Genomic DNA, 72089 nt, shown 5'->3' with positions numbered 1-72089 from the left:
TTCAAGATCCACAAGTTCTGTGATGTTCCATGTAAAACCATGTTGGCTCCCGCTTTTCTCTGCTCCCTTCCCCCAGCCCAGCAGCCCCCTGAGTGCAGGCAGTCTTGCATTATCCATCAGGCTCTGGGGTGATAAACCAAGGAGACTCCCACGGGCCCTGGAAGTGGATGCTGAGCAGTTTGGACAGGAGCTTTCAAGTCTCAGGGATACAAACTGTGTTCTAGAAGAGGACAGAGGTGCAGACCCTAGCACTTTGGGCCTGTCTCTGGTGGCGAGGGGCACAGCTGGAGGAGAGCCAGAAGGAAACCCTCTTAAAAGCATGACCCAGGGCAGGTCCCCTCTTTACCAGTTCTCAGGGCAAAAACATCGCCCTTATCACACAGCTTACAATTTAAATCCTTTCACATACAACCTATCCCAATAGACTTAAACTACAAGAATGTTTTTTGTAAAGAAGAGAAATATAGACCTCAGGTGTTGGGGATGATCTGCCTACTGCAACTGAGGGCTTTGACAGCTAAAGCCAAAAGGAAAAGACCTCAGTTAGATGTTCGTAAATAATGTATGCAAGTTCATTTGTTTAAGTAGACAGTGTTTTTCAACGTGTCAAATTCTAGGAACATTTTATTGTGTCAGTATTGTATAAAATTCATCAGGTGATGTATGAATTCCAAAAGTGTAATACATTATACCAAGAGGAAAGATCATTTGTCTTCCTAAGGAGGTGATAAATACGACATTACACAGTAGACTGCCTTGCTGGTATTATTAGCCATGAATTCCATTTGGAATTTACTACTCATCTCAAAGGCTTAGCATTATTTAACTGTAATAACTCTCAATCGTAACCGGTCAGACGATCGATTCAGTTTAATCACTGATGTTCCTGTAATGGTGAAATGCTGGATTATTTTTGTTTGAAGCTAGCATACCAAGTCCCGTGGTATGGTATAATTAAGAACAACTGTTTACTTTTTCTTAAATTCAACACCCCTCACCCCCACCTCAAAAGCTAGACATTAAAGTACTAAATATAATGATCTTGGTAAACCAAATTGCTAGGTTCCTGGCAGCCCTTCCCTGCTGTTTCCCTTAAACATTTCTATCTGAAATGATGATGAATAAAAAAAGAAAAAAAAAGAAACCTGGAAAATATACAGCTATCCCTTCACTGTATCGTCCACCTAACCATCAGAGTTTCCGTTCCGGTGCTAAAAAACACTCCCTCCCTCCTTCCTCTGTCCCTTTCTGACCATTTTAGATTGTTACTTGCATTGTTTCAAATGTCCAAGGTACACTCGCAAGATCCAGAGACACCAGCCCATTATTTTATGTCTGTGAGTTAGTCTCCCCAAGCAGACTGGGAGACAGTTTTGAGGGTCTTCAATCACCTTGGTTTGCTCAGTACCCCACGAGGGCCTGATCCATGGAAGTACCCTAATGTTACTGAATAAACAAACGATCACCCTGTTGCCCTCCTGAACTACATGGTATTGAGAGTTATTCTGGCATAAAAAGTTTCAGAATCAGTTCCCCACAGAAGTGAGTTAACCCAGTGCATCACCACTATAAAGTTTAGAATTTGAACATTAGAAAGTCTCGCTATAAGATCCTGGATGAGTTCATTCAAATCCCACCAGGTAGGGAATGATATACAGATAACTCTCAGAACTTAGTGGCAAAGACAGAGACTGATGCAGCATGCCCTTGTGAAATCTTTTTCAAGTGTACTTTGTTTCAATTATATTTTATAATCATCAGGAGACTAGCTTTGGCTATGCTTTAAGAACACTGCACTTAATCCAAGCTTATTTTTCAGAGGCAAAATTGAAAATACATTAGATCCTGCAAATGCTTAGAAGGGAATCATTCTGAGTGGCATTGCAGTAACTGGTCAACGCAATCTGGCAGCTGATGCCTTTCATCTCCTCTACTTTCAGCTATCCTTTTTTTTTTTTTCTTTTGGTTTGTGAGATCTTAGTTCTCCAATCAGGGATGGAGCCTGTGGCCCCTGCAGTGGAAGTGCAGAGTTCTAAGCATTGGAGCACCAGGGAATTCCCGCAGCTATCCTCTTTTAAATGTGTTTTAAAACTATCAGCAGCCTCTGATCTCTTTTGGGAATGAACAGGTTATCAAGTATGAATAAAGGCCTTAACACATTTACTAGCATTTGAATTCTTCCCAAGATGCAGCTTTTTTTGGCTGGATTTCATTATTAAGTTTGTTCTCTCCACAAACTTAATCTCAGATATAACTATTACATTTGATAAAATACTTTATTCAGAGCAACTTTGGTAATTTGTTATAATCCAGTTATTTAGCTTATAACCGGCCCCACATAACTTACCTGTTCAATTAAATGTTTAACATTTAAAAATAAATTGCATAGTGGGCCATCATAAAAAAATTCATCTAGACTGTGCTCAACATATTTTTCCTTTTGGCAATATTCTAGAATGAAATACAACCCACTGGCATTCTGTGGCCATCTGTATATCTTTTTAAAGTACATTTCTGGCATAGCCCCACCAACTATCACTTTCTCAAAGTCCAAAAAAACTGTTGGACCAAGAGACAGGCTTATGAATAAATGAATAACTTAATGCATTTCAAATCATTGGGGAATGAATAGACAATTTAATCAAGGGTACTGGGACAAGTGGTGACCACAGTGGAAAAAAATAGCTTCACAATTCATAGCATACCAAAAACACAAAACAAAAACAAAAAGCCCTCCTCACATCCTATGAAAAAAAGGGGGTGGTGGGGAATGCCAGATGAATGAAAGACCTAATTATGAAAAGCAAAAGTTTAAAACACTGGAAAAAATATGTACATATATGAGAAAATCAAACTACGGAAAGGTTTCTTTTTAAAAATACAATAAACAGAAACCATAAAGGAAACAGACTAACAAATTTTACTGTACTCAAATAAAAAATGTGCATCAGAAAATACCATTAATAAACAAAAAGACCAAGCATAGCCAAAGCTAGTCTCCTGATGATTATAAAATGTAATTAAAATCAAAGGGCACTTTAAAAGATTTGACAAGGGCAGACTGAGAGTAGAAGCTTATAATAATATAAACAATACAGGATTATTATCTCAAAGATGTAAGCATAATACATCAATAAGAAAATAAAAACCCAATAGCCAATGGACAGAAGAGAGACATTTTTCTAAAGAGGGAACATTGGCTGGTCAATTAACTTATAAAAATGTGCCCAACCTCATTCCTAATCAGGTGAATGAAAATATAAATCACAGTAAATTACCAGTTCACACCTCCAGACTGGCAAAAACTTAAAAGTCTAATACAGCCAAGTCCTGGCAATGAAGCAACTTCAACTCCCATGCCCTGGTTGTGAGAGTGTAAACAGGGACCCCAGTTTGGAAAGCAATTTGGCAGCATATAATAAAGTTGAAGCCTGGAGAACCAAACATGGGAATGTTTTATCATCTGATTTTTTCAAAAGCAGCAGAAGCTTAATGTAGTGGGCAGTTTGGTTGTATTAGCATAAATTCTGATTTTGCAGAATTCATTTCTGAAACCTGATACTTGCTAGTAAATAATAAAAGCTAACATTTGAGCACTTAGTCTGTACCAGGCACCACTCTGAGCATGAATTCTTTCATTTGATCCTCCTAATGATCCAGAAAAAGGTTGCTGTAGACCGAAAGTTTACATGCCCCTGCCCCCCACCGAGTCCATGTTGAAATCCTAATCCCCAGTGAGATGGTATGAGGAGGTGAGGCCCTTGGGAGGTGACTAGGTTGCAAGGGTAAAGCCCCCATGAATAGGATTAGTGCCCTTATAAAACAGACTCTGGAGAGTTCCCTTAATGCATCTGCCACATGAAGGCACAGAATGAAGACAGTCAATAAAGAAGAGGGTCTTCACCAGATGCCAAACCTTCTGGCACAACATCTAGGCTTCCCAGATTCCAGCAGTGTGAAAAATACCAACAGGGCCTACGGTAGCACATGGAACTCTGCTCAATGTTATGTGGCAGCCTGAATGGGAGAGGGATTTCGGGGAGAATGGATACATATATCCATTCATCCATGTATATGTATGACAGTCCCTTTGCCGTCCACCTGAAACTATGACAACATTGTTAATCAGTTATACTCCAATACAAAATAAAAAGTTCTTTAAAAAAAAGGATTAAAGAATAAAAAATGAAAGGAAAAAAGAAGTGTGAGAAATAAATTTCTGTTGTTTATATGCCACCCAGTTTATGGTATTATCATACCAGCACAAATGGAAAAAGACAAAAGAGTCATTATTATCACTATTTTACAGATGCACAGAGGACCAAGGTCCCAGAGCCTGGACATGACAGAGCTAGGATATGAATCCAGTGGTCTGGGCCCACTTTTACATCCTGCATCCCATGACTAAATAGCATTTGCAGGAGTTGGCATGGCTTGTCCTGGATGTGATGAGTAAACTGTAACATCACTAAGCATGTGTGAAGCACTACCAACTTTATATCTGGAAAATTAGTATGGTTTCCCAAGTCAACCTTGATAATAAACTAAAATCAAGGAGAGAAGGAAGAATGCTTCTAACGTTTGACTTCCATGTTCAAGGAGCAAAGAGAGTTCAGTCTTGTGTTTTCTGGCTCCCTAATTACCAGGAGAGTATGTTCTCCAAATGGCACTTTGCCTAAGTTTCCAGAACAATGTTTGTTCCAGGAAGCCACAGACTCTGACATCTCATCCCAATGTAGGGTGTCTGGGAAATTCACAGCATTATTTTGCTTATGAGGTACCTGTTAGTGCCTTTGATTATTTGCCTCAAAGACTTTCATTATTAGACTTTGCTAATAGGACGTCATCTTTTGACTGAATAAGAAAAAAAATATGAAAACTGCCATTATTGAGACAGACCATTGACAGAATTTGAATAAATCCATACATTACATTAGATTGTAACAAGGTTAAGTTTCTTGGTTTTTATCATTGTATCCTGGTTATGAAAGTGAGTGCTCCTGAGGAAACCAGATCTGAAAGAGACACGTGCACCCCAATGTTCATCACAGCACTGTTTATAATAGCCAGGACATGGAAGCAACCTAGATGCCCATCAGCAGATGAATGGATAAGGAAGCTGTGGTACATATACACCATGGAATATTACTCAGCCGTTAAAAAGAATTCATTTGAATCAGTTCTAATGAGATGGATGAAACTGGAGCCCATTATACAGAGTGAAGTAAGCCAGAAAGATAAAGAACATTACAGCATACTAACACATATATATGGAATTTAGAAAGATGGTAACGATAACCCTATATGCAAAACAGAAAGAGAGACACAGAAATACAGAACAGACTTTTGAACTCTGTGGGAGAAGGTGAGGGTGGGATGTTTCGAAACAACACCATGTATATTATCTATGGTGAAACAGATCACCAGCCCAGGTGGGATGCATGAGACAAGTGCTCGGGGCCTGGTGCACTGGGAAGACCCAGAGGAATCGGGTGGAGAGGGAGGTGGGAGGGGGGATCGGGATGGGGAATACGTGTAACTCTATGGCTGATTCATATCAATGTATGACAAAACCCACTGAAATGTTGTGAAGTAATTAGCCTCCAACTAATAAAGAAAAGAAAAAAAAATTAAAAAATTTAAAAAAAGAAAGTGAGTGCTCTTGTTCTTAGACAATAGTTAGTGAAGTATTTAGGAGTTAAGGGACATCATGCATGCAATTTACTCTTAAATAGTTCAGAATAGAAGTTATAATAATAAAATCCTAAAAAAAGAGTTGCCACATGATCCAACAATCCCACTCAATATACTCAGACAAAACTATAATTCAAAAAGATACATGCACCCCTATTCTCATAGCAGCAGTATGTACAATAGCCAAGACATGGAAATAATCTAAATTTTCATTGACGGATAGAGAAGATATTATATATGTGTGTGTGTGTGTGTGTGTATACATATATATACATACATATATACATATATATATACACACACACACAATGGAATATTACTCAGCCACAAAGAATGAAATAATGCCATTTGCAGCAACATGGGTGGACCTAGAGATTATCACACTAAGTGAAACAAGTCAGAAAGAGAAAGACAAATACCATATGATATCATTTATATGTGGAATCTAAAACATGATACATGTCAGCAACTTATCTACTAAAGAAAGGCAACCACAGAATTGTGGTTGCAAAGTGGGATGGGTAGGGGAGGGAAGGAATGGGGATTTGGGATTAGCAGAGGCAAAATATTACATATAGGATGGATAAAAAACAAGGTCATACTGTATAACACAGGGAATTATACTCAATATTCTATGACAAACCCTAATGGAAAAGAATATGAAAAGAATATATATAATATGTATAAATGAGTCATTTTGCTGTACAGAATTAACACAACATTGTAAATCAACTATAGTTAAAATGTTTTTTAAAAAGCAAGATGTTGGAAATAACAAATGTTGGTGAGGATGTGGAGAAAAGGGAAATGTTTTATGCTGTTGGCAGGAATGTAAATTTGTGCAACCACTGTGGAAAACAGTATGGAGGTTCCTCAAAAAACTAAAAATAGAACTACCATACGACCCAGCAATTCCACTCCTGGGTATATAAAAAAAGAACAAAAAGAACAAAAACTCTGATTCCAAAAATACACACACTCCAGTGTTCATAGTGGTATTACTTATTATTGCCAAGATATGGAAGCAACCTAAGTGTGGTGTATATGTGGGTGTGTGTGTGTGTGTGTGTTGTACAACATGAGGAATAGAGCTACCATAATAACTATAAATGGAGTATAACCTTTAAAAGTTGTGAACCACTATATTGCTCACCTGTAACATATAGGATTGTAGAGTAACTATACTTCAATTCAAAATGAAAGAAACCAAGGTGTTGGCTTTGAGAGGGAATCAGGTAGGTACTTGCTTTTTTCCTTAGGCCCATAGAATGGTGTTCTCCCTGTGTCTTCACATCATATGTGTTTCTGGGTCCAAATTTCCCCTTTTTATAAGGATACTAGTCACAGGATAAGGGCCCACCCTAGTGATCTCATCTTAACTTGGTCCTCTGCAAAGACCCTATTTCCATATAAGGTCACATTCACAGGTACTAAAGGTTAGGACTTCCATGTCTTTTGGGGAGACATGACTCAAGCCATAACACCATTCCAGGTATCTTTCTTTGGGGGCGGGGGTGGAGAATTAAGACTGGAAGGAAGGGCCTAATGGCCCTAACATCTGCATTATTTAAGGGTCAACTGTATTGTTTCACTGTCTTTTTGTAAATGTTTGGTGCTTTATAAAGCCCGTGCAGTAAATCAACTCTATCCGTACTCATCCCTTACCTGGAACACATGTGCTTTCTTCACAGCCTTCGGTTTACACTCACTCCTTCATCCATCTACTTCCAGCAGCCCTCATAGTGCCCTGTAGCTTTGGGCTGGTGTTTTCTGCTTATTTTTCTCTGCTACCTAAGGGGCTGCCCCATGTTCTTTCCTCTATACACTGCTCTGAATATACATCCCAAACACTGCCTTCTAGGAGTCCCTCCACGGAAGGCTGTTCAAGTACAACGTCAAAACTGAATCGTGTAACCTTTCATCCTTCCCCATATTCTCCATTCTATTTTCAACAAACTTGCAAAAGACCCAAGTGCGAATTAAAATTTGTTCTGGTTTTACTCTCCACAGAAATAGTAAGCCCAAGAAATCAGAGCACAATCTAGGCTTCAGTAAGTAGCATGTTTAGTTGAATAGAAAGTATAATCCCTTATCTTTGTGTTTTGAACCTTCTAGCTGTCAGGACAATGTCTGCACGCTGAACAGGGTCTCCACATCTCTTCAAAACTGCGGGGAGCCCAGGTTGGCGGGGGGGGGGGGGGGGTGGAAACTGCAGGGAGAACTTGAAAATATCTGCACTGGTCATTGCTTCAAACTCCACTAATTGGCCTCCATCCACTGCCAGTTTTGTAACTTTTCAAATGCTGGGGGCATAAATGCCCTTTGCGGAATACTGGGAAGTTAAACTTGAGCCCTAGATTAATGCTTTATCCAACTGCCTTTTTAACACAGCCCATGAGAACATTCCTAACCCTTGGAAATCAAACAGGAATTCATCTTAGCAATTACCATGGCAACATCTATTGCTTTGGAGGCCACGTGTAACAATGTTGATACAAAATATTTCAATTCAGCAGTGGTTTATGCATTCTGTGAGTTTTTCTGCAAGGACACTCACCTTGCTGATTTACCACTTCCCAGCTCTCGACATCAGTATCACTCAGTGTGGTCCACAGATTGGCAGCATCAGCTGATTAGATTGTGAGAAATGCAGGCTCCCAGGCCCTGCCCCAGACTTCCAGAACTAAACTGTATTTTAAAGAGATCCCTGGGTACTTATCCACACTCAAGTTTGCTAAGCAGTGCCCTCGTTTTTCTATCCCTATTTCTAAATGGCAGGGTGGGCTTGCCCAGGGACTCAGAGGAAAAGAATCTGCCTGCAATGCAGGAGCCACAGGAGACACAGGTTTGATCCCTGGGTCAGGAAGATCCCCTGGAGGAAGGCATGGCAACCGACTCCCGTATTCTTGCCTGGAGAAGTCCATGGACAGAGGAACCTGGTGGGCTACAGTCCATAGGGTCACAAAGAGGGACACGACTGAAACGACTTAGGACGCACACATGCAAATAGCAGGCAGCTACAGTTCCAGCTGAACTTGTTAAAGTCCTCAACCAGTTTTCTCATGAAATGAACTAACTAGAGCCTGTTTTTTTTTTTTTTTGTCTGACCATGTGGCATGAGGGATCTAGATCCCTGATCAGTGACTGAACACGTGCGTGCCCCCTGCAGTGGCAGCAGAGAGTCCTAAGGGAAGTCCCTGAATAGCTTTTTCTGATGTGACCCTATTTCCAAATTTTTAAAAAATCAGACTTTTTGCCTTAAGTAAAAAGAAGGCTTCAGACCCACTCTCAATCTCTATTCCTGTTTCTGCCACATACATGGATAAAGAAAAAAAAAATACTTCACGCCCTCCAGACCCTTCGTGTCTTAGCAGAAGCTCAGGAACAAACATCTAACAACAAAGAAACAGTGGGTGGGGTCTTTGAAGCAAGATCTCTGCCAGGGACCTTTTGTCTGTAAGCCAGCGGGAGCCACAAGGACCCGAGCGCAGACAGGGAGCCCACCGCAGCAGACCTCCCAGCCAGAGTTCCACTCCCCCTCCAGCCTCCTGCAGGAGGGAGCCCTGGCAGGTACAGTTACATCTTTCTGTAGCCGTCAGACAGCCTGAAAGACCTAATATAGCCACTAGCACTTCTGCTGCCTCACGAACATCACATTTTACTGTCTTCTGTGCTAGATCTTAACAGCCTGCTTTACTTGGGTGCTATGCAGGGCCCTTGAGACTCAGTCCTCTTAGGTTTCTGGTACTGTGTCCAGAAATCTTGCTGTCATGTCCTTCAAGCAGACAGGAGACCAACTGTATCGAAATTTTCCTTTTTTTTTTTTTTTTAACATAGATTTAACATAATGTTTTACTTGGAAATCATTTCAAACCATAGAGGAAAGTTGCAAAAAAAAAAAACTTGTCAATTTAATACTGGCATAACAATACTTGATCAAAAGTACCATTCTTATACCAATTTGCCAATTGATGCAATAACATTCTCTACATGATTTTTCCTCCAATACAGGATCCATTGTCAGGTCAAATACTGCATTCAGTTGCCTTGTCTCTTTAGCCTCCTTTAATCTGGAAACCTTTTCACAGCCTTTTTGCTCTTTTGACATTGATACTTTTAAAGGATACAGACCTTCTGACAAGAGAACATTTCTCATTTGGGAGCTAATGTTTCATTATGATTAGATTCAGAAGCATTAGAAGCATTCTTACCTAATACTGCATAGGTATTAGCCTTCTCACCTGCCCCTTGTTAATTTTGATCACCTCGTCAGAGGGTCCAGTGTCTCTACTGAAAAGTTTCCTCTGGCCACGTGTAGTAAGCTGAGAAATGACTGCCTATGGACGTCAACATCCTAATCCAAGAAACTTAGATGTTACCTTATATCGCAAAAGGGACTTCACAGCTGTGGTTGAGCTTGAACTGGGGAAGAGAATCATAGATCATCCAATGGAATCCCAATAGGGCTTTATTATGGGGATGCAACCGGCCAGGAGTCAGAGAAGGTAACATGACGACGGAAGCAGAGAGATTTGAGGACACTATACCTCTGACTTTGACACCGAAGGGCGCAGAAGCCAAAGAGTGTAGGTGCCCTCTAGAAACTAGCAAAGACAGGAAACATTCTCCCCTGGAGCCTCCCAAGGAAACCAAGTCCTACCAGTGCCCAGATCTGAGCCCAGTAAGACTCCTTGCACACTTGTGATCTGATACATTTGTTAGTTTAAGGAACTAAATTCAGGGTAATTTGTTCAGGGGGTAACAGGACACTGATCCACAACTCATAAACAGTCTGGGGGAGACAGAGCCACATAAATCTGCTCCTTGTCAAAATCTGCCGCCAGACTTTACATCGGGGTATGGTTCTTGCCTAGCCTGGTCATCACTGTGATGATTACAAAACGCTCTTTTCAATTCCAGCATTCCCTCTCCCTTAACTAGCTGACTCCCAGCTTTCTATGCTAAGTGCCTCATCTGTTAGTATATTTGTGACCTCCACTTACTTGAATATTTATTTTCCATATACCCTTCATGACTTTCAGTTTTTTCTGATGGTTTATAATTTATCGTTCTGCTTAATTATTTTAGGGCACAAACCCTTCTGGATTTATCCAGTGGGAGCCAAAGTTCAGGTTCAAACTACGCATAAGCAGCCAGGATCAGAGTCTAGTGGTCTGGCTGACTGCGGCCCTGGAACCCAGGCCACAGCCCCCTATAAGCTGACCCGGACCAAAGTGGAAGGCTGGAGTAAGAATTCCACCTGCTGGGTAGGGAGTCACCAAGGGTAGAGATGTTCAAGAGGGACAGAGTTGACAGTGGAGGACAGACAGGAAATAAAGAGACTCACAGCAAAGCCTGACATCCAAACGGCCGCAGGTCCTATGCAGTGTTCTGGTTTTCGGGTCTGAGTGCTCTATGCCTTTCCAAGTCCTGTTTGTCTTCAGTCTGTGGGAGCGCCAAGAAGGAACCCCGAAGACACGAGCCCTGGTGAAAGGACCCTTCACCCACACAGCACCTGCACCCACGCTGAGACTACACCCTGCCGGAGCAGACTGGCCATGGCTCCTGCTACGCATGAAGGTGCCGAGCGTTCTCCCTCTATCATCACGGCTGCTCTTCCTGAACACGCCCACCTGTGTAACTTCTTCACACGGCTTCTTCTGTGCTCCCCTGGGAAAATGCACTTCCAAGAGCTCCCTTCACAGTGCACTGTAACCACATGCACGAAGCATTAGACAAGCTGAGCAAGAGGTACCGGGTGACGGCCTTGGGAGCTTATACTGTAGCCATCTGTCACCTGGACTTGGGCTGAAGGCCTCGCATCCCCTGTCCCCACTGCATTTCAGTTCCACGCCTCCAGCTCTCACCTCACGGAGTCAGAAACCACTGCTCAGCTGTGTTCTTTCCCAGCGGGACTCACTGACCCTTCAGAGGTTAAACATTTAAATATATGTGGACAATAGATAAGGGATGAAGACTTAAATAAGACTGAGCAGAAAAAGTAGAAATACCGAGTGTGAAGGGACCATGCAGGGGACGCAGGATATGTTGACAGAAGCTCCCCTTAACGCTGGGAGGAAGGACAAAGGGGTAATTTCCTGCATCAAATTGAACTCAGACATCTGAAAGCAGGCAAAGGCGGACTTGTCTAGAAAATAGAGCACATGGAATATCATCCCAGGAGCATTTCCATCCCTCTGCAGTGAACTCGGAGCTGTCAGAATCCCTTACTGAGAACCTGAGTTACCAGGTAATCATCAACCAGTATGTAAGACTATTTTAGCCCTAAAACAAGAAAAAAAAAGTCAGTCGTGTCTGACTCTTTGCGACCCCATGGACTATATAGTCCATGGAATTCTTCAGGCCAGAGTACTGAAGTGGGTAGCCTTTCCCTTCTCCAGGGGATCTTCCCAACCCAGGGACTGAACCCAGGTCTCCCACATTGTAGGCAGATTCTTTACCAGCTGAGCCACATGGGAAGCCCAAAACAAGAAAAGGATTTCCTCATAGGCAGAGCCAGGAATGATCTCTCACAAGTCCATTGTCAAAGCCCACATCTACAGACAACAGCCCCTTGCCCATCTTTACAATCTTGGGCCTCCATCTCTAGGCTGTGAGGTGGGGCAACCCCCCAGGCCTCCCTCTGGATATTGGAGGGCTCCTTTCCAAACAGGAGACCCCATTACTCATTTATTGTTATGTTCCCTGCTCCCCAATACATCATCTGAAAGGAATCACTTGTCGAAATGACCACCACGTGACTGGTGGTTCCCTAGGGATGTGCTCTACACTAACAAACTGGCCAGGGCATCGCAGGGACCCCCAGATCCAGGAGATAAGCTTCCCTGTCCAGTCACATTTATCATCTTATTTCCCAGGGAGACCCCATCAAGAGTACTCAAATAGCCTTCCAAGAGCACTGGGCTATTTCTTGCCCATGTTCTATTTCTCATATTTTAAATAACAAGTAAAGCAGAAATCAATGGAATGATTGCCCTGGGTAATTGAGATTGTAAATGGTTCTAGCTGAGGACAACTGATCTGCCACTGCTGATCTGAGGTTGGGACAGCAGGGTGAAGGGACCCAGCTACCTTTCCCCACCGCCTAAACACAGTCAAACAGTAGAAGCCAAAACTATGGGTCAGGGGTTCTTAACCTGGCATTTATGGATGGAATTCTTTGCGGCTCTAAACTTGGTGAGAAAACCTATCTCTATTTTCACTAACCTCCTACTGAATTTGAGCATTTCCTTTAAGCATGAGCACAGGTGACAATCCATGTTAGCACTGACAGTACCTATGACTTTGTCAACAAGTCAGATGCGTTCTTTGCACATTTCAGTTGCCACAGATCTTCTATTTATGCTCATTATGCTTCAAAATGACAATATGTGACCCACAACTAGATCCAGCTTTCTAACACGTCATTAAAGGAGAAATATGAAATCAGACGTCTTTGAAAAACATTGTAACCTATTTCCTTGTAATCATATCTCCTTGATGTATTAGAAAACTTGCTTCTGAGGAGGGGTTCACATGTTCACCATGCTGCCTGAGGAATCCACGGTACCGGGAAGGTTAAGGACCCCTAATATGAGCCTTGCAACAGCAAATTCAGAACACTGGAACCTAAATTCAGATTGTTACTGGACACGAGACCCCTAGGCATATTTCAAATTTTGACTGCTGGCCTACTCAGTGATATTCACAATTCACAAAGCTCACAAAGCTATTTTTAAGACTGAGCAAGAGAATGTAAAGGAAAGTTGTGTACTGACCCAAAGCACAGCACCGTAAAAGATGGTAATTCAGCAACGGGGTGATGTAGGAGGTGAAGTAAAAACAAAAAAAAAGGAGGTGGTGAAGTGTTATCTCAAAGCCATGTAGCAGCTTGACTCAAATAATGCTGCGCACCTGGCCTCAAGAACAGCACTACTCACAGTGCTAGTCCAAGACTGGGGAAGGACCGGGCCTGCCGTGGGGACCAACATGCTGCTTCGGTCACTGAGGTGGTCTTGCTGGGAATGAAAGAACTTCAGCTGAAGCAAACGAAACAATGTGCATAGAATATAATGGCCTGCTGAAGGACCACACCAATTAATACTGCTCTAGAGTCTTGGGCACAGAGCAATGATACATCACACACACACACACACACACCCCTTACCCTACACACACACACACACACCCTTACCCTACACACACACACACACACACCCCTCACCCTATCCCAGGAGTCATGAGAACAATGAAATTGATCAATTTATGGAGACAAATGCAAACTCTTATGGCAGCAATAGTTAAGCAAGAAGGCGTCTATTCGACTGCAGAGGAAGAGCAGCACACTTTTCTTCTGCACAGTAGGAACAGTGTCAACCCGGCCTCCCTCTAGCCCAGTAGGATCACCATTAATCAGGTTTTTAAAACAGCCAATCACACGGTCAGAAGGCAGCATTTCTTCTTTTAATAAGCAAATTCTTGGTTAACTGCTGATGTGCTGAATAGAATTTAAACTACAGCCACACTTGGCTTTAATTAAAAAGCAGCTATATATTACAGTATATTCTATTTTAGATGATAAAGGAGACTACAACAGTAAGTAACACTACAGCCATTAGAGTAATGCAGCAATGCTGAGATTTTACATTTCCTTAAAATGCAGCAGAACTGAAGGTCGTTGATAGTTATCAAGAGTTCAGTTTGCATACGTTTAGCAGTTACAAAGATGTTCAAAAAACACTAGACATCCTTTCCCTACTAGAAAGAAATGATTGTGCTCAGAATTCATGATTATCACCTAGAACAAAAATTTTCTTTCCATTTCCTTCTTCTTCCTATACCATACCCCTTAGTCTCTCCTGAACACATGTTCCATGGTCTGTCCCAACCCGATGCATCTCGTTCCTAACTCTCAGCTCTTGGCAGGACCTGCTACATCAGCAGATTTAGCTTCAGCCTCAAGCTAGACTTCAAGTATAAAGTTATATCACATATTATAACACCATATCCAGACAGCAGATACACTTGCTTTCATTTTTCAAATGGAAAGAAGAAAAACACCCCAAAACCTCCACTTCTGTTTACCCACTCTGTGTTCTAACAGTACCATATTTTTTAATCTTACACAGTATACAGAGACTTTGAAAGACTGAGGAAGTTGGTGGTGGGGAGGCAAGGCGGTGAGTAGGGTTCCTAGTGTCTATCAATGCCATTGTTAACCTCTATGCACAAGAAAAATATGTGCTGAAAGCCAATCTAGCTACCACATGAGTCTGCTTTTGTTCATTATTTTTTCTCTCATGCCAATCCCACAGAAGAGAGTAAGTGGGCATATATTCATTTTGAAAGATTATATGTTTCATACCATGAACCTATCTCAGAAGAATATTATGGGCTGACACGAATTTTACCTTAGAACAGACAGTGGGTATTTTAATGGTTTTCTTCCTACAAATTCATCGTAAATGAACTCATTTCATCGATAAAACATAAACCTTTTTAAAAACAACAAGATAACCCAGTGATGTCTAACAGTCTGAGTCAATATAAACTTACCTTTGATGTGAATTGTGACCCACACATACACTACCCAGCTGTTACATGCACTTCCTTAGGCGAGTTGAAGTTGCTCCTGTGGCTGTGGGCCTCTGCATAAACTATCCCCTATCTGTGCATCTAAAAAACTCAGACAAGTTCACAGCAGCCATCCACAGTGATCTTTATTTTCACATCTAATATACTGTTAAAGAGTTGGAAGAGAAACTCTTATTAAGAGAAATAAGCTTTTGACTTTCAACTTGACAGTAAGGCCAGATCTTTTCCCATCCTCCAGGTCAATTTTATAATGAAGAAGTGGTGAATGTAATAGGCTGTGTATCATTTACCACGGTGGTAAATGAAGTCATTACTACTGTTCAACAAAGGCCCTAAGGCCATCCTATTATAAAGAGATAAATGGCACGAACTGATAGGACGGAACCAAAAAAAGACCAAGGAGACACCTTTGTTCTGTAAGATCAGAAGTGAGCAAGAGAGGACCTGGCTGAAATAAAACGACAGACACATGCGATTTCTCATTTGTAATTTTAATCGAAGCGTTGCTATTCATTTTTAAAGTCTTTCCTCATAAGCACCAAATTTTAATATCTATATCAATTTGGGGGGAAAGAAACTCCATGAAGAACTCCCCTCCAGAAGAAAACAATGATGTGCACTCCTCCAAACAACCAAATTCAAAGTCTACCAAAATGAAAACAAAACAAAACAAACAAAAAAAAAAAGCCCACACAGAAAAACAGAAACAAAAACAAAAATCACATTCTAGGGGTTCAGTGCATTTAGCAGCCTTCACTGTGCTGTCTAATCATCCTAGTTCATCAAAATATACATTTTTTCCATTTGATTTTTTAAATTAAAAAAATAATTAAAAAGAGGAAACGTGAAGGAATTCACAATCAATTGCCTGACTTGTTTCGATTTCACGCACAGCATAGAAAGGTCAGGAAGGCTATTTGCAGCACACGTGACTCGGGGACACTGATTTTCAAGGTTTAGCTTTCTTCCAAACAGTGTAAAATACCCACCTGGAGAAGGAGTCAAGGAATAAGAGTAGGTAATTGAAGGCATCACTTAAAATTTGTTTACTGGCCTACAGATTGGAAGACGGATGCGCACGTCACAGCTTACAGCACTGTGGTAATGAGAGCGAAGGCCTCTGAGACACGGTCACTTCACAGCCTGGATGCCCACCATCTGTGACGTTAGGGCGAGGCTGGGGGGGAGCTTAGCAGAGAAAAGGTTAAAGGGACACAAATATTCTCTCAGGGAACACTTGTGCTTCCAAAGACTCTAAAATGTTTTAGGGAATGAATATGAGAAGGAAGGGTGGGAAGGAGAGAGAAAGATCAGAGGGAGTTGGTGGGGGAGCGGGTGGTGGAGGTGGGAGGAGAGGGACCGAGGAAGAGAAGGAAAAAATGGTGAAGGATGAGGGACCAGAGAGGAGCCAGAGGGTGGAAACCTTTTCTCCAGATGTCATCAACTGCTTTCAAAAGTCTTTGAGCATGTAGACAAAGATCTGACTGTCATGGAATGCTCTGGAGAGCAACCCTGATGAAGGGGCCAGGCAGGGAGAGGAAGCTTTGGACTGCAGAACACTGTCCGGTTTTTAGGAGGAAGAAATGCACTCTGAAAGTCCAATGACAATGCTCTCCTTTGCCTTTTCTCTGGGTTCTTCTCTTATTTCTCTGGACCAACTTTACTAAGTGGAACTAAATGGAGAATACCAACATTGACTTTGTGATGCCTGGCATTATTTTTAGCTCTATCTCTACTGCAAAGCGGCATCAAGCCAAGTGTAGAAACTAATATTAAAGTAGAATAATATAAGTGTAAAAGGACAATGAGCTTCTTCAGCCAGCCTGCTCCAGCTAGGGTGGCTTTCTGAAGCTCTCAAGTGCACACCAATCCCCTGGCGGGCTGGTTGAGACAAGTCACGTGGCCCCAGCCTCCAGTGTTTCTGATTGGACAGCAGGCTGGGGTGGGGCTTAAGAATGAGCCTGTTTAACTAGCTCCCAGGTGATGTCACAGGTCTGGTGGTCCTGTGAGAACAGTGGTGCCATATCATCCGAACCACCTGGGAGGCTGTCAGGCCACACCCCAGCACCTGAGGCTGGGACCCAGGAATCTGTATTGTTTTCAAGCTCCCAGGGGATTACAACGTATAGCCAAGTTTGAAAACCAGGGCCTTCTGTATACTACAGAACTAATTCTGTTTCTTGAAACTGGTAAATGGGCATGGTATTTACATGGGGGTTCTGACTGGGCAACACAATGATGTGGTCAAAGGATATAATTCCAAGTACGAAGGGACACAGACGATCTCCTTCGAGAATTCCACAGGACAATACAGGCGCCCCAGCTGTTCTTCATAGAGTGACAGGGCTTCTGTCAGATTGACACAGTTCCCCTAAATCAAAGAGAGAAAAGCAAACAACAGGAATCTTAAGTCCTAGGAGGGTCCCACTCATTGGAAGGTTTCTAATAAATGAGAACAATTCTAGCTTTAGATAAAAGTTCATCTCTGAAAATGAGATAAGGTTTCTGTACTTTCACAAATTGCATTGCATTCTATTTATAGATCCATTAGCTCATTATCCTTCTACTTCATTTACCAAGCCATTTCAAATTATTCGAGGATGAAGCAACAGAAAGCAGTGAGACCAATTTCTCATTAGTGACACAGTCATTGTATCAACACCATGCAATTAGCGAAGATTCATACACATAACCCATTCAAAATTAGTTTTCCCTAAAGTCACTACAGTATTGAGGATGAAGTATCAGAAACATAATGCTCTTGATTTCCAGAATGGCTTAAACTACAACCCTCTTAAGAGTCTAAGATGTTAACACAGAACTATTTCACACCCTTGTGCATTATCCAACAAAAGTCAATTCCATATACATACACTAAAGGTATTCCCTAGTTTACTCTTTATCAAACATTTTGTCTTGACTTCATTGTTCTAATTTTTCTCCGTTTATTGCCATTTCTTTTTTGTCTCCCCAGCTGGTAGGAGTGGTCAATGAAATATAGTATAAATCTGCTGGAAAAGATTTTTTTTGAAATGTATTCTTTTTCTTAATTATTGAAGTATAGTTGGTTTACAACATTGTGTTAGTTTCAGCGTACACCAAAGTGATTCAGCTACATAGATATACACCTACATATACACATCTTTTCAGATCATTTTCCATTGTAGGTTATTAAAAGATATTGAATATAGTTCCTTCTGCTATATAGGAGGTCCTTGTTGTTTATCTATTTTATGTACAGTAGTTTGTATCTATCAATCCCAACCTTCTCATTTCTCCCTCTGGTCCCCTTTCACCTTTGGTAACTATACGTTTGTTTTCTGTGTCTGTGAGTCTGTTTCTTACAGATTCATTTGTACTATTTTTTAGATTCCACATATAAGTGATATTTGACTGTAGACAAATCAAGGATAAACACAATGACCTTGCTCCTTCAACTTTCTTCCAGCCTGTGACTTAGATGTGATATGTGAAGCTGCAGCAGCCACTCTATGACTATTAAAAAAAATGGTGAAGAGAATCAGAATTGCTGGTGGCCAAGACCCAGGAGAGCTGGTGAATGGATACAGAATCTGCCTAATTCTAGAGCTGCAATTCTCAATTTTTAATGTGTATATGAATCACATGGGGTCTTATTATATTATAGATTTTCATTAAGTAGGTCTGGGGTAGGGTTTATCATTTGAGCACAATTTTCCCCCAATTTTCTCATAATGGATTTAGAAAACAAGATGAGCATTTAATATCAACTATTTCCTTTTAACCTCTGAAGTTCTAAACATTTGGAACGACTAGAGTATACGTGCTGATAACATTTCTTCATAAGAACTTCTTTATCAATTTGCCTCAAAACAGCCAAGATGAAAATTATTCACAAATAAAGCATCCTGTGATACAAGCATTCCTAAGGATGGCATTTCAAAATCAAAAAAACCAGCCAGCTACGGGGAAGTGGGTAGACAGGACTATTCTGAGAGCTGGCCTGGGCAGTTTTAACTGAGCACATTCGATCAGCATGTCGTCATACTTCAGTGCCAACCTGTTTAGTAACCCATCATCTAGGGTCCTGCAGTGGGAATTGGCCCAAGTGCCTTTGACCAGCATATAATTTGGTTTCAACAGTAAGTTCACCATGAGAGTATATAAACACCACATGTGTAATTTAAGATTCACAAATAGAAAACACTCCCAGTTGTTTTTAGAACACCTCACTACTACGGAAGCTATAGAATGGAAATGCCACCAAGGTTCACAGTTTAAGCTTTTCCTTGCCATCTTAAAAATGACACCATACTCTCTCTTTATAGACGGAATACAGGAAGACCTCCTTACAAAGACTGTAGTAAGTAAACAGAACAGTTTCAATTTATTCTTCCCCCAAATTGTCAAAAAGCAGTTTAAAAAAGAAAAATCCCCACAAATAGATGCCTACCCAAAAAAAGTACCATGATACATTTCACCTTTCTGTGTATTTAAACTACACTGTTCTTTTCTTAAGACATATAGGAGATACATAACAACAATCCAATAGCAAAAAATTCATAACCTATTAAGGAGGAGAGGAAGAGAATAATGTGGCAAGGCAGGGGCACACCTGGGAGGTAAACCACAATATAGCGTCTTCCATTCTACAAGGTTCTTGTTGCCCCATGTTAGCTCTGGGTGACACCTGCTTTTTTACCTTATAGATTTTAATATTGTTTGTATCTTTTTTCCCAGAAAAGTCCTTTATTCCTATTAGAAATACTTTGAGATACAGAAATACTTGGGGATATGTGGAAGTATAGAACATAAAAGGGAACAAAACCAGTAACACTGAAACAATGCCTTCCCACTCTCCTACTTCCCAACACACTGGAAGCTGGAGTGATCAGAACAATGGCTGGGGGTGGGGTGAGGCGTCTACATTGAAGGTGAGTTGTTTTCACAGCTCTGCAGCCTCCTGGTGCTGTGCAAGAACTTGCAGGGCAGAATCCGGACAACATCATTCTGTTTATAGCTTTCTATGCAGACTGCACAATGATCGAAGTGTGGGTCTGTTTCCTTATCACCCTTTTTCACTGTTCTGGTTGTCAATTTGCTGATGGCTTTCTTGGCTGCATCTCCGAGAGGACGTTTCTGCTGCTGCTGCTAAGTCACTTCAGTCATGTCATACTCTGTGCGACCCCATAGACGGCAGCCCACCAGGCTCCCCTATCCCTGGGATTCTCCAGGCAATAATACTGGAGTGGGTTGCCATTTCCTTCTCCATGTTTGTATCTTTCAAAGAGTTTATGTCATATCTGTAATATAAAAAAGTCTGGAAGACTATTTACTTAATGACACCATTTTTAACTCTTCTAAAACAAGCAAAAATAACATGATGATTTAGGAAATCACACATATGTGAAATACCTCAAAAACAGAGGGGAAAAAAACTCTGAGTTGCTTCCAGAATGTGGGAGGGGTTGATGGAGAAATGTAGATGTGTCAAGTTGTACTGGTAACATCCAGGTCTGTGGGAGGTAGGGGGGAGGGGGGTTCATATCTTTGTATCGTAACTAACATGAATGTCACACACACATTTGTACTTCCAAATAACTAAAGCTTTTTTAATGGGGAGTGGAGGGGCGGAAGTCACGTCCCAGGATCTGCCTCTTAGTTCCACAAAAGCAACTCTCTGCCCCCTGGCCCACCAGACGTGGCTCCATGGATCAGCACATTCCAGGAGGACTTCCCCAGCTTTGTGGCCCACAGACAAGGCTGTCTTCAAGAAGCCACAGTGAAATTAGTGACATCATAAAATCTCCATGGTGATGCAAGCAATTTTAGGCAGGGACGTTTAGTTTTTGTCAGTTACCAAGTTAACAAGCCAAACACCATTTTTGTCCCATCTTTAACCCTTCCTCTGTTTCTAAGCTACAGGCTAAGGGAAGGGAGATGTGAGTGTATTAAGGGCATTTCCTGAGCATACCACGTGCTACATGAGGGAAGTGTTCCACCGTGGCAATACCATCGGTGCGTCCTCAGTCAGAGCATGCTGTGGCTCTTGACCCGACTACTGCTTCTTCACAGGCCTATGCCCCTGTGGTCCATATGACATGTTGAACCACCCGACATACTATGGGATTCCCAGGTATCATAAAATGAAATCGCCTTGAGTTTCCAAGTGCACTGAATGCAGGGGTGGGAAGCACGTCCTGACACATCTTTTGGATAACTCTTAGAAACCAGCACAGCCTTGAGTATTTAAGGTGGTTTTTAGTAAAAGTTGGTTGGCAAAGACCAGGTGATCAAAGCCTGGGTCTTTAGTGTTAACAAATGTGTGATGACAATTTGTCAAACAAGTGCTTCTATTAGTTGTCCACACTGAGAAAGCAGTCTACCAGGCAAATATTTGCAACAAAAGACACGTCACACTTTCTTCCTAAGAGCACCTGTTGTCTACTGCAAACTGACTGGTTTGCATTAGATCCAAATTGTTCTCAGTCTCTTTTGAGTAAAGATGCCAGAGCCTCACTTTCTTTCCCAACTTAAGCCCCATGGGATTTCTATTTGCAGAAACATAAAAAGAATCCAGTTCTATCAATATATGCTCTGCTTGAGAAATATTCACTTATGAAAACCCAACTCATTGAATTTGGGTTGCTTTTACAGGAATTAGGCCACTTGGTTTGAGCAGGTTTCATTGTAGAGTTCCTGTAAAGCAGGGGTGAGCAAATTTCTGCAAAGGGCCAGAGAGAAAATATTTTAGGCTTTGCAGATCATATAGTCTTCACCACAACTGCTCCAAGCTGTTGCTGCAGTGCAAAAGCAGCCGCAGACACTGTGTAATGAATGGGCGTGGCTGTGTGTCAAGAAAACTGCAAAAAACAAGCAAGGGGTGAGAAACGGCCCGTGGTTTATGGACCCCTGGCTTTTAAAAAGTCAATATTAGAATGTGTTTTTAAAAATCATTCCTAAGCATCAGGGGTTAAAAAAAAATTAAAAGTCCACTTGTAGACACTTGTCTGTTCCCCTTGAAGCTTGCCGACACTTTCAGCAAGTATGAGATGATCAAGGATTAATTGCCACCTGTAGGGGTGTTCTGTGCAGGGGGAAGAGGAAGAAAACAGGATCGGCTGGAAATAAATTCAAGGAGTTGTCGATTTGTTTTCAGCATTATGAATCTCAGACCTCATAAACTACCCAGGGCTTACTTTAAAAAAGCCTCCTCAGAAGAATAAAATCAGGAATTTTCCCATAGTTCTTGTTTTTTTTTTAAATATACTTGGGCTTCCCTGGTGGCTCAGATGGTAAAGAATCTGCCTGCAATGTAGGAGATCCAGGTTCAATCCCTGGGTAGGGAAGATAAAAAATAAAAGTCCATTAAATATACTAGTGCTTAAAAAAAAAAAGTTGGGGGGGGTAGAGTTCTCCTGAAAATGCTTAAGAACTAATTACAGGGACCAGAGTACAATACTGTTTATACTCTGCTTATAAATCAAGGGCTTTTTCAACCAAGTAAAAAGACTGATCGTCAACTAGCTTGCTTTTGCTGTCATTTCCAAAATGTTAAGGACTTAAGTAGGATACATATATGTATTTTTATGTATCAGAAAATACTGACTTCAAACCTTCTTTTAAAATTAAAAATCCCCTAGAAAATGAGGAAAATACAATTTGCTTCCATCTGGTGGCACCAGTTCATACTGCAGCCAGAGCAGTTTATGAAATTATATTGATGACTTTTCCTAGAGGATGAGGCGCAAAGGCAAAACAAAACAAGAAAAGAAAATCATGGTCTGTGTCTCCCTCTGGTGGCAGCAGCTGATACTGCAGCTAGTGCAGCTTATGACGGTTTTTTCCCACTAAAAGACTCTCCAGAAAATGGGGGCGGGGGAGGGGAGATACATCTATATCACGGTCTGTGTCTCTCTCTGGTGGCAAAAGCTCATACTGCAGCCAATGCAGTTTATGATGGTTTTTCTACTAAACACTCTCAGGAGGGTGAAGAGGGGGAAGGGGGTGGAAATCACGGTCTGTGTCTTCATCTGGTGGCAGCAGCTCATACTACAGCCAAAGCCCAAATTTAATAAATCAGAAGGTTATGCTAACAGGACAGAACAGAACAAGGCGCATGCCTGCTTAGTTGCTCAGCCATGTCTGACTCTCTGCGACCCAATGGACTGTTGCCCACCAGGCTCCTCTGTCCATGGGATTTCCCAGGCAAGAATACTGGAGTGGGTTGCCATTTCCTCCTCCAGAGGATATTCCCAACCCAGGGATGGAACCCATGTCTCCTGCATTACAGGTGGACTCTTTACCACTGAGCCATGAGGGACACTCGCAACAGGACAGGACAGAACTCATTAATTCCCTAAAAGGGACAGGTCAGCTATTTACAAACTTACTGCTTGAGAACACAGACAGACATAAATATAAAAAATTTTTTCAGTACAACAGTTTCATTTATCCACTTCTATATTACATCTTCAACTACCTACTTCCACATTGAGAATGCTGAGGATAAAATTAAAATATTGTATAAATGCTCAATGGCTTTATGCCACATTGCAAATACAACTAAGAAAAGCAATACTAATGCCATCACCACCAATATGATTACTGAAAATATGTAAGATTTTTGCACATACTTATCCCAGTCTCTCCCACTCACCGTTGTTTCCAGTAGTTGTACTGTCCCAGCATTGGAAGAGCATATTGTCGTACTATACCCAGTCCCTTTAAACCTTTATTTAGTCTTCATTTTACAAGTAACTAAATAGTTAGTGCTATCATTAGTCTTTATGTCAATGTCTAAGTATTTTGGTGTGTGAAGCACAAAATGTAAAATTTTTATTGAGAATTTTTTGGGGGAAAAAAACAGTTTAAAGTCTATACCTGTGTAAAATATTTCCCATCCTGTTTCAGTACTTTCATTGAGAGGTCAAGAATCAGTCTGAGAAACTCCCATGTGGAATCTGGATGTTAAAAAAAATTAAGTTTTATAAATATCGGTTTGCATGCATGAGAAACAACATCTAAAGTCAAACATTCACATTAATAGTCAATGATTCAAAAAAAAACAAAAAGAAAAAAAAGAGAAATAGCCATGAGACCCAATATTCAAGGGCCTGTGAACAAGAACATACTGTCATATATTTTGTATCTTGGACACATGTGCACATACACCTATATACAAGCAAAATCAAAAGCAAATGCAGATGTACATAACATTGCTCTCACCATACCCATAAAGATTTGACAAAAAAGCAGTGGCTGAAATGTGAAAGAGAACACCTTTAAGCAAGGGGAAAAGCAGGAGAGAAACTGCAAGAGTGAGGGTGGGAACCTGAGTCTGGAAATTCAGCAGGAAGACAAGGTAACGGAAAAAACATGAACACTGAAATCCTAAGCGAGCAGTGATTTTGACTGCGTGGCATGAAAAGGGGCCTTGTCTCTGGTATTGCTCAGAAAGGTCACCAAATTGTCCCAGTACATGTTAAAAAAATCCCAGTATGTAAATTATAAACAAGCTGATATCTCAATGGTATGATTATGAGTCATTTTATTTCTATATTTGTTTCAAACGACTGTGGTAATTTTGCTCGTTTAGTGGCAAAACAGGATCTGACAAAGCCAAATCTAGCCATCTTCCCACCACTGGCCTCAGTTTACTACCTTTAATAAATGAAGGAACTTCACTAGGCAATGTCTCAAGGTCTTTTCATTCTCACATGGTATTAAGAAAAACATTTCCGTATTTCTGTGAACATTATCTTGGTTGGGGCAGCCTGGCTGGGAGAGGGGTTTGGGGAATAATGGATATGTGTATATGTCTGCCTGGGTCCCGTCACTGTTGACCTGAAACTATCACAATATTGTTAATTGGCTATATTCCAATACAAAATAAAAAGTTTAAAATAAAAGGAAAAACAGAATCTACCTTCTTCTGGAGATGTGGAGATTGGAACAGCTGTCAAATCATTAATCACGTAATCAAACTCTCTCCCTTCTTTGGCGTACCTCTTCAGTACTGGAATACAGTCTTCTATTAGAACCTTCCAGAGAGAACAAGCATAGATGCAGGTGGGCCAACATACATGAAAGTGGTTAAACACTTGTAAAAGGAAGGGGGAAATGCACACAGGGGATGCAGCATCTGCCGGAGGAACAAAAGCCACTTCCACCCATACCTGCCAGGATTGCTAAAAGTTCAGGGCTTACCAGATGCCTTACATGCCTTTCAATTAAGTGGAACAACTCCTCTTAGGAATTACTATCATCGCCATTTTACAAATAGAGAAAATAAACAAGCGAGGTCACCAAGTCTGCTCTTGCATGCGTGCTGTTGTGTCTGCCTCTTTGCGACCCCGTGGACTGGGGTCTGCCAGCCTCCACTGTCCATGGGGATTCTCCAGCAAGAAGACTGGAGCAGGTTGCCATGTCCTCCTCCAGGGGATCTTCCCGACCCAGGGAATGAACTCACATCTCCTGCGTCTCCTGCATCACAGGCAGATTCTTCACCACTGATCCACCAGGAACGTCCTCTCCTTGGTTGGCCCTTGCAAGAAACCTTGCTTTGCTCCAAACTCTGAGTTTGTTTGGCCTCACTGTGCACCAGGCACACGGACTGGGTTTCACCACATCTGCTGAGCCACCCAAGGGCTGGTACCCGTGGCAGGTCGGCCCTGGCCAAGAGCAGCCCTTTTCCTTGAGTCTCCAACCGTCCCCAGAGTTCGTTCCACTCAAGAGAACTAGGAGGGACAGGTGATACCTGCCCTTTTGGAACGAGGTTGTTTGGAAACAAATGTGGCCTACAGCCCACCCACCTCAGGTATGGGTTTGGGGTCTCTCCCCCACATACATAACCTAGGAATTCTACCTGCTCCTTCTGAGTTCACCCCCTTTCGGAAAGCGAGCCACTCAGGGCACACTGTGAGTCACCCTAATACTCTCTTGGGACCCAGGCCAATCTGTTCGGGGGCCTCCATGTGGGAATGGGAGTGCAATTTTGAACTATACTTCACCTGATCTCGTCTCTGCGACCATATTTGTATTTTTGTCTTTGTGTATTAGTACTTGCGTTGGCCTGTTGAGATATTGCTGGTAATGGAGCTCATGCTGACACCAGGGTATTCTTCCCAACTTCACTGGCTTCACTTACAGCAAGGGGTTTTCCCTTTCAGAGTACAGCTTGGTCACTTGCCTTCATCTCTAATGGGGAACTGACTGGGTATCTCCTCTCTAGGGCAAGGGAGCTGTGACCCTGAGAGACCATTCTGCATTGCATTGGTGTGCCCTTTGCTTGGTATTTGACAGCAGCAGCCGTGAACAGGTACGGGTGATGACAATTCTGTTCCATCTTGTAGTCCACTAGGGTACATTTTACAAAACAGGGAGATCAGCTTTGCTCCCATGAATGAAAGAAAAAATTTAACTGTACTGCTTGGCCTCAGTACCCCTTGGACACCCTCCAAATTAGAACATCCTTCAACTAGAACTGTTTTGTAAAAGGGAAGGGAAATGGGATAGAGTTCCTTATGCATAGGCTTATACTATGATATCTAAGGGAGCCTTTTGGAATTGGTTTGGCTTTTATTTGGCGTGTGTGCCCAAGTGTCTGGGTACATGAGTCCTAATACTGTTCTCTCTTCTGGTTTTGACCCTCATTAAGGGGGTCTTGGGAACTTGAATGCTGATTCAAGTTCTTTTGTAAGAGAAGCGTGTGAATATGAGTGAGTGACAGGTATGTAGAAACTGCAGGAAATCTCACCCTGAAAACAGCCGAGATGGGGCTCTTTTGACATTCTGAAACTGGTTTTTGTGTGTGCAATCAGTATTAAGCTAGCTTTCTAGGAGAAACAAGCAGATCTTTGTGCCTTCAAGATGAAAATGATCTACCTGGACTCGCAGAAACTTTAATCATCTGTGATTCTGGGGTGGGGTGGGGGGTGCTTTTTAAACTCAAACAGGTAAAGTTTTAGATCTGTGTCTGTACAGACATATGCATGTTTATGCATACATTATAAATATGATGTGCCTCCATCTCCAAATTGCAATGCTAAGCTTGGTTTGTGGATGAGCTCTGTTTAACTTAAAAGAACTTAAGTGCTTATGTAAATTCTCAGAAATGTAAAAAACTAGTCAGAATGAATTTCAGGTTCATATGATCTAGGAAATATTCACCATTAAACTGATATTTGGTATTAAATCTAGCTTTTAAATGTGCTGGTTTAATACAGACATGTTTCTAGAGTCATTAGTATTAAGTATATTACTTTTATTGCATCTAAGAAAGTCAATAAAGCTCATATTGCTATAAAATTTGTCAACAAGAAAAACTATGATGAAACATTTGAGTAAATTAAATGTAAGAGCTTCCCTGGTGGCTCAGACGGTAAAGAATCCACCTGCAATGCAGGAGACCCAGGTTCAATCGCTGGGTCAGGAAGACTCCCTGGAGGAGGGCTTGGCAACCCACTTCAGTATTCTTGCCTGGAGAATTCCATGGACAGAGGAGCCTGGTGGGCTACAGTCCATGGGGTCACAAAGAGTCAGACATGACTAAGCAACTAACACTGTCACTTTGAAGAGGATTTCTAGGTAAAACATTTTTTCAAATGTTTAAAAAAAGAGAAATATTTCAACACACAAGTAAAGCTTTTACTGTCTGCAGTAAAAGCATGTATGAAGAATGGATATCCATTTTGTTAAATGGAAAAAAAGGTAATTCTGTCCTAGAGTTGGTTGTTTCTGAATGGTAAAGAAACTCAGGGACAAAATAATATAGGTATAGAAAATTTTAGAAAGTTTGTGAAAAAGGAACACTTAGAAAAGTTCATGTATGTGCCTGGTCAATATTGGCTATGATTAGACTGAATTTAAGTAAATAAATTTTATTATCAAGAACAGGCTGATAATACAAGACTAGAATTTGGATTTTTGGTTTCCTCTCTCTGCTTTCCCAGCAGAAAATAAAGTTTCCTTAGAGTGCTAAGCTGCTTTTGCCTTTTTGAGAGATCTGATTTTAACTTCATGTATTTATTTACCTTTGAGATCTTTTATTGTCACTTTGGTTGGGTGAATGGTTATTGTTTCACAGTGACTTATCATCTTCTTTGACTTTTTAGTATTTCTGACAAGTGCCCCAAATATCAAATTTGATCTGAAGTTCTTTTTGTCCTCCAGCTAACTTTGGGGTGCTTCAGAGGAACCCTTGAGGCATCTCCGAGATTAAATTAACAGGACAATTCAGTATGTTAAATTACGTGGGAAACATTGCCAAATGAGAGATAAGCCTCCTCAGGTTATATTGTGTGGGCAAATGTTTTTACATTCTTAAAATTATATGGAATACAACATTGTGAATCAACTATACTCCACTAATAATTTAAGGAAAATTATATAGGGACTTCGCGAGCAGTCCAGTGGTTCAGTCTCCATGCTCCCACTCTATGGGGCATGCATTTGATCCCTGGTCAGGGAACTAAGATCTCCACATGCCACAGGGTGTGGCCAAATAATTAATAATAAAATAACATGGAATTTCTAAAATTATGGTGTGTCCTAACAAAATGGTACCCATAATTCTAGTTATTACAACCAAGTCTGTCAGTGACATTGAGATCAGTTGTTTCACTGTACCTTTTAAGTCTTGCCACTCAATTACTGTCTTACTGCTTTTGCAAAAGTGCTTCATCTTCAAGAAGATTCATAGGAAAGGCTTTTTGACATGCCCTAGTTTCTAATAGATTTCAAATCATACCCATGAACTGGATAAGCAAGTAAAGAATCCTAAAAGGAAAACCTGGTGGCTTCATAAAAAATGTTAACAAAAAAAAAGAGTACTACGGACTTCCCTTAGTGGTACTGTGGATAAGAATCCGCCTGACAATGCAGGGGACATGGGTTCGATCCCTAGTTCGGGCAGATTCCACATGCTTCAGGTCAACTAAGCCCCGGTGCAGCACAACTACTGGCCCACACGCTGCAACTACAGACTTTTTCGTCATTTCTTGAATTGATTATTCATTTGCCTGCATGCCCTAGGGCCAGTGCTCTATAACAAGAGAAGCACCAAGTGAGAAGCCTGTGCGCCCCAGCTAGAGAGTGGCCCCTGCTCGCTGCAACTAGAGGAAGTTAGCGCACAGCAACCCAGAGCCAGCACAACCAAGAATAAATGAGTTTTTAATGTTATTTTAGTTTATATATATAATGCATTGTGTTGATAAGAGATTTAAGATTCATGTCTTTACATTTAACTAAATCTTTTGGGGACAAGATTTAGGGGACAAAAATTCCTTAACTAAATCTCTTGGGGACAAGATTTAGGGGACAAAAATTCCTTAAAACTGCTAGATTCACTGCTTGCAAATCTTATATATATACAAAAAAAAATCTTTCATTTTTCTTTCTGTACTACCTTAAGATTAAAATTATTCCATCATAAAAGGAATGGGGTGTGCACTGGAACATTTTCTAAAAACGGTTAACAGTAATTGTGTTTTCTAATGACAAACAGTTGCAAGGACCTGGTTTGTTTTCTTTTTTTAATGCTTTTTCCAAAATGATTTTCTTTCAGTTTTACTGAGATATAATTGACATACAACATTATAGTCATTTAAGGTACAACCAAGAACCTGTCTTTTTTTTTTTTTTTTTTTTTTTGTATTTTAAGGGCTAAGGGGCTTGCCTGCTGCTGTCCCACAGATCAGGAACCCTCTCCCCTTTAGAGCTTCGGGAAAATTCTTAGCATCAGAAGAGTTTGTCAGACTCCCCTTGGTGGCTATTCTGTTCCCAAAATGGGGAGGGGGATGCACTGGGGCACTAAACTTCCTCAAGAGCCAACCTATTTAAAATATTTTTCCTTCTCTAAAAGGTCCCCCTGTCTATGTCACCATCTGCCTTTGGGGCTCTGTCCTCAGAACTTGGACTTGCAAGTCGAGAAGTTTTTTCCTGGGGCCATTAGTAAATCTTCCCACTTATATCCATATCCTGCCTCCAATCACAACAGTCTATGACTCTATAGTACTGCAGGTTTAGATGTGCTGTTCTTGTATTTTTTTCTTAATCCACATAAGTAAGTTAACCTAAGGAGTCAGGGAGACATGAATTTGAAACATTCCTCTAAAGTTACCCTAGAATCCTGAATAAACTGCCCTTTGGACTCTTTAACTTACTGTCTTCATCTCCAAAACAGAAAGCAGCAGCCACATAAGGCTTTGAGGATTAAATTTTAAAACCCTTAAGCAAAGGGTCTGGCTCACAAGGCAAATATTTGTAAACAAATGATAAAACTTGCAGATATTTTAGTCACTGTGAAAAGTCTGTCATGCTCTGAAGAACCTAAATCTTCCCTCTTCCTTTTCATGGGTACAGCATTCTATTTTAACTTTTGTGTGTACTACAGCGTGCTCACCCCCAAAAGGATCATTTCCATCCATTACCAGACAGTTGGCCCCCTTTACACATTTCAGCCTCCCCCACTCCTTGCCCTTCTGGGAAGTACTACTCTGTTCCCTGGATCTATGTATTATTTGGTTTGGTTTCTTCCTTTATTAAAAAAATTTTTATACTCCACATGAGTGAAATCATACAGTAATTTTCTTTCTCCGGACTTTATGCTAAGTGAAAATAATACCATCAAGGTCCATCCAAGTTGTCACAAATATCAAGATTTCATTCTTTTATTTTTATGGTTGAATAAGATTCCACTGTGTAATATACACCACATCTTCTTTATCCATTTATCTGTTAATGGACAGTTAGGTTGCTTCCATATCTTGGCTATTATAAATAATGCTGCAATAAATATGGAGGTGCACATATCTTTTCGAATTAGTGTTTCCCTTTCCTTCAAATAAACACCCAGGATTAGAACTGCTGCATCATCCCTCCCTTTTTAAACTTTACAATAGTGTAAGTGAAATATGTATCTTTCCCTTTTGCCCATAAAACTATCACAAGTACATTTTAACACAAATATAATTTCTCTCTTGGCTTAAAAATATTAATATGAGTGTACCATGAAATCAAATTGGACACACACACCTCAAAGAACATGGGTAGGAGTAAGTAATTTATGTAACAAATTAAAGCACTCATCTAAACTGTTTGTAAAACTAGAGATACATATTTAAGATTCTAGTCAAATAAAAATATGCATTAGCTTAGCTATCTTGCTCTATCAAATAATGTGGGTATGGGCACTAATATTTGGATACCCAAAATACAATACAAAATGTATCCTACAAACTGTAATGATTGGTCAACTTACAAGCACAGTAGAATTTAGGAACTTGGCTTCCCTGGTGGCTCAGCTGGTAAAGAATCCGCCTACAATGAGGGAGACGGGTTCGATCCCTGGGTTCGAAAGATCCCCTGGAGAAAGGAAAGGCTACCCACTCCAGTATTCTGGCTTGGAGAATTCCATGGACTGTATAGTCCATGGGGTCACAAAGAGTCAGACACAACTGAGTGACTTTCACTTTCACTTTACTTAACAAGAAGCAAATATTCCTATGCCAAACATTTTAATCATCTACACTCTCTAATTAAATTAGTAAATCCCTTCTCGAGAACTCAGAAATGGACTCAGGCTAAAATAGACAAAAGGTAGTGATTGCCAGGTCATAAAAAGGTACATGAGGACTTCCCTGGTGGTGCAATGGGTAAGAATCTGCCTGTCAATGCAGGGGATACATGCTCGATCCCTGGTCCGGGAAGATTCCACATGCCATGGAGCAAATAAGCCTGTGCACAAGCCACAACTACTGAGCCCGTGCGCCTAGAACCTCTGCTCCACAAGAGAAGCCACCGCAATGGAAAACCCATGCTCCCCAACTACAGAGTAGCCCCTGCTCACTGCAGTGAGAGAAAGCCCACTCAAAGCAACAAAGACCCAGCATAGCCAAAAATAAATAATTTGTAAAAGGTACATGACATCTTTTATACAAGAATGTATTCATGTTATTAAATTCAAAGCATCTGGAATTGGCAATTTCTTTTCTTTATTAGATGTACACACTTTCCCTGGATATAAATATATATAGAAGTCACATAAGAGAATAAAGGGCAGCAGAACAGACTATCTCAAAACAGCAAATGTAGAGAGGCTTTCTCTGACCTCCCCTTTACCTACCTAAAGACAGAGCCCCCAAAAGGAACTAAAGTATCAAAGATCCCTCCCCGAGGGATTCAACCAGGGAAGATGGCCTCTTATCAGGGCAGAAGAGGCTGAGACCACACCTAAACTTTTTCACAAAGTATCACACCTCTTTTTCTACTCTTCTAAGGGCCCTGGTTCATTTTTCCTAAGTCATTTACTCTCACCTAAGACACCTTTGAACTATGGTGTTGGAGAAGACTCTTGAGAGTCCCTTGGACTGCAAGGAGATCCAACCAGTCCATCCTACAGGAGATCAGTCATTGGAAGGACTGATGTTAAAGCTGAAACTCCAATACTTTGGCCACCTCATGCGAAGAGTTGACTCATTGGAAAAGACCCTGATGCTGGGAGGGATTGGGGGCAGGAGGAGAAGGGGACGACAGAGGATGAGATGGCTGGATGGCATCACCGACTCGATGGGCACGTGTTTGAGTAAACTCCGGGAGTTGGTGATGGACAGGGAGATCTGGTGTGCTGCAATTCATGGGGTCCAAAGAGTCGGATACGACTGAGCAACTGAACTGAACTGAACTGAAGACACCTACGTCCCCCTTTCCCTGTTAGGATCATACTTAAGCCTAAATTCTAAAGCCACCTCTGAGTGGCTCATCTTCCTGTGTATGTTCCATGTATACATGAGTGTAAAACGTTAATGAATCTTGTTTTTCCTCTTGTTAGTCTTATCACAAGGGGTCTCGGGCAAGCATTGGAAGGGTAGAAGGAAACTTTTTCCTCCCCTACAAGATCATCCATCATCTTGATTATCTTCTTCTTTTTAAAAAAATATATTATCTATTAATTTATTTGGCTGCAGTGGGTCTTAGTTGGGGCATGTGGGATCTAGTTCCCTGACCAGGGATCACACCCGGGCCCCCTGCATTGGGAGTTTGAAATCCTTAGCCACTGGACCACCAAGGAAGTCCCGATTACTTGTCTTCTTAACCAATTACACTTAAAGCTGTTTTAAGAAGGCACAGTTGTGATCAATAACATCATATTATCACCTGACTTAATAAAAAACACTTATCTGGTAAAAATAATTACCTGATAGCAGTCTCCTTTAAGATTGTCTAAGACATCACCACACGTTTTTCGCATGTATTTCTTACATCCGTCAATCACCATTTGGTCAATGTTCAAAATAGGTTAAGGAGAAATTTCCCCTGGATTTGAACATGTCAAAGGATTCTGAAATACTTTTTTAAAAGGTAAAGATGAACATAACATTTTTCACACTAATTTGGTACTATAAAGTTTAAAAAAATGATGGATGAGACGATGACTTCATTTGCGCACCAAGGACACTCAAAAGGCACTGAATTTCCTTCTAATGGAGAAGCCGTCTCAGCAACTGCTGGGCAGCTGACACGGTGCAAAGGTTGCCTGCTCTTTAATTCTCAACTCTGCTTCTTTGCTGGTGGCCTGCTGGTAGCCATATAAAAAGGCTACTGGTACTAAGTTGAAATCTTTGTTCAAAGTAATCTTATAACATTAACTGTAGTACTAAGATAAAAAAGGAGGAAGAGAACAATGTCCACCAAACTTAATCTCTTATACAACAAAGGATATCTCTACCATAGTCACCATCTTTGGTTTCAGTTTGACTATTTCACATAATATGCCCCCATCTCCACCTCCCAGAATCAGTACATCTTTGCCACTGTAATCTTCTTTGCCACTGCCCATGATGGCCCGGGTATACGCCAAATCACTTTCCGCCAAATCTAGGGAGGAGAAACATCCAAAACAGTGACTTAACCAAAGTCTCAGAGCACCTGACTTATCATTCCAGAAATTGCTAGAATCTAGAAAATTCAGACGTTTTCCTTTTCAGTCTTTAAAAACTCAGCATATGGAAGGTTTTAGTGTTTTTTTTTTTTTTCCTTTTGGATTGTGGACTTTTCTTCATCCCTACTCGACTAACCCCCCAACATGTTACCTACATAGATTATACACACATATAGTTTAGTTTAGAAGAAAATTCAGTCTTTAGCCTGTTCAGATATGATAATTAAAAAGCAATTACATATTTCTAGATGAAATAACAGCAGAGTTGCTTCAAAAGAATATGAGAGGGAGAAAAGTGACTGGAGTTTAAGGGAAACAAGACTGGCCAGGAGTTTATCATTGTTGACACTCAATGGTGACTATACGTGGGTTCATCTAACTGTTGTGTCTACTTTGGTTTGAAATTTTCCACAACAAAAAGACTTCCAAATTAACAAGCAATTAATATAAAATAACCAACAAGGACCTACTGTATAGCACAGGGAACTAGACTCAATATCTTAACAATAACCTATAACAGAATGTTAATAAATATGTATTTTATATCTATGTATAACATAAAAAAAGAGTATCAAGACAAAGTTTTCATGGCTCTGCTATAAAATATGAAAACCCAGACAAGCCACAGGTAAATCTAATGTAAATATTCATCTCAAAAACCAAACACACACAAAAATAACCAGCAGTGCCCAATGACACACCTGGACAAACCCACAATGGTGGGTCACAAAAACACAATCTAAAATTGTCACTTTGTTATGCGATTGGGGTAGAGATGGAATACTTACTAACATCCCCACTGAGGATGAGAATATTCCCAAATTGCTTTGAGTGTAAAATTTTAATGTTCTGGTAAGGTGAGTCTTCATCATACACCACTTTATCTATGTCGTACTCAACCAGGCGGCCATCCGCAGTGGGCCAGTATCTGTCGATGGCCCCTCCTCGGACTATGGGTGGTAATCTGGAAAAAAGGGGAAAGAAGGAAAATAGGAGTGAGCCTTACGACACAGTCGGCTTAGGTGAGGCTGCCTTAAAAGAAGACCTAGGGGGCGCCCTTGCCTAGGTGGTTTGTAAGTGCTGGTGGTGGACGAATCGCTTTGTGATAGAGGCATAAACTTGGTGGGCTGGGATGAACCGCGCTCCTGGTGGAGGCAGGGGAACCGAGCAGGTGCCATGGCCAGTACAGTGGTAGCAGTTGGACTGACCATTGCTGCTGCAGGATTTGCAGGTCGTTATGCTTTGCAAACCATGAAGCATATGGAGCCTCAAGTAAAACAAGTTTTTCAAAGTCTACCAAAATCTGCCTTCAGTGGTGGCTATTACAGAGGTGGGTTTGAACCCAAAATGACGAAACGGGAAGCAGCATTAATACTAGGTGTAAGCCCTACTGCCAATAAAGCCAAAATAAGAGATGCTCATTGACGAATTATGCTTTTAAATCACCCAGACAAGGGAGGATCTCCTTATATAGCAGCCAAAATCAATGAAGCTAAAGATTTACTAGAAGGTCAAGCTAAAAAATGAAGTAAATGTATGATGACTTTAAGTTCTTATTCACTTATGCATACCAGCTTTTTATAATAAAATGCCTCAAACCTACAAAAAAAAAAAAAAAAAGAAGACCTAGGAACAAGAATGTTCCACATGGAGCCACATGGCCTCAGGCAGACTCCTAAATAGTACACAACCAACCAAAAACTTGAACTTTGAGGGCTATGTAAGAATGGCCACCACCAAATTTCAACAGTGCTGTACATTAAGAATTAACTTGGGGCTTCCCTGGTTAGAATCCGCCTGCCAACGGAGAAGGCACAGGTTCGATCCCTGGTCCAGGAAGATGCCACAAGCTACAGAGCAACTAAGCCCATGCACGACAACTACTGAGCCTGTGTTCTGTGTATGTGCTCAGTTGCCAACCCACATCCAACTCTTTGTGACTCCATGGGCTGCAGCCCACCAGGCTCCCCTGTCCATGGGATTTTCCAGGCAAGAATACTGGAGCCTGAGCTTTAGAGCCCAGGAACCATAACTATTGAGCCCACATACTTGTAGCAACTACTGCAGTCCATGCTCCACAAGAAGAGAATGAGAAGCCCTCACACCACAACTAGAGAGTACCCCCCACTTGCCACAACTAGAGAAAAGTCCAGGCAGCAACAAAGACCAGGCATGCCAAAAATAAACAAAAAATAATTTTAAAAGCACTTCTGCAAAAAAAAATTAATTTATTTGGCTGTGTCAGGTCTTAGTTGCGGCATGCAAACTCTTAATTGCAGCATGTGGGATCCAGTTCCCTGACCAGGGGTCAAACCTGGGCCCACTGCATAGGGAGCTTGGAATCTCAGCCACTGGACCACCAGGAAAGTCCCAAGAATTTACTTTTTAAAAAGACCTTTCTGTAATACTTTAAATTTTCCCTAAAAAATGAAAAAAAAAGTTGAAGGAGAAAATGGCCACTAGAGAAATCACGCTTCATGCCCAAATACTCTAGCAGGAAGGACTCCCCAAGAATGTCTGCGTCACCACTTTGTCACTAGCACATGCATCCAAGTGCACACACATGTAATACCATCACCTAGCTGAGAATCCATGTTTAAGTGTTCCCAACTGCCCCAACTATCTCCTTCATAACTATTCTACTTTTGAATAAGAATCACATACTGTATTTTGCTTTTTTACCCTCATTTCATCTAAAATAGATAGTTGTCGCTGTCATCCCTTCCCCGTGTTTCATGACTTTCACATCTCAGCAAAGTCCAGACCAGGTGTTCTGCAGAAAATCCCTCGGGGCGGGGGGGTTGCCTGAAGATCTCTCCAGTAGGGTCACATTGGCACATTATGCACCCATCACATCAGGGACACTGAGATGTATGCCTGTCCTAATTGGTGATGCTAAGTGTGACCATGTGGTTAAAGCCAACGCCCCCAAGATCCCTCCATTTGCAAAGGTACCTTCTGTCCCTTGGTAATTATGAAGCAGGGTGTGTGCGGAGCTCGAGGGGGAAGTCCATGAAATCCAGGTCAATAAAACCGGGTCAAGTTCCTGATCTCTTGACACACCTTCACCAGTGGCATCTAGAAGATTCTTGCCTGAACCAATTATTATGAGAATGTCTGCCAACTAATGATTGTCTCAGTCAGTCCTTTTTGTAATTCCTGAGTGTCTTACACAGAGTATACTAGAAACTGCCAGCAGAGGACACTACATGACAGGGAAAACCAGACTTAGAAAGGAGGCTTGGCCAACGAAGAGGAACACAAACAAGGTGAGCTCACTGCACACACAACACAACCACGCGCAAGTTCTGAGTCCGCAAATACAGTGGGGTTTGCAGTAAGCAATCCCCAGGTACCTAAAATGCTGGGCTACCTCCGACTTGCTCTCCAAAGTCTTTGCTCTCCCTGCTCACTTGTTTCCAAGAATACAGTCTGAACCTGTTACAGGTTAACAAGGCTTTCAATGAAGAAATAACTGCATGTGTGCTAAGTCTCATCAGTCATGTCCTACTCTGTGCAACCTCATGGACTGTAGCCCACCAGGCTCCTCTGTCCACGGAATTTTCCAGGAAAGAATCCTGGAGTGGGTTGCCATTCCCTTCTCCAGGGGATCTTCCTGACCCAGGGATCGAACCCGTCATCTCACATCTCCTGCACTGGCAGGCAGGTTCTTTACCACTAGCGCCATCTGGGAAGCCCCATGAGGAAATACTAATATCTGTCAAGGGCACTGAATTTACAAAGCAAGTTTCCATAAACTATCATTTAATCCCAACTCCTCCTGATTTAACCACTTCTTCACATTCTAGAACAAATGCAGCTGTTGGAATTAGGCAGCTAAGGAATTTTTCTTGTAAAACGTCGTTGCCCCGGCAGGACAACCCCTGAGAGCAGGGGGTTGGGAGAAACAGGACTTGGGAGAAGCCTCTTCCACCCCTGGCTGATGAGTGGTGGGAGCATGAGCCCGTGACACAGGATGAAAACACCAAACATCAACTCAAGGGCTTTCGGGGGAGGAAACCTACCCCTGGGGATTGACAGCCAGCTATAGGCAGTTCCTGAAGTCTTGCACAAAACCAATGTAAACAACGTCCATTCTCAATTGCATCAATGGTGCCTTAGGTGCAGGTAGAGCTCTTTATTGCAACACAGTCCCTTTTAAAGAGATCCAAAGAAACAAGGATCTAAAGGATGGCTTCACCTTGATGAATTACTCATTCTATGATACTAGCAGGACCCTGGGGGCTCCTAGGCACAAAAGTCTTTCTGTGTCCCTCCATTTCTTGACTATAGGAAATAGGCTTCCTTCAGCCTCTAAGATCTTCCCTGAGTTTCAGGGAGCAGGTTCAAACACATGCTAATCAGAGAAGGGAGGGGATACTGACACAAAGGTAGAACAGTCAGAAGAAACAATAGGGCAGCCTTGGGGTAGAGTCCCGGTTCCCATCAAGGGATACACACAAGACATCTTTGAGAAGTTTGCAAAGACTGAAATTCTCACCGGGTAGGAGAAATTAAAGGTACGCTGCCCACAGGGGAGTAATCATTTCAGATGTTCCTGAGTCATTCCTTAATGATTCAGTCTCTAACAATGTCATTCCTCAGACAGCAAAGTGGCACCATTCTTGTCCTTTTGAGGCCAAAAACAAAGGGCCTACAACAAAGTACTCCCAATAGCTTCCTGCCCCCTCCACCCTGATTTTATAAAAAGATGTAAAAACAGTGACAAGAAGAACAAGGCTTGTGCTGTGTTTTGAACTGAAATCAGAAGTGTGACTGCACTCTCACTTCAAAAACTCCCACACCACAACCACATAGGAACCAGATTTCATGAGTGCTGAGGCCCATAAACGCATTTCATCTATTCCTTCACTCCTAGAAGTAACCCCAATAAAAACCACACTAATAAAAAAAAATCTGGCATTTTGATGTTGGCCAATTCATTATCACCAAACTAAAGACACAGTGGGAACCCATTCAATTCAGATGGATCAATTCAGGAAAGATTAGGAAAACTTTGCAAACAGGAAAAGAGGGAAATTTCAGAAAAGACTGTGGGTGTGGACAAGTTTCCTGAGGATGAGGAAGGGCCTGAGGATATGTAAACTGAACTTGGGGGACAAATAAGTCTGGCTCCTCTGACAGATTTCAATCAAGCGGCCAAGTTCTATACTATGTCCTGCTCTCTTCACATGCAGTTCCCTGCCTTGTATTCAAGTTGGAGGTTAAACAAATTTCTAATTATTCTACACCTGGCCTGGGGCTTTCCTCTGCTGCTGCTGCCGCTCTGTGTGATCCCATAGACCGCAGCCCACCAGGCTCTCCCATCCCTGGGATTCTCCAGCAAGAACACTGAAGTGGGTTGCCATTTCCTTCTCCAATGTGTGAAAGTGAAAAGTGAAAGTGAAGTTGCTCAGTCGTGTCCAACTCTTAGTGACTCCATGGACTGCAGCCTACCAGGCTCCTCCGTCCATGGGATTTTCCAGGCAAGAGTACTGGAGTGGGGTGCCACTGCCTTCTCCAGGGGCTTTCCTCTAGGCTGATCAAATTTAGCAGGATGAACCATTAAGTACTTAAACATCCTTAAACAGCCAGTAAGGATTCCTTCTTGTGGAAAATGCCCTGAACTGGAGAAGTCTGTATTCTGGTCACTTCCAATAGTGATGGTCTGACCTTAATCAAGTCTCTCTGTGTTATTGCATCTATGTATTTGCCTTTATGAGCAAGCTGTTATTGTTGTTCAGTTGCTAAAGTCCTGTCTGGCTCTTTGCAACCCCATGGACTGCAGCATGCCAGACTTCCCTGTCATCATCATCTCCCAGAGCTTGCTCAAACTCATGTCCATCAAGACGGTAATGCTATCCAACCATCTCATCCTCTGTCGTCCCCTTCTCCTGCTGCCTTCAATCTTTCCCAGCATCAGGGTCTTTTCCAGTGAGCCGGCTCTTCACATCAGGTGGCCAAAGTACTGGAGCTTCAGCATCAGTCCTTCCAATGAATATTCAGGACTGATTACCAGGACTGACTGATTTGAACTCCTTGCTGTCCAGGGACAGACCCATTTGGGGGGTCTGATAAGGAATCACCCAGGGACAGCAAGGCCAAACCGCTCAGAATAACTTATTGTGGAGCCATGATTCATTCACATTCTTCATTCCCAGGACCTGTCAGACTCTACTCCTCCCAAAGAATGCCAAAACTGCACTTCTATCAGAGCTCTTCTAACATCTGACCCCACTAGCACATACGTCTGTGCCGTCCAGCAGAACATTTCTCTGTGCTGTCCAACATGGCAGTCACTAGCCATTAGCTAGTGACAAAAGGTGAGTAAGGAAATGAACTGTTTTTGTTCTTTTTATTAACTTAGTTTTAAACAGACACAGGTGGCATAGTAGCTGCACTCCTCAACGAAAGCTTAATTGTCTTTGTCATCAACTGAAAAGGACCTACTGGGGGTGCTCAAGGTGGGTTGCCTCTGATGTTCTTACAATGTCAATATCATCCTACCTGAAAGCACTGAGGCAAATTTTCTATCATCCCATCCTGTCAAAATCTCTTAAAACTGCTTAATTCTACTGTGGGGCCCAGAACTCTGAGGAAAGATAGATGATTTTTTTCTCTTCACTGGACACAGTCAAGGAGGAGTTTTCCAGTTCCTCTTTGAGGTGCCAGTCCCATCTGATTCTCTGCATTACAGTTTCACCCCTCAGGATTCTCTGCATTACAGTTTCACCTGTACACTCCTTTCTGCCCCTGTTTTCTCTCTCTCTCTCTCTCTCACACACACACACACACACACACAGTCTTCTGCCATCAGGGCCATCTACATTAGCCTATCAAGTGGCCAGAAGCAGAAGTTGACTGATCTCTTCCACATCTTACATAGACACTGCTCAGGGATAACAGCCCATTGCAATTATTTTAATGATCGTTTTTATTGTTGTTTAGTCATTCAGTCGTGTCCAACTCTCTGCAACCTCACATACTGTAGCCTGCCAGGCTCCTCTGTCCACAGGATTCTCCAGGCAAGAATACTTGAGTGGGCTGTCATGCCGTTCAGGGAATCTTCCCCACCCAGGGATCAAACCCACATTTCCTGCATTGGCAGGCAGATTCTTTATCATCTGAGCCACAAAGGAAGCCCATTTTATCAATTAACCCAATATAAAAGAACATTCAGGAGTGGACTTACCGCTTCACCCGCTCGGTACTGTCCTGACTCAATTCTTTCATTCTTTCTTCTACTTTGTTCAAAAGCTGCAATGACAAGAAAAGAAATCGATGGGCTTATCGAACAAGCTGGGTAGAAGAGCTAAATTACAGACCAGAAGGTCAGTGTCATGTTGACAGAGCTGCTACTCTGGCAGATGTCCAGATACACTTGTCCTCCCCTCAACTCTCCAGCAGCCTGCGGGCCTGGCCCAACTCCATACTCCCCTGTCATCTTCCCCTCCCAGTGCCAACCTCACTTCAGTCTATGGTATCAACAGTATCAAAAGGCATCCTAAGTAATAGCAAAGGGGAAGGCTCAAGGATACTGCAGCTACAATATCCTGGTTAAAGGTTTACATTCCCTCCAGTGCAAAGTCAAGTCATTACTCAGTACTCAAGTGGCCAAGGGAAAGATGAGAACCAGGGTCCTAAAAATCACTTGAGGAATAATTATGTTTCTTCTAAAATCACTTATCTGAAGGCAACCAAGTTTAAAATTAACTGGGAAGTCAACAATTAGGTGAAAATGATTTTATCTTTGAACTGAGCCGTTTTTGTGATCCTTAAATGCTTGAGTAAATAAAAGTGGAAAACTGACACTATCGACTTCTTTGCCTTGTGCATCGCCGTCGTAACTCTGAAGATCCAGCAACACCAATCCATGCGGGTAAATTCTCAAATTGGCAAAGCTACAGAGGAGAGCATAATTATAAGGTTAGGAACTGTATCATGGCACTCAAAAGAAAAAAGGCACCAACCCAATTAAAAGGCAAAACCACTGCTCTTTTTCCCCTAAATAACATAATTAACCCTGTGGCTTTCTTATTAGAAGCCTCTTCATGGGGGCAGGGAGGACAAACATTTAGGCAACATTTTAGACAGAATCATCAAGTGCTAAGGTTTTCAAACAGGTTATTGGGCCCAGAAAGTGATTCAGCAGGAAGTCCTGTGAATCTGATTTTTAAGAAGGTTCCTCAGCAGTGACTGATCCCTCCTTAAAAGGATGGGAGGGTGGGGCAGAGCAAACTCAGGTCTCCCAATTACCCTCGGAGTTCAAAACAGAGCCAAAACAGAGCCGTGTTTTTCTGACTGCACACAGGTGGTGGCTACATTCATTAAGTTAGCGGCCTACAAGTCAGATCCAGCCCTTGGCTTGTTTTGTAAAGCATGCAGATTAAATATGGTTCTTACATTTTTAAAGAGTTGTTTAAGAAAAAAAAGGAGTATGTGACAGGGACCTTATGTAGCTCCTTACGGGAAAAGCTTTAACCTCTAATTCAGTGTGTCTGACCAGCTTTTTCGTGAAATAAAAATAGTGTATCACACATGTATAAGAATTATCTGAATAAACTTTTCCTTCAATTAGACATGTATATTTGTATATATGCAGATATGTATGTGCACATCTGATATAAAATCACTTCTTTTTTAAAATATTTATTTGGTTACGCCAGTCTTAGTTGGGGCATGAGGGATCTAGTTCCCTGACTGGTGATCAAATCGGGCTCCCTGCATTGGGAGCAAGGAGTCTTAGCCATAGAACCATCAGGGAAGTTCTAAAATCACTTATCTTACTATAAGATGTGGTTAAAGAAACATTTGAATAATAATACTAAATAAGATGAAGAATTCGGTTCAGAGAATACAAGCAGTGTGCTTGGATTAAAAAAGATAAACACAACTAGTTAATTTTCACCTTCAGTCCTTAAATGGCCTCAAAATCAAGTTCAGGCCAGGGGCACCACTAACTCATGTACACCTAAACTAGCTGATCACGCCCCCCTCCCAAACTGCCACACAAAGGAGAGGAGCCAGGAGTCAAAGAACGATAGAGAAATGCCACCTCTTAACCAGCTAGGTGGTTCTAGCACAGAATCCTCCACCAGAGAACCACAGGAACATGGAGATGCCGGAAGGTGGGGACAAGCACTGACCTCATCTGATTAAAAGCAAAAATAATGAAAGAGGAAAAGTTGCAAGGGGGTGGGGGGAAAATGGAGACCAAAAAAAAGGTGACTGAGGACCAAGACCTTTGGCAGCATGGGGATGGGTCCCAGCTGAGCAAGTGACAGAAGAGGAAGATCAATGTGGAAACAAGTCTTTAAGCACGTTAGTGACTTCCCTGATGGTCTAGTGGTTCGGACTCTGTGCTCCCACTGCAGGGGGTCCAGGGTCCATCCCTGGTCAGGGAACTAAGAGCCGGCAAGCTGCATGGCAAGGCCAAGAAAAAAAGTAAACTAAGCATGTTAATTTCTCTTTTCTCTGTTTTCAGAAGCAATTTCCAACAGCTCTTATCACTCAAAAACTCCCTTCCAGGAAGAATTCTAAGTCTTCTAGAAAACTGGGATTGGTGTCTAGGGTAGAAGATTCAAGAACTGAAGTAGAATTGTTGGCCCTGTCCAACCCCAAAGGTCCTTAGGAGGTGGTAGGAGATGCAAGGGGCTTCCCTGGTGGCTTTGCAGAAAAGAATCTGCCTGCCAATGTGGGAAATGCGGGTTCCATCCCCCGGTTGGAAAGATGTCCTGGAGAAGGAAACAGCAACCCACTCTAGTATTCTTGCCTGGGAAATTTCATGGACAGAGGAGCCTGGCAGGCTACATACAGTCCACGGGGTTGCAAAGAGGCGCACAACTGAGTGACTACACAACAACAGGAGATTCAAGGCTTCAGCTGGATTAGAGGAGGAACCTGACAAGGTGGCAGAGAGGTAAGGTCTGACTTGCTGTGGTCCCCAAGTTACAGACCAGAGCTAGGACAGGGAGAGAGGGGGGCAGGGAGAAAAGGAGAAGAGAGGCTAGAGGGTGTCAGGCCAGCTGCAGACCTCCGCTTCCAGGAGACTTGCCAGTAACTGGGCGAGGATGGAGGCAATGGAGGGTCTGGGTCACCCTTGAGAGGAAATCACTTTAGATACATTGGAGGGATCTACTCTGTGCATATATGGGGATTTGCTATGCAGTCAGAAATACTTGGGGCTTGAGGGCACAGGGGTTAAGGTCTCTTTGGGAGGTGTAGATAAGTTCACAGGGAAGAACTATGTAGACTTACAAAAAGAATAATAGAGCTCAAAAGTACAAATTTCCTTCACCTCCTTTTGAGCCTCTGTAAGATGGGGCGGGGGGTTCTTTTAGTTAGAAAAACAAGGGGAAGAATGTGGGACATTAATGAAACCTTGTAGAATTCTAGGACTTAGTTTCCATTGGGAGAAAAGAACGAAAGCCATCAAAAATACACAGGAGTTCATGTTTTAAAATTAACAGTGCAAATTACTAAGACTCTTAACAGTTTTAGACTCTAGAAGATACTACATAGACTTAGGGAAATACACAGAACTCACTGCACCAGTATCTTCTGTTATCAGTCATTTCTTTTTTCTTTTTAACTTGGCTGCGCCGGGTCTTAGTTGCAGCAAGCAGGATCTTTTTAGCTGCAGCATACAGGCTCTTAGGTACAGCATGCAGGATCCAGTTACCCGACCAGGGATGGAACCCGGGCAGCCCCACATTGGGAGCACAGTGTCCCAACCTCTGGACCACCAGGGAAGTCCCCTGTTTTCAGTCATTTCTTAATTTAGGTTTCCTTCCCTAGTCTCAGGTTGACTTTCATTTCCATACTGATCAGAGAAAAAGTCTAGATAGATCATCTATAAAGTCTTAAGGAGAAAACAAAACCCAAAATCTTAAACTCCTAGATGCCCCCAGCTTCCTATCAAGCTCTTTGCAGAGTTTTTCATCCTGCATTTGACTATGGTCTGCATTAACTGATAACCACTTATTACACTGCTACTCACAGTGGGGTCAACTGACCCACAGCATCAACATCCTCTGAGAGGAGCTTGTCAGAAATACTATTTGGGGTGCGGCCCCAGACCTGCTGCAGCAGAAACTCTCAGAGTGGAGCACAGCGTATCTGGATCATGGCCTGCTGGTTCACACTGCTTATGCTGCCGGAGGCTTCTGAGTTGGGCACACAGAATCACCTGAGGGTCTTTAGAGAAACAGCAACACCCAGTGGCCTTAATCTCTGGGGGGAGTGCCTGGGCGTGGGATTCTATGATGATGATTCTATTGGGAAGCTAGAAGCACTGGATTCTAGTCCCCTCCTCAAAGATGTCAAAGGAGGAAAAGAAAAAAATTCTGGATGCCTCCCACCACCACTCTTTACACACACACACAGCTAAAGCGCTCAATCTGGATGTCCCCCACCACCAATCTTTACATACACACACAGCTGAAGCACTCAGATCCGAATAGGAGCACTCACGGTCACCTCACCTGCCATTTTTGTTTATGTATGTCGCCAAATAGCCATGGTCCTGCCAGGTATGCACTGACTCTGTCATCCCCTGCTCCTGGAAAATGGACTGGAGGCCTTTCAGAATGGTCTCACCATCAGCTGGAGAACAGGGGGAGAAGGCAAGATGGTCAGCTGAAACATTGAGAAGCAAAGCACAGTTTGATGAACCAACTTTTGAGAAACCCTGAACAGAGCTATGGGCATCACTTATCCCCTTTGTCATGAGCTAGAACTTGCTCAACCCCATAGGGAGAGGCTGCAGATTACCAGGTAACACAGTAAGAATGGCAACACCAACCACAGAACAGCTGTGCCAAAAATGCAGACAGATAATTCAGCCAACTAGAAATAGCATAACAAAATATTCAGCCTAGCCAGAAATCAAACAAAAACACGATAAAAGACATTCCACTTTAGGTGAAATAAACTTAATGAGGATCTAGAGTACTAGAAAAGGGTTTCCATCCACTGTTGATGGGTATCATACATGACTTCAAAACTTCTGACTCTGTATTCCAGGTGTTCTGCAATAAGGATGCCTTGTTTTTTATTATTGGGGGAAAAAAAGAAATAGCACCACTCAGTAACCTATTTTTAATTGGTAGAAACTGAACAATTCAATATGCTACAACCTGCTAGGCATTCTGATGCCCCTCTCTCCCATCCCACCCACTATCCCCCAACCCCCACCAAAGAGGAGCTCAGGTCAAGGACTGAGGTCAAGGTTATAGAAATTGCATTAACCTCTGCAGGTTTACTTGAATCCAGAATCTTCACAAACATCCAACAGTATGATACTTAGATGAAAAGCAAAATGCAATGAATTCTCTAGTTGTATCTGCCAAAGGACTCATTCCTTGGGAAGGTTAAGGATAAAGAACCACAATAAGACAAAAGGAATTACTCTGTACTGTCCCATGAGCCCACCACAGGCTGATGCTTTTTCCACATGAAGGAAAAGAGGGCAGGGTGAGAAGCGTCAAAACAAAGCACCCCTGTGACTTAAACCAAGAGCAAAATGAAAAAAAATGGAAAATCCACAGTTGACCACAGTGTGGTTTCACAAGAAAATTACACTAGAATTCCTTCCATAAACCAAGGAGTGCCAAAATGGACTGGAAGAATTCCTTCAATCTACACAGAGTTGATCTCCAATGACATTTGGAACTAGGCCCCCCAACACCTTCCAGCGCACAGTCAGAATAAGGGCTACAAACTAGGTTCAGAGCCCACACTGGGCAGCAGATATGTCTTATTCTGGCCTATGCAGACATTTTTAAGTTAACTGGCGTCTGAAAACCAGGTGATTTCATCTATTCCCACTGTTGGGGGTAGAAAAGTGGCCTCCCAAAATATGTGGCCACATTCTAACCCTCAGAACTTGGGAGTGCAACCTGATCTGGAAAAGGGTTTTTGCAGATGTAGTAGTTAATTTAAAGATGCCGAGATGGATGATCTTTGAGTATCCAGGGAGCTCCTAATTCCAGTAAGTCCTTATCAGAGACTGAAGCCTGGAAGACACAGGGAGGAGGAGCAGGAGCAGGTGAACTCTGGGAGAGACTGGCAATGTGATGGCCACCAGCCAAGAATATGCAGAGCACCAGAAGTTGGAAGAGGCCAGTGAGGACTCACCCCTAGACCCCTTAGGGGCGCGTGGCCCTGCTGATGCTCTGCTTTCAGACTCTAGCCTCCAAACTTGGGAGAGAATAGGCTTCTTTAGCTTGAAGTTACCAGTTTGTAGTACTTTGTTACAACAGCCCTGGCCAACTAATACACCCACCAAAATACAGATTTTACCTTTGCTTAAAAAAACAAAAGCAAATGCAGTAGCAAAGATGGCAGCGAAGGAGTGATTTCTTTCATCTTCTCCATTTCCAAACACAGAGCAATTAGGGTAGGACTGCCAAACCTCACGGACAACATTTAGAACAAAACTGAACGACAGGCTGTGTGTGTGCCTAGATAGCACACCGTGAGTAGGGAGAGACAAGCAATCCCCGCCCAAAAACCTGTAAGATACCAATAAGTGTGAGAGGAGCAAGTGGGCACAGCAAAGGGACTGCAAACCCCTCATAAAAATACCAACAGGAGTTCACCCCAAAGGGAGGGGCCCCCTGCTTTCAGAAGGTGCCGCCTGGCAGGCCATGGGGCCCAGGGTCGGGTCAGGGAGTGTGGGGGTAGCCGAGCCCTGGGCTCAGCCAAATGACCTGAGGTCCCTTCGGGAAGGGGCCTTGGCTCCCACATCAGGAAGGGACCCCTGGAGCGGCGTCCACACCGCCCCACCCGAGCACAAGCACTGGCCGATGCGAGAGGCGACCTCCTAGCCCATGTAAGGCTCCCTCATTCCCAGCAAAACTGTGTGTTTGGGAAACTCATTTGACAAAAAAATATTCTAGCTGGCTTTACTATTCTGAAAGTGGCTTCAGGAAGTTAAAAGAGGAAAGCTTGAATTTTATCCCCCAGAACCATGGTTTTAAGACTGAATTTGGCCCCTGGAAAAAAAAATTCAATTTCAAACTTGATGCAAACATGTGATCCTGTTCTTTTGGGGTCTGAGAAGCCGGGGGTGGGGGGGTCAGGCCACCGTGGAAGTGACCGAGCTGTGGGGTGGTGAAGACAAGTGCGCCCGGCAGTACTTGAACTGTGACTAGGAAAGCCACTATGCAATTATTCAATCCCTCCTTGGCCAGAACAGATGTTTTCTGTTTTGAAAGTGTATAAAACAAATCATCACTCCCTGTAAACGGCCTCAGGCCCAAATTCAGTTGGCACATTCCACAACTGAACCCAAACCCCCCATGATGGTGGAGGGGGCCACGCCGGCAGGGCCACCCCGCGGGTCACTGGCCAGGCTGTGTGCTGAACAAGAGTCCCGGGGCTGAGTTGGAGCAAACTCTATCCCCTGGGTAGGAAAAGGGGGTGTCTTTGTCTGGTACACACAAAGCCTTTGACTGCTAGCCAAGCCCAGCGTGGCGACCATCCTAGCAGAAAGGCAGAGGGGGCTAACCTCCAGCCAGGTTGCAAATTGAAGAAAACACATTACAAAAGAGATCCAATTTAGTGTTCTTGTATTTCTATACTGTGGGCTTATTTCCCAATTCAGTAAAAATACCCTAGGTCTGAATGACCTGACAGTCGCCGCCGCCTAGATCCTGTGGCCATCAAGTGTGCTGGCCTTGCCAGGGACACAGGGATCAGGCCATTTTGTCCACTGTTCACCTCATGTCATATTCACCTTCCTCCAGACCTGGGGGCTCCCTTGTCAGCCAAGCTGCTCCCAGCCCTTGGAGAAGACTCCAGAAAGCAGAGCTGGAGCTGAAACACCTACCTAGGATCTCTTTTCCAGAGCCAAGTTCTTAGAATGAAAACTGGAAGTCAAAGAAATGAGTTCCAATAGCCTTAACAAGGTGGCCTCCTTGGTCCTCTTGATCTCAAGTGCTCAATAAATGTTTTGTGGGTCAAATGAAAAATTCATTTGGCTAAATTAATCATCCTATTTTTGTATCTTGTTGGAACACCCAGACCGGTAGTTTCCATAATCCTAGCTGTGCATTATAACCACCAGGGGAATTATAAAACTTCTGATGCCACATCCTACACCGATTATAGAAAACTTTGAGGGTGGGACCCAGGCATCACACTTTTAAAGCTCCCTGGGAAATTCCAATGTGCAGCCATATTTGACAACCACTGATCTAAATCACTAGATACAAAAAAGAAAACCAAACTCCCCACTATCTCCAAACTAACCACACTCAAGTCACCAAAAGGTTCTATCAGATAGAAATAAATCCTCAACAATAACAGGGGGCCTGAAAAAAGTCCAAACTCCCTGCTAGCTATAGCCATAGGTTATAGCTACAGCCAATGCTCTGTAATTAATTATCCAATTTCAACCTCTATGCTTGTCTAGTAAGGAACATATAACATGACCAAACAAAATGTACTTGCTGTAACAGAGTTACTCAACTTGGGTTGAAAATATGATGTGAATGATTACCCAAACTTGGGAATACAAGACAGCAATGTCATAAATGCCTACAAATCAGAAAATGCAAAAATAGATTCAATGATAAAAGAAATATAAGCACACCAGACTCAAGTCGACATGGTAATCCAAACTAGGCTAATAAAAATGTTGTTTGGCACAAGTTCTTAGAAAACTCTGCCCAAGCAAGAATGATGTGTAACTAGCGAAGCACTCAGATAGAGCCTTCCACAGTGCTCAGCAACACAGCGACCTGTCCCAGGGCAAAATGTGTCCTTTGTCCAACGGGCAACTCAATGTCCTCATTTCCAGACCACTGCCCACTTTGTATGTGTTTATTCAACAAGAACTTAAGAGGAATCAACTTGGAGGTCTGGTCCAAATTAAATACACCACTATCAAAAGAAGGCCAGGGAAGAGTAGGTTTCATCTCCCTGCCTCATTTTGTCCCAAAGACCCATTTATAGGCCTCTCTCGGGAGAATGAACCTCACTACTCTTACCCTGGCCGAATCCCAAATCTGTATATCCAGCTGGAACCTTCTTCCCGCCCGAATGCTCACCACACTGTCCTGATCTGGAATCAAAACCCAGCTCAGACTTCCCTACTCCTTCCCACCAATGGTTAATAACCCTGCCACTTAAGATTGCCTGAACCAACCCCCCAGCTTCTCCCCCGAGTCCCCCACCAGAGCCTCTCTGCACCACTCAAACTCACTGGTCAGGACAGCCCTCACTTACACATCTCATTTCTTCAAATGTTAAAAAAGGAGACGACCCTTCACAGGGTCCCTATAAGGACCCTGCACCGATGTTCGATCCCTCAAAATCAGGCACTGCCATTTAATCATTGATCCATAAGGTGGGCAGGCCTGTGGACATAAGTTAAGTACATCAGCCATGTACTTACATCAGCCAAGCTTACTAGCCCAAATAGAAGAGAGAGTCCTGCCAACGAAATCTTACGACACTTGGTGCCCTGGCAAAAAGGCAGGGAAATATGCTCTGGTTAGAGTTCCACTTCTTCAGCTTTAAGAGGCTAAGATACGGTAACCTCCTTAACTAAGTGAATTCCATTAGAGAGGCTGGCCTCAGAAAATAAGCAATTCTCACACGTTTAGGAAAACTCTGGACTCTACCCCGTGACCGTGACTTGCACCTTTAAGTCTTTTCTGACTTCAAATACTTCAACTAAGAAAATTCTGGACGTCAAGTGTGAGGGCTTTAAGCTGCACAACACCCAGTCTCTGCCTCTGCGGGGCCACCACCCTGCCACAACCCCACTAGTCCCCTCTGCATAATTAGGCTGCATTCCTTTCTGCTCGCCCACATTTAAGCAGCACCTGGTTTATAAAAATTAGGACCTCCCCGCCCCCCAACTTTATTGTCTCCTAGATCTCTCCCACAAAGCTCGAGTAATTTAAGCTTCAAGAGGTTTGTTAATTATTTCCATGGTTGCACCATGCCCAAGAGGTGAGGCCCCAAACCCAGCCTCCTTCCTTTCCACCTCCCACTCCCCAGACTCTGAAATTTCCAGAGCTCCCTTCCCTCCCTGATACCTGGTATCAGGCGCCCTTTGATCAACCTCCTCCACACACATCCAGGTCAGAGAGCCCACCCCTACTCCCACCTCCTCTTTTCAGACATCTGCACTCTCTCTGCGGGAGGATGGCCCTGAAGCTGTTGGCAGATCTGTTTGCAGCTCCCCACAAGAGGAAGCATAAAGGCAGGTATCCTTTTCAAACCCGAGACTCTGATGTGTCAGGGAACCTAAGAGCCAGGCTTGGGCTGTGCAGTTGACCAGCTTTCTGGTCTTCTTGACAGACCCCTAAAAGAGGGAGCAAAGGAAAAGGGACTCCAAATACGGTTGGAAATCAGTCAAGTATCTGCTTTAAAAGTATCCTCATCTTCACAGTGGTGTGTTCGCAGGACCATATGCTTTGGTCACAACTCAAAACTGGACACTAAAGTTTACTCTATGTAAAATATACCATGTTAAAAAAAAAATCTTCCAGAGTTACCAACCCCACTGGCATAACCACTCTGAGAACAACAAAATAGCATGAGCATTCCTCATGGGCCCCGTTCCACCCCAGCTGACAGCCTAAGGGGTCAAGAACAACATCCTTTGAACACACACTGAATATGCTAGATTTAAAAAAAAAAGAATATTGTGAGGCAGAAGCAACAAGGCCACATTACTGAAATTAAATGATAAACAGATGTCTTCATAAGTTTATCGAAAACACACTTAAAGTTATATTTTTCAAAAATTTAATTTTAACAATGGGTCTGTGTATCAGAAGACATCTCAGACATTCAAAAACCTAATTCATTTCCAGGGATTAAAGTGAAGGTCAAGCAGGTGCTTCCTCGGTCTGTCTTAGGTTCAACAACTTGGTCATATAGTCCCCCTTTGTAACAGCTGCAGGATGATTAATCTCATCACACAAAACCCACGCCAACAGGAATGTTCAAAGCAGCATGACTCACAGTCAAAAAGTGAAAACACCCAACAGCCCATCAAGTTATAAATGAATAAGCAAAGTGTGATACTATCTACACCGTGGACAATTATTTTGCCACAGAAGGAATGCAATATTGACATAAGCTACAACACATGCTAAGCGGAAGAGGCCAGGCACAAAGGACCACACATTGTATGATTCCATTTATATGAAATGGCCAGAAAAAGCAAACCCCTAGAGACAAAAAGCAAATTCGTGGCTGCCAGGCCCTGGCATATAGGGATCTAGAAGGAATGAATGGAGTGATGGCAAAGGGGCATAGGGTTTCTTCCTGGAGTGACGAGAATGTTCTAAAATTGTGGTTATGGTCGCACAACTTGGAATATAATAAAAAACCACTGAACTTTAATTAAGCAATTGTATGAGTCATATCTCTCAGTAAAGTGGTCCAAAAACATTCAAACAAACAAACAGCAATTTTATACTCTCAGTTACTGGGGGGTAATCAAGGCAGCAAACTTCCAGAAGCCAGTTTCTACCCTTCAATCAACCGTAAGACAGGCCCCAGAGACTTCCCTGGCAGTCCACTGGTTAAGACTTCAATCTTCCACTACAGGGGGTGCCGGATCAATCCCTGGTCAGGGAATTAAGATCCTGCAAGCCACTCAGTCAAAGGAAAAGAAAAAGAAAAAAAACAGGCAAGTTCAAAGGGGTCGCAAGGGGTGGTCTTCTGTACCCATCCCCACCAATCCCCAACCTCATCATTTAGCATGTGTTTGAAGGGCTGCCTCATGTAGATGCTGTCTGAGTCCTTGGAGATGGTTTCCTGCCACTAACACGTGTCTGCAGCCCACGTTAGTGCCTTGGGTTTGATCACAGCATTGAAGTTCAGTTATGAATACTGTACTGTATGTTTGAAAGCTGCTGGGAGAGTGGACCTGAAAAGTTCTCATCACAAGGGAAGTAATCTGTAATTATGTGTGCTTATGGATGTTAAGCAGATATTGGGCAATCATTTTGCAATATTTCCACTTATTGAATCATTACCTGAAATGTTCTGTCAATTACAATTGCCTCAATAAAAAAATAAATAAATCCCAGCATCAGGGTGGGGCTGCAGAATTCTGAAAGGGACAATGACATCAACACTTTGGGCATATTTTCAGAGCACAGTTTCTGATATACACAGAGAAGAAAAACTACATCAGGAAAAAATTACTCATGACAGTAAGCAAAGGACCTATTGAAGTTGAACTGACAGCCATACAACACAGAAATAACACCCTAGCTCTTTTCATGCAAACGTATGTTAAGGAAAACCATATGGGACTGTTTACAGTCCCAGCCACAATGACTATTTCTTAAAACTCACACTGTGGTGCACTCAGGATACTGTCAACGCGTTGCTAATTGCTTCACCACCCGGCCTCCCCTTTCCCACCACAGGAGCAGTGAAAAGGGCATCTCCCACAGCCGTGTGGGCCCCCAGCACCTACTGGGGAGGTGGCAGGAACCTGGCTCTACTTTAAAATAACAGCAACTCAGAAACAATCTCCTTAAGAAGCTAGAGGAGGATTTAAAAAAAGAGTAATCTATGAGACACAACTGTCATCCCTCTACACTCTGGAACCAGAACACTAATAGTAATACCAGAGCGTAGCTCTTCTTCCTGGCACGGCCGTTTCCCTGAAGACTAGGAGACTTCTCAAAGCACAGCCAACACCCACAAGCCTCAGTGGGCAAAGGGAGGGGGACCTCCCGCCCCAGAGGTGGCACGTGGCTCCGACTCTCCCGTCCTCACATCCTGACTGAGCCCACGTGGGAGGCTAAAACCAAGACTTATAAAATGAAGCAGAGAAAAGGGAGATTAGGCCAAAGCCTGGCTTTCCTTGGGTGGTGGGGGAGCTGACACTTTTTGTTCGTGGCCACGAGGTGCTGAACATCAAGCCGCTTGCCCTCTCCTGGGAGCCGCTGGAGAAACGCTATGGCCCTGGCTTTCAGGGGAGAAGGCAGGCAACCGGCCCGGAGGTGTGGAGGAGACTAAGGGAAGATCATCAGCTCAGAGGACACGGGCACAATAAACCCTCTCGGAGGGCCAGGCTCACCCTGACAGACAGGAAGGGGAAGTTCAAGGGAGCTAAAGCAGGCCCAGCAGCACCCCCAAAAGGACAAGCAGGTGGCAAGAGGGGAAGGACAGGGTCTGAGTTTAGAGGACAGAAGACCTGAGGCACCTGGCCCAGGAGGACAGAGCAGCTCCTACGATACTTTAGTTCAACACTGCTGTCCACCGCGGGGCATGGAGGGGTTCAGCCACCGCCTGCCACCTCCCCCTCACCTCCCAGAGCGGCAGGAGGGCACATGACAGGCTGACCCAAGGAGGCATGGCCTTCGGCTCCACTCAGAAGGAGAACAAGATTTCTTTCCCAAAGTAGAAAAGCTAGGACTTTTTTTTTAAGTCCAGGAAGGATGAAGTAAGTTTTCCAATCACTTAAACAATATGAATATCCAGCTTTCTTCCCACTAACTTTAGGTGGGCAGGCTCTCTCTCAGCTCAGACCTATTATGAAAAACATGTATGTTGCTATAAAAAAAAAATGCTACGGTTTCTGCCAGAGTTTCTATGCTAGGCTGCAAATCAACCATGAAATACGATTTCCGGAGATAAAGCAGTTTGGACTTTGTGAACTCGGATGTCAAAAATCACATTCATGTCAGAAATGCCCCGAGGCAGCCTGGGCACCCTCCCTTGCTCTGGCTTTGGCTAGGCCACACTCAGCCAAGTCGACACCCAAGTCTGCCCGCCTCAGAAGGGCCCAGGAGGTGCCTGCAAAGCGAGTGCGGCTGGAGAATGGCACAACAACAAAGAGGGCACGGGGAGGGGCACGTGCTACGACAGATGGCGAGGCACCTGGGACCTGTACGTGCACATTTTCCAGACGCCTCTGAAGCTGGCTTAGATGTCTAAAGGCAGCGGTGGGCAGGCTTGCTCTGTGAAGGGCCACACAGAAATGACGACAGGCTCTGCAGGCTGAGTTGGGTCCTGAAACAAACATCTGTATGCGACTGATTTACTGCCCTTTAAAACGGCAGAGGGAACTCCCTGGTAGTCCAGTGGTTAGGACTAGGCACTTTCATTGCCAAAGGCCTGGGTTCAATCCCTGGTTTGGGAACTAAGATCCCACAAGCCTTTGCAGCGTTGCTGGAAATTAAAAAAAGTAAAAAGGCAAAAATCATTCTGAGTTGGAGTTTGGTACAAAAAGATGCCAGAAGGGCAGGATTTGGTCCAAGGGCCTTAGTTTGCTGACCCCAAGTCTGAGATTTTTTCCAACTCTAAATTCTTAAACAACAAGCACGGGGATGCTCAGCTGTAATTCAACAAGCTGAATTTCCAGAAATGACATTCTAGAATTAGAGACTGGAATAATCTGAGGGACATTTTCTACATTTAACTTAGCAACTTACTAAATATGGAAAAAAATAACAGCTAATAACCTGCATAACTAAGAACCCTGCATTTTAAGGAAAACATAAAAGTTACATTAGTAACTAGTAGGAATAGCCTCACACTAGAGAGTTAAGAGTATTTGAAAGTACCAGCCTTCATTTTAAAGTCTCAAATCACGAAGCTATGCTCCCACTTCAAGAACTTAGAAAAAGCAAAAAATAAACCCAAAGCAACCATGTTGATGTATGGCAGAAAACCAACACAATATTGTGATTATCCTTCAGTTAAAAATAAATTAAAAAAACCCAAAGCAAGCAGAGGAAGGGAACAGGATAACAGCAGAAATCGATGAAACTGAAAGCAAAAAACTATAGAGAAATCAGTGAAGCAAAAAACTGCTTCTTTGAAAAGGTCAATAAAATTGACAAACTCTAACAAGACTGATGGAAAAAAAAAAACAGATTACCAGTATTAGGAACCAAAGAACTATCATTCCAAATGCTGCAAACACCAGAAGGATAATAAGGGAACCCTACAAACAACTATAAACACATAAATTTGACAATTTAAGGAAATGAACTAATTCCTCAAAAAACACAAACCACAACCAATATGAAACAGGTAATATGAACAGCCCTATAACTTAAGGAAATTGAACTTGAAATTTTTAAATTCCAAATAAAAGAAATCTTGAGGCCCAGATAGTTTCACTAGAGAATTCTACTACACATTTAAAGAATTAAACAGCAATTCTACATAATCTCTTACTGAAAATAAAAAAGGAGAAAACACTTCCAAATTCATTTTATGAAGCCATTATCCTAACAGCAAAACAAGACAAAGTTAGCCCCAAAAGAGAAACCTACAGACCAGACCAATACCCCTCGTGAATAGAAACACAAAAATCTTTAACAAATTCTTTAATTCCTTAATTAATTTAGCAATATAGGAAAATTATTATGTACCATGACCAAATGTGGTTTACTCCAGGTATACAAGTTCAATACTTTTTTAAAAAATCAATTTGATGTACCATATTAATAAACTAAGGAAGACAATAAAAACACATGGTATTAACTGATGAAGAAAAGTATTTGATATACTTCAACACCCATTCAAAATAAAAGCTCCCAGAAAATAAGAACAGAGGGGCATGTCCACAACTTGATAAGGAGTAATCTACAAAAAACCTACAACCGGCATCGTAGTTAACGTTAATGGACAGAATGCTATCAGTAAGGAGGCAAGAATGTCAGCTCTCACTGCTGCCATTCAACAAAGTACTGAAAGTGCAGCCAGCTCAATAAGGCCAAGGCATCGAGATGGACTCACGGTGACAGAGCTATTAAGTTAAGTGGTAAAGCTGGGATCCAAAGTCAAGCAACTGGGCTCCAAAGACCCAGTGCTTTTAATCTCAGCCCAGTGTTGTCTCCTTTAGTTATATATGGGGCGAGAATAAGCCATTTGCCTGACATAACAACACATCAACATTGGTTATCTACTTGTCATAAGATCAGAGATCTGGGTTTTTCCCCATTTTCCCTACACCTTGTAGGTAGTCTAAAATGAGCACACAACTTAAAAACGAAAACACCTAAAAAGACAAATGTATAAACCATTACTTGAACAGCTTTGGCAGTTTCTTCAAGGAAAGCCATATCCTCTATGCAAAGAAAAAAAAATATGCATGCAAACTCTATTAATAATTTAACATTCGCAAAATGCTTTCTTTTTAAATGACCTATCATATTCCAAACAGAAAAATTGATGTTAAGCTCTTTTTCTCTCCAACCTAGACAGACCCCATTTAGGAACATCAAACACTTGGACTGACAGGCCCACGCCTCTTCCTACAACGCCAGAACTAACTGGGCCACTTAGCTATAGCATTAAACAGTTCAAAAAGTCAGTGTTAAACCCCTACTGTTTTCCCAAGTGTGATCCACAGCACTGGGTCTAAGAAAAGGGGTCCCATTAGTCCGTCACAGGATGTAATGCACAGCATGGTGACTATGCATTGGTGACTAGAGTTAACACCATACCGCATATTTGCAAGTTACCAAGAAGAGATGTTAAAGTTCTCACCAGAGGAAAAAATAATTTTCAAATTATGTATGGTGCCAGATGTTAACTAGACTCACTGCAGTGATCATTTTGCAATACATACACATATTGGATTATGACGCTGTACACTGCAACGAATACAATGCTATGTGTCAACACACCTCAATAAAAAAAGAGAAAGGGCCCCATGTTGAACCCAGTTTGAGATCTCTTTTAATATTTTCTAGAAATTCAGAATGCCCATTATCCTATCAGTACTGCTTGACCACTGTGGTCTGCATTTGGTGTTAAATGTAAACAGTAGCCTAGAAACTGCTCAGGAGTCTCACAGGGGAAATTTCCATTCCAGGGGAAAAGAGAGTCATGCAACAGAAACCCATGGAAGTGTTATCTTAAAAATCAAAATGGCTTCTTAAACTTCTGCTTTAGTAACTTAGAGTGGTCCTTTAAGCAGACCAACCTTCAAATCACATGCCAACCCTTTATTTTCTGCCTATTCTTTTGCCAGCAAAACTTTCCTTATCTTTCAGTAAGTGAAATTCACACCTCTTTATAACTGATCTTCTTTACCCACTGGCAGAATTTCAAAGTGCTCAGCGCTAAGTATTGCAATTAGTGTGAAGTGTTTTATGTATCGCTTGACACTCTTCCAAATATTTTATTGGCCATCCCACCCAACAACACAATGTGTGGGATTCTGGTATCATTGGCGCCTTTATGCAAAGGGTGAAATTAAGGTACATGGGAAACTACCCAGAGGGTCAAGTCAGCTCAGGATCTCAGAATATGCTACTGGATCTTACCAGCTCCTTTTGACTCTGCAACTTAGTGCATAAATATCTTTCATCACAAGTACAGCCACTAGTTCAGGGGCTCTTTCCAGAACACAAGCTACATCGTCAGTTTAACGAAATGCAAGCCCACCACAACTTAGGGCTGCCGAGTTGTCTTTCTCCTGGGGTCTGGAAAAGTGCCTAACTGTAAGGGTTTAAAAGAGCATTTGTGCAATGGTTTACATACTTGGTTTGCAGAATTCAATTGAGGAGGTTTCCCGACTTTTCAAAAGAACTGAGCCTGTAATTAAACTACCATGAAATGGTGGTTGGAGCCACAGCGCACACCAGCAGGTTTAGGTTACAACTGCAGTGAAATGGTGGATTAAAACACCCAGAATATGCGTGACTCCAAAAACTAAACTCAATAATAGCTTTCTTGAACACGTTTCTAAACAGATGCTCAACCACAATCCAGTAACTTTCAAACTAATCCCTACCTGCCAAGGGTTACTATAACCACGGTGGTCTCAATTCAAATTACAAAGTCCATAATTCCAAATCTTTCCATGGTCCCAAGTTCAACACCAAAAGCTCTAACTTTTCAAAGTTTTCAGAGACCACAGCACTTCAGGCTACCTCCCAAGAAGGTAGGGAAGGCCTTCAAAGAAAACCATCTGCATTATACAATTAAGAGGATACAAAGAGGGACTTCCCTGGCAGGCCAATGCTTAAGACCCTGCACTTCCATTGCAGGGGGTGGGGGTTCGATCCCCAGTCAGGAAACTAAGATCCCACGTGCTGCATAGGTTAGCCAAAAAAACAAACAAACATAAAAACAAATAGAAGACAAAGAAGATTCCAAAGTGGTAACTCCTCCACGGCAAAATGAAACCAGCTTTCCCCCACAAAAATAAAACAAAAAACCCACAAGACAAACCATCTACCAGTTGGTTATCAAACTGTAAAACACTTTTTAAGAAACCACCACCTGCAGAGCTTCAGATTACTTGGGAAAAAAAAAACCTCTTGTTAGCTGGGGTGGGGATTATTCTTAATACCTGGATTATGGAGTCAATTTCTTCAACAGCTATCATCCTTTCCAAAGCATCTAAAACAACTAGAGAACTACCAAGTAAGAACTAGATGAGGATTTTTTTATATAAAGCAAAAGTATTAGCAATTTTACCATATGCTACCTCTGGAGGCATAAAGATATGGGTATAGTTTCAGAACTGTACTTGAAAAAACCATTAAGGTTTACACAATTTTTACATGGCAAGCTCACAAGATGAATTCCGAGCAATGTGCAATTATTCAGCCTGGGGTCAAATAGAGCACCATCAGAGCTCTTAAGAGTCTTGCAGAGTTGGGAGTGAAGAGCATGCCAAACGTAGGCTGACTCCGAGGAGAGACCTCCCCAGGCAGACTAGAAAACATTTTCAAAGACAATTAAGGTATGAGAGAATACCTACGTAACACAGAAAATACCTTCCCTGGGGCTGTTAGAAAATTAATTCTAAGTCCAGGTGCTATGTGGAAGCACAAGGAGTGTGAGACTCAAGTGTGTGCTGGGTGAGGATACAGAATGGGTAGAAATGGACCTTCAGGGACCCTGCAAGTGCTGATAAGGAGTTTCAAGTCATTCTGTAGCGTGATGAGGAGTCAAAGGAGGGCTTTGAAATGGGAAAAGGGACAGGGATCTGTCGACTGAGCCCTTCCCCAACAAGGGAGACAAGTTGAGAGATTGTGGCCAAGAACAGTAGCCAGGGAAGAGGTGAGCAAGGAATTTGAGAGGGTAGCAGGTACAATCCACAGGACTTAAAGACGTGGATGGGCACGGTTTCTGGTACAAGGGGTTTTTTGTTTTTAGTGAGGATCCTCTTACTGTGTGATGGTTCTCATACTTAATCAGCATCAGAATTGCTGGGAGGAAAGCTGGTTAAAAATGTAAATTTCCAGGTACTACCCAGCCCTCAAAGACTGTGATTCATGTCAGTCTAGCGTGGGGCCTGTGAATGCCTTTTCCCCACTCAGCAGCCGCCCCAAGTTTCATTATTAAAGCAGGGGTGTGGGTGTGGGTGGTGTCATGGTGGTGGATAAAGTGTAATGGGACAAAGATAATGATAATGCTGAAGGGGTAGGGAGAAAGCTTTTTCTACTCTTGAACAAAAGAACAAAAAAGCCAGATGCAATCAAAACTGGTTTAAGTTTTATGCTTATAGTTATAGCTACTGAAAATACACAAAGATGATATGTTTCCACCAGAAAGCAGCTCAGTAAACACACGCAAGAGCAGGAGCTTGGTGGAGGTCAATGGTTCAGGAACTCAGGGAGGGAGGGTCACCTGAAGCCACAGGCTTTGCTGGGTACCAAGTGCTAACCGACCTCAGTGCAAACCTCAGGGGAAGGTAAGGCCCATCCTCCACCCCGCCGGCCCCATGGAGACTTCCAAAAAGAACCAGGGAAATTTTGCTAATGATTTGCCACCCAGATCACAACTTGGTTAGAACTTACACTGGGGATTCTCTACCTCAGCACCACAGATATGACGGCTTGGCAATGCTGTGCACTGTAGTATGTTTAGCAGCATCCTTGGCCTACTAGATGCTGATAGCGCCTCGCCAAACTGAGGAAACATAGTGATAAATGGGTGGAGGGGAAAGGAGGGGACACGGCCATGAGAAGCACTGCCTTAACTCAGAGGCTTCACAGCTGTGGAATGAACAAAAAGGCCTTGGAATCAGAGAGACAGGGCTCTGAATCACAGATACCCCACTTAGGAGAAAAAACTTCAATGTGCTTATGTATTCACCTTTAAAATGGGGATAAGGAAACCCACCAGATAGGGCTGTTGTGAGGATTACGTAAAATAATATCTTCTGAGCTTAGGGCAGTGCCTAGCCCAGGAGACAATTAGTTAACATTGGCTTTCATGTTTTCAAAAAGATGTTTTGAAGCAGCAGGGATATTTGCTTACAGCTTTGGCTTTGGTGGAAGCAAAGCGCAGTGAAGTCGCTCAGTTGTGTCTGACTCTTTGTGACCCCATGGACTGTAGCCCACCAGGCTCCTCCATCCATGGGATTTTCCAGGCAAGAGTACTGGCGGGGGTTGCCATTTCCTTCTCCAGAGGATCTCCCCGATCCAGGGATCGAACCCAGGTCTCCCTCATTGTAGGCAGACACTTTACAGTCTGAGCTACCAGGGAAGTCCTAACCTCCTCCCAAAAGGAACAATACAGAGAAATGACAGTCCCGGTCCTCTCTCTAGCTCCTAGGATCTATGGGTTGATGGACTCCCAAAGGGCCACTGGACACAAATCAGGGGCTCTGTGAACACAGATGAGAAAAATATACATCCTTATTTTCACTAACTGAAACGTAACATTTTATTCATTGCTGCTTATAAAACCGCACATTACCAACTACCTGGCCATTGTCACAACAGAAGCACCGTTTTTCCTTATCAAACAACAGCTGAAATACCAATTTTCATGGCTTTACTTCAAAATTATGGAAATTATGAGGCCCAAAGCTAGACTATATTTTAATGCGTTACTAAAGAAGCATATATTACTATTTACTATGCCACATATTAGAGGATTTATTTTGAAGATGTTCTTTTTTTAAAAAAATGGGTTATTTTACACATTTAAAATTCTTATGCTGAGAAGCGTTCCACAGGCTTTCCCAATGAGGGTTAAAGGCAATACAATTTAAGAACCTCTATCCTACACCTTTTTTGGCTAAGCCCTTAATTCCCAAGGAGACTTATGTTGTTTTTGTGTTTGTTTTTGGCAGTGGCACCCTCTTGCAGGATCTCAGGCCCCAACCAGGGATTGAACCTAAGCCATGGCAGTGAAAGCCCAGAATCCTTACCACGAAGCCATCAGCGAACATCCATGTTCTTAATTTATTAAATAAGATTTTTGTTATGAAACTAATTTGTTCATTTGAATGACACAAGTCACTTTGTTTCCCTACCTAAACTATAGATCAGTGGTCCAAAAGCCGGACCCAATAGCATTGGCCACATTTCCCCACTCAGGACCCATTCTCCACATTCTAAAGGTAAATGTGTGCCTGGTTTTCCTCTAGTGGACTTGAACTAGCTTTCCACCTTTTACATAACACCAATCAGGTATTGTATTTAACCAGTACTTCTCAAACATCTGTAAGAATCAACAGGTCTGTATCCCAGATCATGAAGGTCAGCTTTCAAAGATACTCCCAGCTCAGGGACGAAATGGACACGAAAAAGACTGCTACCTTTCCAGGGCAGGCGGAGGTTATGTGTACCTCACTCTCCTCTATCTATAAAGCACACTTGCTGGCTGCCTGATGTAAACGAACCACATGTCCTCCACCTGCCCAGAGATGCTTAAGCTATACCAATGTGGGACATGTTTATTCTTGTTAGCCTCAGGCTGAGAAATCACAAAGTGTTTTCCTGGCTCAAGGGTCTTCAAAGTCGAATACTTCACTTACAAGATCAAAGACGAGATTTTTTTTTTTCCAGCAGAAACTAAAATTTCCTGAGTTACCTCATCAACCAGAACTAAACAGGCACCACCAGGCCCAACCTATAATTGGCTGCAATGGCCCAGTACCTGCTGGGTACTAGACTAGCTGGCTTGCACTGGTAACTAAGTTATACAAAATCACAACACAGTAAAATAACTAAGTGGTTCAAGTTTAATTCCATTAAAATCACATCATGGAACTGGAGCATTAGGAAGGATTACTGACAAACGGGAAAAAGAACATGATTCCAGGCTCCACAGGCATTTGACTCACCCTTGAGTCACATTCAATACTCACATGCCAAGAGTAATATCTTTTGACTCATTATCAATTAAAATAAATGTTTTTGGAGACCTCACAGGTGGTAGACTTCTCACCAAGTGCCCCTTAATGAGAACCAAAAACTTTGATCCTAGTTTAGCCAGATCCCTTTATTTTACAAGGGTGGACACCTAAGGACAGCAAGGGTGACATGCCTCCCCCCAAAATCAAGTGATGGGGGAATACAGTAAGAATCAGGGCTCTCATTCTCCCAAAACAGTTCTGCAGGGACTCAAGATCTAACACAGATGCATACTCAACATGTCCCCTTAGTATCTCTTTCTTCACCTTGCCATCAAAACTTTTTCATCTTGAAGATTAACAATCTGGGAATTAAGAGTAACTGGCTGGGAATTCTCAATCTTTTTTTTTTTTTTAACTTTCTCTGCACACAACTAAATTATTTAGATGCTACTTCCACACCTCACCAACTTCGAACCTGCCAGATTCTCCTGCTCCCTTCCAAACTGCAGGTCCAGAGTTCTCTCTCCCTCTCTAGCCAGTGACTGCCCCAAATGTACAAGTTCTCTCGATTTTCCCCTGGCTTCTACAAAGGAACACAGAAGGCCATTGGGAACGACCTGAATTAAGCTGAAAAGTGTTTAAGGCTTCAAGCAAAGACACTCAGATTGAGGGAAGTGCCAAAATCTTCCAGCCTCATCGTTACCCTCCTGAGAGCCTAGAAAACCCACGCTCAATGCTAACAGGTGAGTGTTCACACATGCTTGTCACCAAAAACTCAACTTAGCAGCTAAGTGACCTTGAACCACTATTTCTTCCTCAAGCCTCACTCTCCTCACCTCTCAGTTGTGTATACTAGAAGCTTCACTAAGCCCTACAGCTAGCAGGCTAATTACTCAACAAAACCTTTTTAGCTATCTGCAATCACCATTTCATCTCCTGATTCTCCGCAGCCATCTCCAGCCTCACATCAGAAAGGAGCGAACTAAGAAATGCTTTTTTCTCCTTGTCACTTCCCCACCACCCAAATAAACTGATACTACTTAACTACCTTGCAGTGTTTCACGGAAACTCCATTCAAAGTCCGGGGCGGGGGAGCCCTACGAAGTGTGCACGGTCCTCCATTGTTCCAAGGCTCAGAAAGGTCGAGAAAGTCACAAGCAGAGCCAGTCAAGACACGACGCAAACGTAGGTCTTCCTTCTGTCCCTAAAGTCTTATTTTCCCCCTCTCATCTTATGCCTTTGGAAAACATTTACATGGGGGGAGAAAATGCTAAGTGAGTACTCAGAAGTTTAAAAAAAAAAAAAGCGGGGGGTGGGGAGAGAAAGTGTGAAAGTAATGTTTTCAACAGTAACAGAAAAGGTGGCTCTAACCAATAGGGAGGAAGACAGTGAAAAAGCAAGACCTGGGTGAGACGCTCCAAGTGGGACGGACGGGAAGCGCAGATCCAAGTCTGCGGCACTCACAGGTTTAAAAGCCACCAGAAAAAAGACCAGCAGCCCTACCCCTACCCCTCCCCCCCCCACCCCGTCTTAGAAGCACCAGAAAAAAGCGTGCAGAATACCCTTCGTCTCCACGATTCCTGCAGTCGGTCCGGACTTTCCCAGCCCTCTGTTCTGGCCGGCTCGCGGTCTTCGAAGCCTCCCTGACCCCGAGACTTAGTTCCCGCGCTCGGACCTCACCCCCCCCCCCCAATAATAATATAATCATCGTTTCCTTTTCCCCTGCCCCGTTCCTTTCCGGGGGAATCTGTCTCCTACGCAGTTGTCTGAGAATTCTGCGAGCGCGGCGCGGTACTGCCCCAGGCCGGCTCCCACGAGGGGAGCCCCCGCCCCCGGGGAATTTACGCGCCTCGGGGAACTGGGAAGGGGGAACGGTCCCACCGGCCGGCCCCCGCGCACGCCCCCCGCCCCCGGGGGGGACGCGGCCCCCCGGGAGTCTTCCTCCCGCGCGGGGGACGCCAGGGGACCCCGACGGGGACGGCTGATCCCGCGTGGGACGCGGGTGGACGACCCAGGCCCCGGAGGGCGGCTCGGTCCGGGTCGAGGAGGGAGCCGGCGCGGCCCCTCCGGGCCCCGCGCCCTCGCCGGGACCGAGCCCGGCGGGAGGAGGAGCGCGGCCTCCGCGCGGGCGCCGGTGCACGCGGCAGCCGGGGAGACGCCCGCGCCGGAGCCGGGGCCGCGCGGCCGTCCGCATTGTTCGGCCCGCGGCGCGCGCCCCGCCCGGCCTCGCCGGCCCCAGCCCGCTCGGCGGCGGGAGCGACAGGGCAGGTGGCGGGCGCGCGCCCTCACCTTTGGCGCCGAGCATGAAGTCGAGGGTGCTGTGCCGTGCTGCTGCCATAGTGAGGCGAAGCCCTGGGCCATGCCTGGGGGAGACGGCCGGGGAGACTGGGGGGGCCGCGCGGCGTGTCAGGCTGCGGCCGGCGGGGAGTGCGCCGCGCCGGGGAGGCCGAGGGTAGGAGGTGGGAGGGGCCGCCGGGAGCCACCCGGGGCGCCGGGGGCGGGGCCGGGCCCGCCTCTGGGAGGGAAGAGGAGAGGACGCCCGCAGCCCCGGACTCGGAGCGCCGGGTGTGAGGCCGCGCGAAGGCAATGGTGGAAACGTGGGCGCCGTGCTCCCCGGCGTGCGTCACCAATGGCCGCGCCCCGCGCCGAGGATCGGGCGGGCGCTCCCGCCGTCCGTTAGGTCACCTTAGGTTTAAACCGCGCAGCACGACTTCCGGGGGGCCCACCCCCCGCACTTCCCCCAGACCGGCCCCCAAGCCCAGGCCCCTCTGATTTCCTGGCCAAGCCAAGAAAATGAAATGCTTGGATCCACCCTGGAGTCTAAAAGTACTGCCGCCTTTTTCTTAACTCTTCCAATGCTACAATTTAATCCATTAGAATTGTCATTGCCATTATCATCAGCCAGGGCCGCTCTGCGTTTCAGCACCGAATAGAAAGCTCTTGGGTATTACACGTTAGTTACCTACGTTTTTTGTGTGTGTGAAAAATGGGAACTGGGAAGAAGCAAGTGAGAGGCAAACGTGGTTAATGTTAATTTGAGAAATGACAGCTTCTAGAGTTGCTCGTCCATCACTGATGGCTCTGTTCATGGCAGTGAACCTTTCTCCTGCGGGCTTCTCTATGACTTGGGGCTTCTAGCTGGTATTCAACAAGATGTGCAAAGGGGAGGATAGCAGCATCTGGGCACTAAAACCTTCTTGATAACACTGTCCCTCGGCAAAGGCCTCCATCATCCCATCAGTCCTTTGTGCCTCTCCCTGCGTTCCCAAGTTCCTCAGAAATTGCCGAAATGGCTGGACAAAGTCTAGATCAGTGAACTCTACCTCCTTGTTACAAGCCCAGGGCGAACCTAGATATTAAACTTATCTCTTCTGCAGACACTCCTTATTGGCTGTTTTGCCGAGTCCTTCACCTTTCTTCAAGAACTGGGCCAATTTCTTCATCAGTGGCCTTCAATAGACCATCCTGTTAAGAACTGGATCTGCTTTCAGCCCCCACATTGATTTTCTCCTGCCCAGGCCACCTGTTTGTTGCCCTGAACAGTTTGCTTTCTTCTGCGGATCCCAGGGTCCTCAGTTTCAGTAGCTATTCTGCTGTCTTGGCCTTCAGTCTCTAATCTTCAGACTGCAGCTCCTGTTTGCTTCCTGGAATGTTCTCCAGTTCTGGCCATTCCTCTGGAGTTAGGGCCCTGGGAACCCAGTTGTCTTGTCTGCCATGTTGCAGGGGCAGCAGGGCTCTGACAGGCCTCCTCAGGCTTAGACGGGTCCTGTACTTGGTTTAACTTTCTGCTCTCACTGTCTTGAAATTGTTAATAAATCTTGAACGAGGGGCCCCTTGTTTTCATTTCGCACTGGGCCTGCAAATTATGGAGCCAGTCCTGCTTAGCAGCTTGTGTCTTGGCAGGACAGCTGACAGCGGCCAGAGCTAGTGCCCGGCCTTGCCTCTGCAGGTGCAAAACAGACAGAGAGGAAAATCAAGACGCTGTGCCATTAACTCATCAGACAGCCACAACAAAAGCGGAGTTTAACAGAAATGCTTCATACTGTTAGCATAGCATCAGAGATAAATGGGCCTTGAAATGGAGCCAGCATTGTTGGGGTAATTTTAAGCATGTTTACAATGCCTGTATCACCTACCAACGACAGGATCCTGGCAAAATTGTTAAAAGTAGGACATGGACAAGAATCAAAGTCTTGAGGCCTTTTTAAATACCTCCAACTGGGCTGTGAGTGCCTATCTGGATTCTGGAAGGTGTTCTCCTTGCCTGGGTTTTATAATCTAGGTCCCTCACTTCAAGGTCTGTTAGAGGACGAATAATCACTTTGTTTGTGGGAACTGTTTGTGTTAGAGTTGACTGGTGTCTTCTGTGAAACTATGGTCACATCAGAGAATTCAGCAACTTATCCTGCAACAAAAAAGCAGAAGAGGGATTTCCATGGTGGTCCAGTGGCTGGGGTGTGGAATCTAGTTCCCCAATGCACGGGACCTGGGTTCAGTCCCTGGTTGGGGAACTAGATCCCACATGCCATGACTAAAGATCCCACATACTGCAACAATCTGACCCAGTACAACCATTTTAAATAAATAAATTTTTAAAAAGCAGAAGAGACTTACCCAACTCCAGCCTGAATTTTTGAAGCAACATCCTCATCATCAACAAAATCTCGGCAATGGTGAAAATGTAGACATCATGGATTAATGTCCTCTTGACTGCCCTCATCTATTCTTGGCCCAAAGGAGGCCTGAGACAGAGAAAAGCAGCGCCTGGTATCTGACAAAAGCCGGCCAGGCACTCTCCTGTTGAACACAAACAATTCCCCAGAACTCCAACATCAGACAAGGCCACTCTGAGTTCAAGATGGGACTGAACAAAAACAGGACCACTCAGGAATCTTGTGAGAGCACAGAGCAGGAACTTGTCCAAACCACCAAAATCACCCAACATCCGGGGGTCCTGGCTCCTAGGAGTGGCTTTGGCTTCTTCACCACTCCCAGCCTTAGTCTGGTCTTCCCCCTTCTCTGTAAGGTTACTAAGATACCCCATCAGGACTCACCCCTGCTTCTTGACAGCACCCAGTCCAGAGCAACACCCAGCTTCCTTCAGCATTCCCCAGAGAACCCACTGCTACATGGGGTCCTTCCTGAGCCCGCCCTCTCTGATGCCCCGTGGATCCCCACGCTGCAGGGCTATTCCACTGCAGGTGTTGCCGCGGGGCGGGGCGGGGAGGGGGCGCAGTGGTGGTGGGTGGAAGAAGGTGACAATAAGATTAAGTTAGTACGTAGGGGGAAAAACTGCAGGTGACTCTCTTAGCAAAATGCTACTTACTGTGAGATACTTCTCTCATCCAAAACTCATGTTGCAGGGGTCCATCTGCTTATTGGCAGTCATGCCAACTTGCACGTCCGCAACAGTTTTTAAAAAACTCAGAAGAACCACACTATCCTGCACAGTTAACAGTAGCTACCTTCTGGGAAGAAGAAAATGGAAAACAGAAAAGAACTGTGTTAAAAAGAAGGCAGTGGTGGTGGCAGGGAAGTGGGGGTGCTAACTGGACACCTCCTGGGGCTGTAAGAACCCAGAGGCCACCTACTGGGCTTACAGTCCAAACCTTCCTTGTGAAGAGAGGTAGGGGACCAGCGGGGAGCGCTCCCCAGTAGCCCTTTGTTTTACTGTTTTGTTTTCTGCTTTTTCACCAGTTCACTTGGGACCCTTGGAGACATTCTGCCTCCCTCCCTCCTGTGTACAGCTGTGGTGAAATCACTTCCTTTCTTAAAAATAAAAAAGAAGAACTGGCCTTAGCTGTTAGGGTTACAGTGGCTGACAGAAATGTGGATCACTCCCCCACCATTTCTCAGATGAATGTGGGCCTCACCTAGCTAGTTAAACATGATTTAAATTTCTTTTTTTTGTTGTTGTTGTTGTTGTTGTTTTTTATTTAAATTTCTGATCAAAAAGAGTATATTATCCGAGAGGGGTCTGGAATCCTTGATACAATGATTCTCAACTTGGGCTGTACACTGGAATCACCTAGGGGACTTTAGAAGCTCTTGCTGCTCCCTGAGCCTGCAGCTCAGGCATTGGGTTATTAAAATAAATATATAAAAACCCAGGAGATTCTAATGTAAAGTGAAGTGTGACACTGCCAGATCCCAAAGCATTGTGAACCCCAATAGATAAAACCACAAGGATGGCTCTGATACAAGTAAATAAAGACATTCAAAAGCCAGAAAATAGCAAGTGTTGACAAGGATGTGGAGGAATTGCTGGTGGGAGTATAAAATGGCAGAGTCATTGTTGAAGACAGTTGGGCAATTTCTCAAAACACTACACATACAGTTACCATGCAACCCAGCAATTCCACTCTTGGTATATATACCCAAGAGAATGGAAAAACAGGTGTTCAAACAGAAACATGTACACGAATGTTTACAATAGCACTATTTACAATAGCCAAAAGGTGGAAACGACCAAATTTCCATCAACAGATGAATGGATAAACAAAATACTATTCAGCCATACATAAGGAATGAAGTACTGATACATGGCACAATACAAATTAACCTTGAAAACATTATGCTAAGTGGAAGATGCCAGTCACAAAAAGACAAACACTGTATGATTCCACTTGAGATGCCCAACATAGGTAAATCCATACAGACAGAAACAGGGCTAGCACTTGCCAAGGGCTGGGGGAAGGAGGGAAGTGAAGTGCTTGTTTAATGGGTGCAGGGTTTCCTTTGGTGGGGGATGAAAACGTCTTGCAGTTACATACAGGTGCCCAAATTGTAAATGTATTAAATGCCAGTGAGTTTTTCACTGTAAAATGGCTAATTCCATGTTATGTACATTTTACTTCAATTTTGAAAAAAAAAAAAACTAAGCCAAATTTGTAAGGTAAAGCTCTATAGAAATTTTTATTAAGTGAACTACATCACCCATAGAAAATTTTAAGTAAATGCCCAATGGAGTGGACTCGAAGTGAGAAAGTGAGATGTTTGCAGAATGGAGCCGAATTGAAGGCTGCTGTGAAACCAGACTCACGGTTGTGGTTTTGCCAGAGAAGAGCATCCTTCAGCCTCAAAGGCTAAGTTATTGAATCTTTACAACAGCCTTAAGAGGTAGGTACAATTATCCCCATTTTACTGATGGATTAACTGAGGCACAAAGAGGTTATGTAGCTGTAAGTGCTGGGGCCAAGACTTGAACCCGGGCAGGTGGCTCCAGAGTCTGGCTATTCAGCCCTTTATGGTGCTGGCTCTGATCATCCTGCCAGTTGTCTCAAAGCATCCCCATTTTTCTTACAACTCCCCAAAGCTGAGGGGCATATGTCTGCCCACCTCCCACCAGCAGGTGCTCCCTCTCCATTACAGAGTATGCAATTGGAGAAGGTGTCCTGTCTCCCTCCTCTCTGGAGCCATCGCCTATCTCTACAAAACAATTTCTGGGGTGAATTCCTACCAAACCTCCTACTAGCTGTGTGACAGTGGACAGGTTCATCAACCTCTCTCTCTGTGCCTCCTCTTCCCCTCCACCACCCCACAGCGTTACTCCAGTTTGAGAAAGCCTGACTTAGAGGGAAAATTGGAAGCCTGAGGCTCCATCGCTCAGCCTGGAGAAGACACACAGGACCAGACTTTTTAAACAGAACCTCCTTGAGACTCTTTACAAAGTGCTCATTGCTCCAAGTGAAATGCTATCCAGGGACTTCCCTGGTGGTCCAGCTGTTAAGACTCTGCGTTTCCACTGAAGGAGGCATGGGTTCAACCCCTTGTCAGAGAACTAAGATCCTGCATGCCTTGCTGGTGTAGCCATAAATAAATACTTAAATTACCATCTGGGAAAAAAAAAAAAGAAGAAATGCTGTCCAACCCATCCCATTTCCTCCTTTTTTTTTCCATTTCCTCCTTTCCTCTCATTTCCAGCAAAGAATGATGCCTTATGGGGAGGGGAGATTAAACTGTTGTAAGGCAATACCTAAGTGCCGATGCTCAAATAATGACACAATCAAAATTGTTACCGAGAAAATAATAGAACATGTTTTGGTCCCAAAAGTAATGCCCTGGCTTCTCATCTGAATGCAGCATTTACTACAGCTATACTCAGTGCCTGCTCAGTTGCTCAGTCGTGTCCGACTCTTGCGACCCCATGGACTGTGAGCCCTCCAGGCTCCTCTGTCCATGGGATTTCCCAGGCAAGAGTACTGGAGTGGGTTGCCATTTCCTCCTCCACACAGCTATATTCAAAGATGTAACTAAATTCTCAACTATTAGCACTAGTTACATATATATAGTACATTTCTGTTGTAAAACAACTATACTTCAATAAAAAAAAAATTGTGATAAACAACAGATACATACTTTTCTATATTGATTCCTTGCTTCCTCTGTCTCTAGGGAGGTACCTTGCAGAATGGTTAGGATCAAAGCCTTTGTCAACCACCCTGGATCCTAATTTTGATTCTTCCATTTGCTTGCAGGTGACCTTGGGCAAATGATCTAATCTTTCTAAGTTTCTTCAACTATGAAGGAGGTATCACAACAGCATCTCTTTCACATGATTGTTCTGAGGATTAAATAAATTAGTAGAAGTATAATAGCACTTCAACAGTGCCTGGCACATAGAACACCCCATGCAATGATCAGTTATTAGTGAGTTAAGGCTAATGTTTCACTGGGGAGTTTCCTTCGCCCCAGTCCAAACGGTGAGTACCTGGGGGTTTAGAGGGCAACTCCCATTTCAGTTACCATTTCCCTAGAGGAGAGGCAAAAGATTTGCAAAGCTCACAGAGGGTCCACTTATCTTAAATGTATTTGCTACAACTCAGCAGTCAG

General features: G+C 43.3%; 1 protein-coding gene, 1 long non-coding RNA gene and 1 pseudogene across 2 annotated transcripts; 1 reads left to right on the top strand and 2 right to left on the bottom strand.

Moving 5' to 3' along the window:
• Nucleotides 1–15763: 15763 nt before the first annotated feature.
• Nucleotides 15764–65877, bottom strand: SMS (spermine synthase). Its single transcript, XM_043458877.1, has 11 exons — nt 65547–65877; nt 45691–45811; nt 42018–42108; nt 41400–41464; nt 34996–35171; nt 33989–34143; nt 33464–33553; nt 25196–25310; nt 24151–24230; nt 17544–17659; nt 15764–16277 (listed from the first exon to the last, which is right to left on the bottom strand). The coding sequence occupies exons 1-11, from the start codon at nt 65593–65595 to the stop codon at nt 16238–16240; spliced, it is 1098 nt and encodes a 365-aa protein (XP_043314812.1). The 5' UTR covers nt 65596–65877; the 3' UTR covers nt 15764–16237.
• Nucleotides 31176–35806, top strand: LOC122435038 (annotated as a pseudogene).
• A 312-nt stretch (nt 65878–66189) lies between the features above and the next one.
• On the bottom strand, nt 66190–67983 carry LOC122435895. Its single transcript, XR_006267726.1, has 3 exons — nt 67872–67983; nt 67470–67662; nt 66190–67200 (listed from the first exon to the last, which is right to left on the bottom strand). It is a non-coding gene; the product is annotated as an uncharacterized LOC122435895 (long non-coding RNA).
• Nucleotides 67984–72089: the final 4106 nt, after the last annotated feature.

Source organism: Cervus canadensis, chromosome X (genome assembly GCF_019320065.1).
Source record: "Cervus canadensis isolate Bull #8, Minnesota chromosome X, ASM1932006v1, whole genome shotgun sequence".
Lineage (NCBI taxonomy): Eukaryota > Metazoa > Chordata > Mammalia > Artiodactyla > Cervidae > Cervus > Cervus canadensis.
This window is presented reverse-complemented; position numbering and strand designations above follow the sequence as displayed.

What these genes read in the sequence shown, in the direction of transcription:
- SMS (XM_043458877.1), bottom strand. Translation starts at nt 65,595, where the DNA reads ATGGCAGCAGCACGGCACAGCACCCTCGACTTCATGCTCGGCGCCAAA. An exon ending in AGTACCGAGCGGGTGAAGCG is followed by an intron (nt 35,172 to 41,399) that starts GTAAGTCCACTC and finishes CCTTTTTTCCAG; the next exon opens with ATTACCACCCATAGTCCGAG. An exon ending in CTCCACATCTCCAGAAGAAG is followed by an intron (nt 24,231 to 25,195) that starts GTAGATTCTGTT and finishes TTTAACATCCAG; the next exon opens with ATTCCACATGGGAGTTTCTC.